The sequence below is a fragment of the Macrobrachium rosenbergii genome, chromosome 44 (assembly GCF_040412425.1).
Source record: "Macrobrachium rosenbergii isolate ZJJX-2024 chromosome 44, ASM4041242v1, whole genome shotgun sequence".
Lineage (NCBI taxonomy): Eukaryota > Metazoa > Arthropoda > Malacostraca > Decapoda > Palaemonidae > Macrobrachium > Macrobrachium rosenbergii.
Window position 1 is genome coordinate 30657531 of NC_089784.1, and position 70539 is coordinate 30728069.

At 37.2% G+C, this 70539-nt stretch overlaps 3 protein-coding genes across 11 annotated transcripts in view; 1 reads left to right on the top strand and 2 right to left on the bottom strand.

The window, feature by feature from the left end:
- The window catches only part of NAT1 (N-acetyltransferase 1), a 25561-nt gene extending 22555 nt beyond the window's left edge, over positions 1-3006 (bottom strand). Inside the window, exon 1 of one of the 6 annotated variants that reach the window (XM_067088254.1) lies at positions 2900-3006. The gene's annotated coding sequence lies outside the window, so the exon portion shown is untranslated. Of the gene's footprint in view, positions 1-2430 lie in introns of all 6 variants that reach the window. The other 5 variants (XM_067088250.1, XM_067088253.1, XM_067088252.1 and 2 more) reach the window with 5 other exon arrangements.
- A 14044-nt stretch (positions 3007-17050) lies between these two features.
- Positions 17051-29891, bottom strand: LOC136829494 (uncharacterized). Of its 3 annotated transcripts, none has more exons than XM_067088261.1 (3): positions 29813-29891; positions 27796-27968; positions 17051-24663 (listed from the first exon to the last, which is right to left on the bottom strand). In XM_067088261.1, exon 3 carries the CDS (start codon positions 24650-24652, stop codon positions 22154-22156), a length of 2499 nt encoding a protein of 832 aa, XP_066944362.1. In that variant the 5' UTR covers positions 24653-24663; positions 27796-27968; positions 29813-29891; the 3' UTR covers positions 17051-22153. The 3 variants fall into 3 exon arrangements, with proteins under 3 accessions (XP_066944362.1, XP_066944361.1, XP_066944360.1); XM_067088260.1 differs by having other exon boundaries at positions 29671-29885; XM_067088259.1 differs by having other exon boundaries at positions 29597-29885.
- A 5147-nt stretch (positions 29892-35038) lies between these two features.
- LOC136829496 (DNA damage-regulated autophagy modulator protein 2) lies at positions 35039-60113 on the top strand. Of its 2 annotated transcripts, none has more exons than XM_067088262.1 (7): positions 35039-35175; positions 41924-42039; positions 42667-42788; positions 51465-51691; positions 51894-52032; positions 53119-53270; positions 55777-60113. In XM_067088262.1, exons 2-7 carry the CDS (start codon positions 41945-41947, stop codon positions 55888-55890), a joined length of 849 nt encoding a protein of 282 aa, XP_066944363.1. In that variant the 5' UTR covers positions 35039-35175; positions 41924-41944; the 3' UTR covers positions 55891-60113. The 2 variants fall into 2 exon arrangements, with proteins under 2 accessions (XP_066944363.1, XP_066944364.1); XM_067088263.1 differs by lacking the exon at positions 35039-35175 and adding an exon at positions 35180-35407.
- The last annotated feature ends 10426 nt before the right edge of the window (positions 60114-70539 follow it).

The following is a 70539-nucleotide window of genomic DNA, read 5'->3' on the forward strand; positions in this document are numbered from 1 at the left end:
CAAAGGAGGATGATGTCCAACACTTCACAAGCCCACAGTTGTTTTCAAGGTGCTTCACAACTCTCTGGACATTGTTTAGCACACCTAGTCCAAAATAAACTTCACTAGGCTTTCATAACTCCACCCTATTTTCAACACCTAATAGGGGTCTATTCAGCTTAACAATGGTTGCATTGTACTTAGGAAATGCTGACAACAAATCTATTAACTTAGTTTTTTTTTATGAAACCAAAATGTAAAATTAATCTACCCAACAGGAATTAATTCCTTCCACAATGTGCACCCCCAACAAAACCCATCTTTTCCTACAATGAGCACCTCCACAAAACCCTTTTTTCCTAATTGTAGTTAATTACTGGGACTGGGGCATGAGGAACAGTTTAAATCCCATAGCAAGGTTAGATTAGGATGTAATCCTGCAATTCAATTCATTTTCAAGATTTAGGTCAGGTTAGAATGGGTGTGGCACCCTAGGTCATGTAGGGTCCAAGAACCCTAGCTTACTCAAGTTGGAGTAGGTATTATACTCTGATGGTAGCACTCTAAGTCTGCTTAGGTGGGACAAAGGGTAAGGGGTTGTCCAGGTTTACATGGTCAGGTAGAGATCCTGGCACCCTACATCTATGTGCGCATATTTTACTTGAACACCACAACTCTATATTGGAGCTTGTATGCTTTGCTCTTAAGTCTCATTATATGATTATTACAATAATCATTGCACATTTACTGTTACCAAAGACTTACTGTCTTCTGTTTATGTTTCAACATTCATCCTATATAGGGTTAGCACTAAACATGGGACTCATGGGAGTGTTTGTGTAAGAGTGAAAATTTACCAATTTCAGAACAAAGATTGCATTAATGTTTCTAACCTTGTCACATCTGTGTAGTTATGTGTTTTGTAACCGATAGCCTATGGACATGAACTATGTATTTTTCATGCTGTTTACCCTGTAATTTATGAATTTTGGACCACTCTTGATACTTTACTTTTTTCTCTATCCTAAAAAACAAGTTTCTCCCTGTAAACAATAAACCATGGGGTTGGCACTAACAATAATGGCTAGAAATGCATAAATGCACCAAACTCTCTGAAAAATACATTATTCATGTATTTGGTCAGCAGCACACTAAAACCTTTTGGTTACTGTAATATGGTGGACCTCTCACCAACTCAATTTAGTACTTGGTAATTCTTCAGACCTCTGCACGAAGTCATTAAGAATACAATTTTTGGAGCCAGTGGAGAACAACGGACACTAGTTCCACTGATAAAAAAACTTATCCTTTCCTACAATGCCATTCACTAACCTAACCAGACCTTACCTTCCTAACCTGGCTTTCGGCACCATGCCCTGACCTGGCCCGGGGGGTGGAGAATAACACTAAACATTGGAAACATGGACTAAGCTCCTGCTCAGAAGTACTGTTTGAGCCTCCTCCAGTCACTCTCAAAACTACCCCAATTTTTTTTTTCCAAACAATATAGAAAAGGGTGGATATAGCCTAATCGGTCCTGGTCGTTTTGGCCATAAGTTATTTCGGCCGTAACATCCAAAACAACGTAAGACATTACATTTATGGTATTTACTGTCATTATTTTGTTTTACTGACATTCCCTAGGAGGTGGTACTAAACATGGCACCCACTTTGCACGTAAACGTACTTAAGGCACAAATGACTTGCGGCCAAAACGACCCGAACTCAGCCTAATACAGTACATGCGAGATGGTTTGAGAAATTTACTATCTACTTTTTTTTTTTTTTTTTTTTTCTTTTCAGCCTACTATCGTTCCAGAGGAACTGATATTAAAACCACAGAACCTTCCTCTGGAATTAGAGAGTACTCTACCATGCTAGTTTAGCCTAAGCCAAGCAAGTTACCAGGAATCAATAGTTTCAGAATCCATTAAGGAGTATACTTGGTATTCAATTCAAAATACATTAGTACAAACAAATCTTTAACCAAACGGCCACACTGTAACAGTAAAATTTCATTGCCTACGGGTGTTTGGCCACGCCTTGGCCAAAGTATACCCTTGGCCAAACTTTTATCTCGATTTTGGGATAACCTAGGATATTCTCGGAACCACCGAGTCCGGAAAATCTCGAGGAGAACATGGCTGCCCGGTGAGATTCGCCTACGCATTCGATGGCCGATTAACCTAATTATAAGAATTCGTTAGTTTTTTTTTATAAATTCTACCAAAAATAGGAATCAGTAATAAGGTATGTGGCTTAAATATGTACACTGATGAATCGTGTGACGCATAAAAAGGGTGTGGAATAAAGAAGTGACGCCAGTCACTGTGGCGATGTGCCAATATTCGCCAAAATTTCCGCACTTTCTCGCAACACAATACTTCTAAAAAAGACAAAGGACATATTACCACAACCAGGATCTGGAAAAACTGATTTTGCGACACTCACTCGGCATAAGGCCACACCTGAAGTGACGCCAGGTACTGTCTCTCTCCCTCTGTGGCGACGTGCCAATATTCGCGAAAATTTCCGTATTTTCTCGCGAAAAAAATACCTTAAAAATACGACGGGTAAATAACCACCACAAGGATTCAGAATAATAGGATGTAGAGCATTCACACTGCATAAGACCCCACCTGGCTCCGAAATAAACAAAGACCCGTCAAAGGATTTCGGGCGACCTCGAAACGGGGCAAACAACGCAACTTCTTCGACGATCAATATCACTCACAATTTTCGACCTTATTTCCGTATACCTTCTCCTCCGGCGCCCTGTTGGTAACTTCCTTCGATGCTTGCAACCGCGCACTATAATAACACGTTCACGAGGTGGGGAAATTGCAAGAAATTGAAAGAGCAACTCGTAATCTTACCGAGAGGAGAGAAGTTTCGTAGGCTTTTGCAATCTGGGACTTACTTCCTCTGAGAGGTTCGATGGGCGAAAGTCTTCTAAAAGGCTTGCGACCCCGGTGGGGCGGCCCAGCCCGGGTGCGTTTTCCTCTCGTCTCTTGCGTTGTCAACTCCGATTTGACGTCATACTCTGACTATTTTGACTTTTCTTGAGGGAAATAACAAATGGGATTTGTTTATGCATTGTTCTTATCGTTAAAATATATTGACTTACTGAAGAGATAACCTGATTCTATATAATATACGAAAATGAGAAGACATGCCTATCTTCAAGAATGAATTTATGAATAATGCTTGTGCTGGATTTGATACCTGGTTAATAACTTGATTGTATAATCCAAATAAAATCCCTCAATAATGGCAGGATTTATTTCATTAAGTCAACGGAAATGCCTTCGATAGAGATTTGCTTAATAAATGATGAAGTACGGAGACTAATGACAGATGAAATTCCTATGGTATTCTGGCTACAACCAAAACACGTTACATATAAGAACAAATACTGCTTTAAATGATAGAATTTAAAACTTTTAACTAAAAAAAATATAGTACAGTATATAAATTTTTGTAGGCGGCCAAAAATGCCTCATTTTAGACAGTCAAACTCGTAATTCACTTTTGCCGGGCCGGGAACACGGTCTCAGGACTTGCAGTGTGAACGATACCTTATTTTTCTGATTTACATTCAAGGAAGTTTATTTATTAACTAATTTAGCTCAAAAAATAAAATACTCAAATTAGTGTATATCTTAAATTATTACATTGTTAAACAAATAATAAGTGTAGAAGAAATTTATATATTATTGGAATTCCTCCTAAAAGATGACGTCATACTCAGCTGCTGTCATGGCTACTTCTTGGTAACTGTACATAGGTCTTGGAAATAAATCAATGACTAAATCCTTTAATGTAGTTTCTCCTTAAATGCCTATCGGTTATTTCAATGGCTTATGCAGCAGTGCTACTTACTCCGAATATTTTTGTAAAGGGGGCAAAATATATCTTTTTTTGCGTTAGATTCCAAACGGTGTCAATGACACCATCACTCCCTTGAACCGACGAAAAATTCCGTTAAATACCAGCAGATTCTTTTGTTGTTGAATCATCTATGACAATTCTAAGCCACTAAACATTTTACATTATAATATATAATTTCATTACGGAAGGATAATAAACAGTAAGGGTGTAACATTTTTATTTCATATTTGTTTTTGTAGCAATGAATGCTACTTTAAATTTCATTTATGACTATCATATGACATGCGCTCTATTTAAAATGTAATAGTGCAAAGGTAAAATTACTCCTGGGGAAACTCACAGCACTTTCGATGTATGATGAAGTTAAAAGTTACTTCCTAGTGGGCGAACCGGACGTGGATTCCAATGTCCCAATGTGTTCGTCAAGACTGAAATTTCTTGGGCACTTCCGCTTTAGTATGCTGTCATATTAGAATTAAGGAGAACCATTTTAATCAAATTTCAGTTGCTCTCCATGTGCCTTGTGTCCATAGGAAAACAAAGGAGTTAGACTGAAACACATGGTAGATACGTTATTACCTGCGAAACCCATCTGCTTAGCAGAGGAAGAGCTTTCTACCATCATCCCCTACCCCGCCCAACCCCTCCCCATCAGTGACTCATGGTGAATGAAACGTATCCCAGTTCCTCTGTACTCTGAGATTTAAACGAAACTCAGGACAAAGGGCTTCCAAGAATTAAAATATATTGCGAAAATCCCCGACTGGAGAGTGAAATGTAATGTTTTTGCTAATATTTTCGCATGTAATTGCATTTTTGTTGATTTGCAAGCTTTTAACGCGTGCATATATGATGGCCTTTGTAAGATCATACATTTTATAACACCGAACAATGCTGTTTTCAGAATATCGTCATGTTTTATTTTTTTACAGCAGCTGTTTCTTGTACAAAAATCTACAGCACAGGAGCCAAACCTATGCATTATCTGCCTGCATTTTACACTAAGTGAAATAACTATAAAGAACTGTACAAATATGCAACAATGAAATGAGGTACAGCGGGAACAAAGCTTCGATAACTATTGTCCTTTAAGCTGTTTAGACTTTAGAGACTCTATTTGACCTAAAAGCACTTACTCTTTCTTGTACTCTCTTGCTGTGGGGTGAATGTCAGAAGTAAAAATTTAGCATTTAGTATTTTTATTTTAACTGCAGACCAGATTTTAATGGAACTTGGGATCGTTCGTACGGAAGAATACGAACTACTGGACCCTGAAAGACAGCTGAGAAATCTTGCGCGTTAGGGTTTATCTACAATGAAAAAGAAAAAAATTCCTTTTTGTTCATGAACACACACATGACAGAGGAGTGCGTTTTCTTTTTTTGGTGGGGGGAGTTAGTCTCACATTCGGTTATACTACTTAAATTTTTAGATAAATTCTCTCCTGAAGGAATTTGGAGTTAACGAACAATAATGCGTATAATCTCCATGCATTGTTGCTACGGCAGGTACACGACCTTACCAAAACAAAGAATTTTCCAAACAATTCAGTGTGTGTTGGGTAACAGCAGTATTGCATACTGTACATATGTTATTCTATTCACTAACGTACAAAAAGAGTGGCAGCCGTCGCCTTGGACATTTTTTTAATAGAAACAATATGTAGGTTGCCCGCTGTTTTCTCAGTTCTTAATAAGTTTACCAAAGTCCTCAGCATGCCTCGTTCTTGACATTATTCATTTCTGGGCCAAACAGCCAACTTTCCGAGCAACAGACTCACAATGAAATCGCTTAGCTCGTCATGTTCTCTCAGAGAAAGTGAGAGCCTCTTGGGGACAAGACTCTGAGAAGGCCATGATCTCCGTGCTATCAAGTCGAATTCTTCACTCATGGCTAACGTTAACACACATGCACACACACACACACACACACACACATATATATATATATATATATATATATATATATATACAAAACACACACACACATATATATATATATGCATGTGTGAATGTATGTATGTATAGATGGATGGATAGATATAGATATAGGCCTATTAGCTGCACTGGTCATAGTGGCACTAAGAAGAGTGCCAGCTAGTTGCTTGTGATATTAATGCACCGTGTCTAGCGAAGAAGCAACGTTCTTAGTGGTCGGAAATTCCGCCTTAACGGCAGTTAAGCCTCTTCCATTGAAATCAAGACAATCACTCCTTTATTTATGTAAGATGCCGGAAAATAAAAGAAAGCAGGAGTCTCGCTGTTCGTTGTAGTGCGAAACCAATTAATTGACCGTGATATGATGATTGCAATCCCATACCAGTTGCGAGAGAGAGAGAGAGAGAGAGAGAGAGAGAGAGATGGCACTAAGCCTTGAGGTTTCGAGTGTGCGTGATTGAAGTGCTGAAGAGCATATAAGTCTGTCAGTAGATATGCTTAAGGAGAGAAAGGTGGATGTTGCAGCACTTATTAAGACCACAGTGAAGGACAAGGTTTCATGACTGGGAAGGCCAGATAGTGAATGCGTCTGGTGTGATTGAGAGATGAAGGTTGTGTGTAGGCCTATAAAGGATCGCAGATATGTCAGTCCAAGAATTATATGTGAGAAACTAGGTTTAACAAAAGGGAAACCTGTGACAGTGAGTGCATTTGGTCTGACAGTGTCAAACTGTGGCTGGGTGCGTTTGGAAAGGGAGAAAGTGTAGTTGTGTTGGAGGACTCCAATGCAGATTTAGGAGAGAGAGAGAGAGAGAGAGAGAGAGAGAGAGAGAGAGAGAGAGAGAGAGAGAGAGAGAGAGAGAGAGAGAGAGAGAGAGATGGCTCAGGAAGGGTAGACATTATTCTTCTAAAATTTATGAAGTGCTCTCTGAGATGTGTGGCTTGACAGTTGGGAATGAGGAATTTCAAAAGAATAAGTTTTGGAAAAGATAAAATTGCGAGAAATTTTTTTTCTTCAGTTACATATTAAAAGTGACATATATAGGCAAAAACATCCAGATTAGGTGAAAATGAACCGCCTTACAAATGTAACCCACAACTATAGATTTTCAGTTTATCGTTAGTGAGTCACATGAGTTAAAACCTCTCTTAAGTGAGAAAAACACACTTCCTGGTCTATTTAAGCTAGGTACAGTTAGTAATATAAGTTTAATTGCCTAAAATGACAAGCAGGGCATATAGAAACCTCATCCAAATACCTCAAAACAAGATACTGTCAACATGCTGGGATAAATACGACGCTAAAGACAATTAATTATAACAAATTTTATGATTTTTGACACAATTCTTGAACAACCGTCGATTGAGAATTTTAGAATCTATTTATATTTCCAACTTTAAATAGAAATCTTTTAAATTATGCATTCTAGGTTAGCTCAGTTTCCATTTTTTTACCTCTGATTATTTTTTCATCTTTTATTCCTTAACTTATTTACATTTTGACAGACGTGAAGTGTATTTTAACATACGGTATATTCTAAGGCAATTCTACAATTCTATGTGTCTGGCTATATGCAGGCTAAAAATGGCTTCTTTAATTGTAAACTGAAACGTCCCACAAATGATATACAAAACTGTTTAATAGTCTGCTCTGCGGTTCTAGTGACCATGGCAAGAAGAAGAGCGGAAACTGTACTTAGCTATTATAGTGTCAGCAGAGCCTGGTGTTCGGCATCTCTCTCTCTCTCTCTCTCTCTCTCTCTCTCTCTCTCTCTCTCTCTCTCTCTCTCTCTCTCTCTCTCTGTCAGAATAATCAAAATTATTGACTGGCAAAATTAATTAAAAGTCATCGGAGATTTTCCTCTGGTATTGTTCTCACTGTATACCGGAATCATCAGATATCTAAGGAACACAGTGAAGAAAAAGCGAGTATAATATTATGTGGAAAGGACAATAACACACCCACCCGCCCTCACCCTCCTAAATCACACACACACACACACACACACACACACACACAAAGATATAGATTTCTCATAGAAGCAATTTTGCGGATCTCGTGTTTGTGCACACATTACTTTTTTGTAGGAGCAAATTCCCATATTCAAAATTAATGACAAAGTAAAGCATATTACTTCTGCGTGGTTACTTCGACAAGAATCACATTGGAAAGCGTTGTTTAGATATGGTATCTCTATATAACTATATATATGGTATCTATAAATATGTAAAAAAAAAAAACATTTCTAGGCCTATATAGAAGCTTAAACATTCATGAAATAATCCCATTTTCTACGTGGCACAGTTTTCAAGTTGTTTTATGAGAAATATCTTACAATTCTATGGATATCTTCATCATAACTCTGCTTATCTCAATTGTCAAACCTGATCTTGAAAGAGATAAACATTCTTATCTATGAAAAGGAAATGGTTGCGTAAACCAGTTAATTGTTGTAAACTAATAATGTGATGTTTATAAGACAAGGGAGAAATCTGAATGTAGCATACATTGGCCTAGAAAATGCTAACACCAGAAATGACTGAAATATGGATGGGTTTGAGAGTAATTGTTTGAGAGTGAATGATAGAAAACCTTTTTGAATGTAAAAATTAAAATGGCTAGTTTGATATAAATAAGTAGTCCCAGGTATATATTACGTCTCCATGATTAATTAACATCTTTTATGGGTGAAGGGATGACATATGAAAGTTTGTGGAATAAGAAAAAGAGCAGACTTTAAGTTTGAAACTGGAACTTTATTCTCTGAATTCGTAAAACTTTTGTCTGTCTGGACGTATGTATTCGCATATAAAAGCTGTACACACAATAAATCAACAAATATAAGTATGTGTACTCATACAAAACGTATACATATACAGAGAGACACACCGTCTCGCACGCCAAGGCTACCTCAGGACACATTAGCATTGATAACAAGAGGTGACGACGAGACGTTTCCGATAAAAAGGGTAAAGAGGTGATCAGAAGAGGCGGACGTGGTCTTCCCTCGGTCTATAATCGAGAAGACAATGGACCGTCAAAGCAGATTGATAAAAGTTGCAAAACGGAGTAGAGACAGATTCAGGAAGAAAGGCTTAGCAAGAAACGATGAAACGAGAAAGACAGTCATAAGAACGATTTTATTTCAACAGAGGCCTGCCTGTTTTACCTCTGGCCACAACTGAACATCTCACGACATGCGAGTAAGGCGTGTCTGTGTCAGGTGTTGGTCATCTATAAAAGAAAAGAACTTTGAGGACAAGTACCATGAGAGAGAGAGAGAGAGAGAGAGAGAGAGAGAGAGAGAGAGAGAGAGAGAGAGAGAGAGAGAGTATAAATGCTACAGGGAAATGAAGGTAGATCTTAAAATATCGTAAATGAAAAAAATTTTCGGGGAGAGAGGAAAATAAAGATAGCGAAGGCGAAAAAAAACACGCACACACAAACACACACTGTCTGCAAACACGTGCAATCGAATGAGACAGAGGAACAGCAAAGAAGTAGACCAACGCCAAGTCGATTCGTTTTCATTTCGGAAAAAAGTCGTCGAATCAACAGCGTCTCGGTCCATACGGAAGTGGCATTGGTGCCGGAAGGTGGCGCGTGCCCTCTCGAGGAACTTGATTGTAGTGGGTGGGTTCGGACAAGAGAGAGAGAGAGAGAGAGAGAGAGAGAGAGAGAGAGAGAGAGAGAGAAAAACGATCACGTGCAGGGTACACACGGAGGATAATTTTAGATGCTCTAGTGCCCCTTGCGACCAGCATATGCATTCGGGGAGATGGTAAGCTTATAGATTCCGCAGAATGAGCCTTGGAGTTGAATGAGGAGGGAACCTCCGTGCCTACGATGGCGGGGCAGGGGGGCTTAGAAAGGATAGATGATTTGACGTGCACTTGCTATTATAGATATAAAATCAAATATTTATAACCAAATAAAACCGGAAATTACCAGGTGTAACGGCAACTCTCTCTCTCTCTCTCTCTCTCTCTCTCTCTCTCTCTCTCTCTCTCTCTCTCTCGATGGCGGGGAAATGTCTTTTTAATCAGGCAATCTCTCTCGTCCGCTTCGCCTGCCCTCTCCTTTCTCTCTCTCTCTCTCTCTCTCTCTCTCTCTCTCTCTCTCTCTCTCTCTCTCTCTCTCTCTCTCTCTCTCTTTCAGTGTCGCAACACCTTTGAACACCCCCTCTTTCTCTCCTACGTATACAAACACACAAAGTCTTAATTTCACTTTGTTCCTGAAATTATGAAAAACATCTTCAAACTGTCCAAGTTAAGATGGATATACAAACACACATATTACAGCCGTCTTAAGTCTCTTTCTATCTCTCTCTCTCTCTCTCCCTGAAACATCGACCTGGCTCGTCGTAGCTTCCCCCTCAGAGAAACATATCGATTTTGAGCGTTGCCAACTATAAGATGACCCCAGGTAAATACGATCCTTTTTGGCCCCCTCCCATCCCCTTCCCTTCCATTTCTCCATCCCTCACCCTATTCCATTTCCCTTCCCCCCGCCTCCCCCTTCCAACCCTCCATACCACGTCGATAAACTCCCTTCTGAACACCGACGTATTGATCGAATTCTTTAAAGATATATTCTCCCTGGGACACCTCCCTGGGTTGCGGTTATGAGCCCTAGACCGAAGCGCTTTCGTGTTCAAAAAGAATTAATTCACGCCTACGATCCACCTTTGGAGGATTTGTTGGGGGTGGGCGGGGGGATGGGCCATAAAACATTGGACTGTCACTTACGTTGCGATTCACTTTGATCAATATCACGAATCAAAAGACATGAGAGAGAGAGAGAGAGAGAGAGAGAGAGAGAGAGAGAGAGAGAGAGAGAGAGAGAGAGAGAGAGAGAGAGAGATTCACGAAATCAGCCAGGTTCCTTTCCACTTCACTTAACATTAACTGGAAATACTTCTGGTCACAACGCGTCAAGAAATTGTTGAGCCAACTCCTCTTATAGAAGTGGAGAATTGCTGTTGTATGCGTGATGTATGAGTTGTTCATATGGATTATCTGCTGAGTAATTACATGAGAAACTTGGAGATAAGAAGAATATACGGTAAGGAGTTAGTATATGTGAAAAGATGGACCCATTATGATCAGGTGCTTTTGTCCTGTTGAGGGAATGGGAGAGAACTGGTCATTCAAAAAGTGTACAAGTCAATAAGTGTTAAGAGGAAGGAGAGAAAGATCTAGAAAATGCTGAAGTGTCTACGAACAGCATGAATGTGTCCGAGATCTAGAGATAAATGACCCGTATACGTAAAGGGTAACTGATGTGCTACTGATTAGCATTCTGTGTAAGTTTCTGAAGCCACTTAGTTCTTGGACTGAACAATAAATGATGAATATGAATATGACATTTTTTCTAAATACTGTGGTTCATTTTCCTTTCAACTTTAAATGACTGTAATTCAAAATTCATAAGAATATAATAAGAAAAACTGGTTGTTATAAATAAGTAAGTATTTTTTTGTCCCCTAATAATATATTTACACAAAAATATCAGAAAGCCGAGTCAACCAGTAGGCTACTACAAATTTAAAGAGTGACAGAAAGAAAAACTTTTTTTTGAAAAATATGAATTGAGGAATAGTTATGGGAGAAAAAAATCATGACGACAAGACATGAATGTAAAAGAGAGAGAGAGAGAGAGAGAGAGAGAGAGAGAGAGAGAGAGAGAGAGAGAGAGAGAGAGAGAGAGAGAGAGAGAGAGAGAAGCTAGAGTAGAATTATTTACAAGATGATACAATAAGTAGAAATATGTATTAATGTGTCGGTTACGGAATAACATAATCTGAAAAAGTCATAAAAATAATTACTCAAAGATTTCTAAGATAGAATTGTTTCCTTTAAATGGATTCAGGAGGTTAAGTTCATATAAAGTTATCGTTAGCATACGTACAAGGACAAGGCTCCTGACTACGAACAAGTGAGGGAGATTTCTCTGGCTCCCAAGTTACCCTGGCCTAGACGTAACGCACAGTAGGCCTATCGCGTGAATAAAATTACTCGAAAGTTTATAACCTTGAAAATTAAATAAGCTAGAATGTCCATTAGATAGTTAACGTCTAATACCCCTCCATTAAGTAGGTGGAACTTAAACTGACGCCAAAAGAGTTTGGTGTTTACAACAAGCATTAATTATAAAGGAATCAACAAAGTTTAAGGGGCGGGGGGAAGTTTGACAACTGTCGGCTGTTTACGCGTGCAGGGAATAGACTTAGTAACTCTCTCTCTCTCTCTCTGGCCTCATCCAGCATATTGATATTGTTGCTTGAGAAATATGCATTCAAATTGATCACAAATGCTTAGTGACAGTAATTGCAAGAAGTCAAACGTAAAACTAGAAGACTCTACAGCGTTTTGAATAAAGAATGGGTAAAAATTCTTCATATCATTCCACAGGCCCAGGTCCCCTCCCCCACCCGCTACCCATGAAACCCTAGCGCCACTATATCAAAAAATACGTTGAAGGGAAATAATCTCTGGACCTGGTAATAATTAAAGCACAATAAACATGTCTTTCACCCAAATGGAGAATCTGATCAGAAATTAAATTACCTAACCGCATTTAAAAGAACTTTTCCAACTTCATATGCCAAACTCTACAAGGCTTGGGAATTTGAATTTGAAAATCTTGAACGTTATCCGTTAAAGTTAAAACGCGTCCTCTAAGTTACGTAGGTTTGTAAAAAGATGAGCAGCTAGTTTCAACTTATATTAAACTTATATGTCCCCCACATCAATTCAATTCTTTATATTCAGCCCTCATAAATTACTCTCGGAGTTTAAGAAACAGATATTATGACTCATTCATAATTTGAAACAATCAACCGCGAGAAAAAAAGTAGATAAACGTCAGATTACAAAGTGACAAAACAAACAAAAAGATACATTATAGCAGGCCGCAGCCAGTGACCTCGCGATTATAAACATCAGTGACGTAGGGACTCAAGTTCGTCATTGACAAGGAGATAGAATCACGACGCAGTTCCCGGCGGCGAGGTCGTTTGCTATAACGACTTCTCTTTTCATCACATTTATACAAGAACCCGGATGCAAGGCCTACAAGGCGGATATGACGGGAATTATGGTATCTCATAAGCAATGGGTTCTTTTAGAAATCCTAGGTGTGAATGCTAGGCCTATGTCTTCACTGTCTAGGCTGAGTCTAGAAGGAACAAATAGTCCGTACTACTATACCCGGCCTCTTTTGGAGGAAGGGACCGAATTAACATAAAGTTAGCTTAATATAGAAATAAATAAAGACATTTTTCTAATAATAACAATCTAAAATTCTCGACTAAGTAACGCTCGGATTTAATTTTGTTCTTAGGAAAAAGCCATCAAGTTTTGGCAAATGTTGAACCTTTGTACGACATGAGAACATTCTTGTTAATAATTAAAACTATTACTGATGAAACAAACCAAGTTGCAATGGAAAGGCTCAAGGTTTACTGTGAATAAAATATGAGACCAATCCTTCCAGAAGATTTTGCTGAACCGAATCCAAGTGTAATTTTCTTGTACGCTGCTGTTATTAGTTATGATGTCTGTGACTAAGCCATGTCACTTGTTTGGCCCTTGACCATTGTGGATTTTTAATATACGTTTTCACCACTACCATCACCATCATCATCATTATTTCACATACCGTAATTTATTCAACTGAATTTAATCATTATTTTATGCCCCTGGATGATCCGAGTCTATTTTCTCCAGTTCTCTTATATATCCATTATTCGTCAGGACTCAGTACATGAGTGTACATCTCGCTTTTATTGCAGAATCAATTACAAATTCAAGTGCATAAAATGACAGTGATTATCATGTCACATACAAAACACATCATATATAATATAATATAATATAATATAATATAATATAATATAATATAATATAATATAATATAATATAATATAATCTGATACGCCAAACGACCAAAGGACAAAGACTAGTAGTTCATATATTAAGGATGATGGTGGAAACAGATCCCCGTCCTAAAACGTACATAATTTCAAATAACGTAACATGCCCTGGCCGGAGAAACGTTTGAGCAGCTGCGTCTGAGCTACAGCTCATACGAACGCTTCTACGAAAGCGTAAGCAGAAATAACATACAATAGTACCGTACATGTTATCTACTCACCAACGTATAATCACCAATGACGTAACTCCCTATACCGGGGGCGGAGTGTGGTTGGGGGGGTTGAGGGATAGACAGACGGTGTAAAGTAATTTTACTGCCACGCAAGTGACTAGACGCAAGCCCTTCGCCCTGTACCTTCGGCCAGCCCTACGAAGCCAAGTGTTTTGACTCGGTCGTTTATTTAAACTGCCGAATAAATACAGCCGCCTTGTTACTTAGTGAGGAAACACATTTGTCATCCAAGCAGACGGGAAGTTACGTATCTTCTGACAGTTTGTCGTCTAAGAGAAAAAAAATCTAAGTTTACTTCTATTACCGGTCCACTGCCTTGAACATTCTCTTTGTATATTTATATTTATTAGCCATTTTCTTTTTTCATTTCTACTCTGTGAATGCGCAATGCTATTTATACAATAGTAGCTCAAGAATGCTTCGACTGCATATAACTATTTTCGTACAGCATGTTTCACGCGGGAAGCTACCCACGTTCACCGTGACAGACAATGTACGCTCGAAGCGTTGATAGGTGTAAGCTCAAACAAATATTCAAAGGCTTATTTTTTTTAGACTGTTAACAATGAACAAAGACCCATACAAAACACCTCCGTTTGAATGGAATCGTCTACATTCAGGTCTCCATACAGATCAGTCGCTCTGAAAATAATGGTGGCTTTATTAACGGAAGTATGCGTACGAAACCTTTTGTCAGTATCCCGCCCACACTTTCCCCATCGTCTTTTATTCACACCATCCTTTGAATAAGGGCTGACGGGTCTTCTCTATTCGTTAAAATAATTACAATAATAATTTTTACTCTAACGATTATCCTTCAGATGTCAGTCAATTCTTCCTTAGAGTGTTGAGTCTAGACGTTAGTCATTCCTCTTTGGCTCTCCACACTGTCTGGCCGACTTCCTCGGTCCACGACGTCTTCCGCTAAGCCCTGGGAGACATTAACCGTCTCTGTAGCTGCTCCGAGGTGGTCACCCAATATGTATAATAATCATAATCATTATCATTATGTGCCTTTTGAACGACTCCCCTTTCTGTCCTATACATCACAATCTACAAATAAGCTTCAATACAACAATTTGTTATTCAACCCAGAAAGTTCATAAAGATTCGGTCACTTTTAGTTCTGCCTGAAATAAATAAAAATCTTTAGGAAAAGCTCTTTTCATACCAGCTGCGACCATAAGTGTACTAACAACCAGGTACGTAATAGAGTGCTTAGTTCAAGAGAGGTCCGGTTAGGCATATAGGTTCGAACGCTGGTCACCCTGTTGAAAGCTGAAGCTATAAGAGCCCGCACAATAATATCCAGCATCTTCCGTCTTCTTGAGGGGAATTTTTGCGTGTGATAATGATGTAGCCTCGATCATTGTCAAGGATGACATACAGGACTGGTATCCCAAGATCCTACTTGTACCGAATGCAAACACGTCTCGGCTTTGGGGAAAAAAAAAAATAGCACAGAACGCTAGTTTATCATTTCAATACTTCTTTGGCGTGCTAAAGAGAAAAAAGTATGCTTTTTGTGCATGTGCGAGAGAGAGAGAGAGAGAGAGAGAGAGAGAGAGAGAGAGAGAGAGAGAGAGAGAGAGAGAGAGAGAATTCAAATTAAACTGGGAATTACCATTTGGAAATAAGCAATTCCATTTATTAAATTTCAGTTTGAGACATTTTCCGTTAGTACTTCCGTAAGACTGCTTCCTGAATTTGTAGATATATTCTGTTGTGTTGATTTACTCGTAAAATTTACTTCATAACAGGAACGAAGTTTGACTGGAATGGTTTTGGAAAGTGAATTTGAATTTGCGATGACAAAAATTCAACAACGAATGCTACTAATACTCAATTCACTTAAACTTGTCTTGACACTGGCTTCCTATTTACAGTGCTTGATATTGTTTTGATTTGACACTACTTTTAAACTTCCATATGGTTATCTGGGAATCAGCCGGATTCAGCTAAGACCGCTTCTTTGACTATTCTTGCCTTGTCTGATCAGTTACAACTCGCCTGGATAAAAGCTAAATGCTTGTAAGGGCTTGCTTATGCTATTCATACTACGATTTGCAATTGCAATTTTGTTTTACTGACAGTCACTTAGCTCCTGTCACTTAGTTTGCTATCCTTTGATTATTTTTATGGCTATGTAAGGATACTGTTTTACCCTCAAGGGTTCAACATGTATTTTAACAGAAAACTTTCGCTATCACAATTGATCCCTGATCCTCTTTCGGTATCGAGAGCGCCCAGATTATAGTTAATGTGCCACACTGTCCAACCTCTGTTCCAGAGGTGTAGAATGGAATATAAAATTTAGCCAATGACCTTTGAGGTCATTAAGCACTGAAAGGGAAATTGAGAGTGAAAATGTTTTAAAGGTGAAACAGGAGGTAACCCTCGCAGTTGCACTATGAAGCAATCGTTAGGAGAGGGTGAAAAGAAAGATGGAAGAGAATATGAATGGAGGTACAGTAAAATGAAAGGGGATGCAGCTAGGGGCTGAAGGGACGCAACAAAGAACCGTAAGTAATGCCTACAGTGCATCGTGTGAGGTGCAATGATGGCATATCATCTCCAGAGGTTTTATTCCTCACACCATTGGCCTATGGAAGTCTCCCCAAGGATGTTGCGCAATTAGAACCTCAGAAGTTCAAGTGAAGATGCAATGCACTATTACCTTAAAACAATTCACGTTGTATTTTAATATATTGTTATCTGTTTATTTATATTTTTTCCTGTCCTTTCTGTATTTCCTATTATCTTCTGCAAATTATTATCTTCGGAAGCTTGAATTTCAAGTCATTGGACCCTGTTGGCTTGTTCCATATGAAACAGAACTTGTATAAATGTTGGTACATCTGGATATCTCTGACACTAAAAACCTATTTTGGTTGACAAACTGACATTTCAAGTTTTGGTGATCTGAGTTAGGGTGCAACTTGAAAAATAGTCTTGTTTATCTGGATATTGTTTTATTGGCTACTCATCTATTTATTTTTGGATATTCAGTTCAGTTTAAGACTGAAAAACAAATCCTGAAAAACTGCATCAAAGGAGAAAGAAACTTTATAACTCCCGATCTGATATACAGGTTTTATTCTAATAAAATATATACAGCAATAAACAATATGTACACTAATTACCTATGCATATTTTAAAATACTGTATATTTACATATCAAGATACCAACACAATGCCGCATTATGTCTTTTTTAACTCAGAATTAATCAGATGTAAAAGAAAACTATTTAACCATTCGGAATAAACTAAAAGTAAGAAAAAAAGGAAAATGTACATTATGTAAATACAGTACTATACTGTAATATGTAAAATTATAACAAGAGTATTACTAATGTCTTTTGGCAGTACAACCATCATGTTTGCAGAATTTCAGAGCAAATATTTAAGCACTTCATTTAAAATCAATGTTCTTGCAATAACTGGCAACCCATGAGACCTGACAATATTACATAAAGTACTTTTTATAAAAAGCTTGGGGATCTGTCAGCATACGATAACTTGTTTTCAAGACTCAATTATAAAGGGTCATTGTGATTCTAATTTTGAGTAAATGGTCTGGTTAAAACAAAACAAATACAGGGAAAAGTGGGTTATCTTTTTTATATCCTCAAGTAAAAACGCTATGATTTTTACCTGCTGAAAACAACAAATCTAGAATATTTCTGTGTTGCATTCTGGATGGTCTCTGACTAACCTGAGTTCCTAAGTGGGAAGGGTTCATGCCTACAACTGAATATATTTACCTACAATGTTGTTTGCAAGTGTTGCAACCAAAGTGAGGTACCTATTAAGAAACTGTTCTTTTCTGCAGTCTACAAGAAGTATTTGCTTGGAGTAAGTCACACTGTTTTGCTTGCTGTTCCATCAAGTCTTGCTAGCAAAAAACTTGAAAGATGAAAGGATGATGCAACTAGGCAAGTTTGACAAACTCAACATATACAGATTGTACAGCACAGTTTATGCTACTTATGTTTTCCTGGAAGGTAAGGTCTTTATATTTACCAAGAAGCTTCTAATTAGCAAACCAATTACAACAGACTTTGTCTAAGTTTAACACTGATAGGACACTGAACATTTTCTGACTAGTTCTGCTGCATGTCAGTCTTTTTCTGGGACTTAATTTTTACATATTCTACTCCACTTCTTATTACATAATTTATAATTATTCATTTAATAATAATAAATATTCTTTTGAATTTCTGTAGAGTTGCAGTTTAGTTAAAAATTACTCCATTCATGCAACCACATTTTTTACCTGTTCAGGCACTAAATGTTGGTATCATGAAGGATGAGTAATAACTTCCATACTGTAATAACCTTGCACCTATTATTCATTCAACATTACTGTCCATCACAGTCCTTGCTTTAGTATACTCTTTCTGTCTTCTTTTTTTTTTCAGAGTAAACAGCTGGTACGGATGTTATTATTTCATATGGTGGAGAATGTAAGTACTTGCTGAAAGGCCTCAATCTGTAACCTGGTACTAATTCTAGGTGTAAGTAAAAACCCACATTTATGCATATGAGGAAACCCATATTTTTCAAAATACAAAAATGAATAAAAATGGGAGCTTTGGACCATTGCGCAAACAGCCCAAAGCACCCATTCTTATTCATTTTTGTATCTTTAAAAATACAGCTGTCCTCAAATTCATAACTGTGGATTATTACTTGTTATTTCTCGTCACAGATTATTTTACAGCTTTGTTTATTCCTACAAGTAAGTTGTATAAAATATACTATAATTATTCCTGATTTTCTTCTCCCTCTTTATTTATATTTGTTTCCTGTTCTCCTCCTTCCTTCTCCTCTATAAATATCTTTATTTCTTTGATAGGAAATATCTATCACTCTAATAGGAAGCATTTTGTAATCAGATTTATAACAGTATCAAAAACCTAACAGCCCTAAAATACATCATGGCAAACTGTCATTATTAAACAAATGATTTAACCAGGCTACTCGAACAAAACGATGTAATCCATACAAGGATACCATCTGAAATTCACAAATAAAAAATATAAATGATTTCAACCAGACCACTGTGTACAAAACTTATCCTCAACAGACCAACCCGAACGGTTTGTACTTGAAATTCTGATGATACATGAATTTACCAAAATAAATAGGATATATGATATACAGTATAATATCACAATCTCAAACATGGAAATCAAGCTTGGTATAAAAAAAATATTTAAAAATTCGTAAAAATTAAACTAACTGAATAACACAAGTTCTGATATTTAAATGTGACTTTTAAAAGAAAAAATTCAGGCTACAACATACAAATACTATTTACAACATAGACTAATAAAAAAATTAGATGAAATTAGCAAGTAAATATTTGACACAAAGTTGTTTATCACGCAAGACAACAAAAGGACAAACCAAGAGCAATGCGAAAAATAATTTAAATGTGTTACATGTTCTTAATTCATTTATAACATACTGCCAAGAACACTGCAGTGTTAGCTGAGAATAGAGTCACCAATAAAAGAATGAAGTTTTGGTCTTTCTCTGATGAGCATCACCTGATAAAAGGAGCCCCCTACTTATGATGTCAAAACTACTGTTAACTGTCCTGTGACTGAAAGAATATCAGAAAGACTAGGAGGATAATAACCTAAGAAAAGGTTTATAGAGCATCACAAATATTTAAAAACTTTTAGATCTTATAATTTTCATATCCCTTTTTTACATAGGCTGAAAAGCTTATGAAGTGAGAGACAACCTTCATGAATCAGTTTGTTGCTTTAGGATTAATATAGTTGCTGATTAGAGCCAATAATTTAAAATATTTTTAAGAACCTCCAGGGGTATCTGATCAAGGTATCCTGATGTCACTCACCAAAAATAATAAAAACAGACAACATCTGTATTGTGTACGTTACTAACAATGGGATGCAATGTCACTACAGACTGGATGGTTACCAATGTCAATTTATCACTGATGTTGGCAGAAGTAGAAAAGAGGGTAGCTGTAAATAACTAGGTCTACCTTTTCCATCATTCCTTACTACATCAAAGCAGACCAGTCACAGTATTACAAATTAGTTTTATTAGAAAACCAGGTCACATTTCTAGAGCTGAAAACTGGAGCAAAGTAAAGTTAATGAAGGTGGACAGCTAAGTAAGAAGATTCTAATGGGCATGGATAAAATGCAGAACGTACATGCATGAAGGGCCGAAGGAACACTAGTGAACCTTTGGTACCATCTCCAGTTTGAAGACTCAAGGCACGCCGTAAGTGGTGAATCTATATCATGGCAGTATGGAATGGCTCTCATTACCTCAGATTTTTGTATCAGGTGCTCACACAGATATCCATAATGAGTGTTTGTGTTTTGGTAACCTGTGATAGTTATTCATGCCCAAGACTCTTGAATGAGTACTCAACTGAGTGTACAGTATATGTTTCAGAGACCTATAACTGGTAATCATGCTCATACATTTGGTGTTACCAACATGCTAGTGCACCTGTTTCCATCTCTTTGAGTGCAAGCGCACCATGGTAGCTTCTCGGCATGCCTTGCTCCCATTTCAGTATATCATGCTCCTGCCAATACCTCATCCTTATCCTCAAGCTCAAAACTGAGCTCCACACAGGGCCAAAGGGAGTCCTCCAACTCTATAAAGTCTCTTCAAGTGTTGTTTTTATCAGGGAGACTGTAGTGGCAAGGTATATCTGAAATAAGTCATCAGTGTCATGCTCCCACTCAGTTGCACTTTGCTCCTGTTTCATTGTGCCATGCTACCATTTTGGTATTCCATGTTCCTGCCTCAGTATGCTGTTGTATCACATCTCCACTATCTGTTCCAATGACTGATGCTTCTGCTATGTGATTAATGTTGGAGTACCTTCATTAATTCTTATTTTTACGTTACATAAAAAATACCTATAACTGAATTTTGGGGTTGAATATTCCATCTCGAAGGTTATGACACGACTCTAGTCTTAGCTAATAATGCATATCAGGCAGTAACAGCATACGTAACCAAGCATCATTAAAAGTATTCTGACCTTATCACTTAGCGTAATATTCTCTGATGACTAATACTGTAACTAAAATGTTGAAACATAGAGAGAGAGAGAGAGAGAGAGAGAGAGAGAGAGAGAGAGAGAGAGAGAGAGAGAGAGAGAGAGAGAGAGAGAGAGAGAGAGAATTCTCCATATTTTAAATAAGACAAGTGACCTATTCAGGCCAACATTACTAAATACAGTACTAATATTTTACTGTACAATATCACATTTTGTAGATCTAATTGAAATTTCCACACCAAATGGCAGATCATTAAAAAAAAGACTCCCCTTCATATACAAAAAAATCAGATCTATAAAACAAAATTTACGCTTTCAGGATAAACCCTTCATTCTTATGAAATCCACATTTGTGTCTTCGAATGTCAAAGACATAAGGTTTTGTGAAACAAACAAGAAACTCATGAGCCACAGAACATAAGCCACTGGGATTCTCAAGTACCCATCAATACCTTGTTTCAGTTTTCATGTTATCTAGAAAAAATGACATGACTGATGGTTTGTATTGAAAAGCAGACATATAAAAAAAAGTTCTTTCACTCCAAACTCATCATTCACAAGTATGTGAGCTTACAAGGATAGGCTAGGCACCCTAAACTCATCTATTTAATAAATAAAGACGAGTGCCTGTGGAGGAATACAAGAATGAAACCAAAGACCTTTCAAATGAGAGTCCAGTGTTCTACAATCTGAGAGGCTGCTCCCAACAGCAAATACTGAGCTCTACCAAGTTTCTTCTGTCTGCTTGAGGACACTTCAAAAGTCATAAACATGGGTTGCATATGAATGATGGGTTAGGAATTAAACCGACCAAGGATTTACAAATAAAAAATTTAATATAGTGTGGGACAAAAAATCTACCAAATCATTCTTTATGGAAATATGAATGAGTATTTTTGTTTATGCCATACTTATAGTTTTCTGAAAGTCTCTGTCTATCATAAGTTTAGTCTATCCATATATGATGTGCAAAAGTATAAAAATCTATATGATATTCAGTGAATAAATGGCTGGTATAAACATGATGTATGTGTGCACATGGATGAGACTTGAGGTACTATGGAAGGATTACAAACTTGGAAGGGAAAGTTCATTCCTGCATCCTATGCTGCTTTATGGAGGACAAATGCCTCTACTTGCAGCTATATTGGCATGAACAAGCATCTCAAAGCTATGAACAACAGACCAATCTACAGGGTAAGGAGACTGTTCTAAGAAACGTCTAATTTCCATCATAGCTCGTCGAACTGAACCTTCACTAAGGAGCTCCGTGGCAGGAAGTACGTTTGAGGACTGATGGTTGTCTACCTTGTATGGCTGTAATACACGTCCTGAGGAGGCATAGCCCCCTTGAGTTATGGCAGAAGCAGGTACACCATTGTGGTCACGGGAATTAGTAATAACACCACGATTCATTCCATTGCTACCGAACATATCACGTGCATTGGAGAGTTCATTTCCATAAACATGAGATCCCATAAATTTGTTTGCTGTTGGGAGAGATGAAAATTGTTGGTTGGCACCACTGCCCGGTGGAACTCCGTGAGGAGCAATGTTATTGGCATTTTCAATGGCTGCTTCATTAGGATGTGTCTGATTTCTAAGAAAACCATCAAAATTACCTACATTTTCCTGAGTGTGGGAAGGAACCTGAAAGCCAAATATATCCCTAGGGTAGGAGTTATTCACTGGCTGAGGATTTGTGGGGCCTTTGAATACACCTGCACTAGGAGGAACGTTTGGATTTTCCATCACATACATGTGACCAGCAGCACTGTGAGGGTCCTGATGAAAGTGAAAACGATTTTGTTGCTTGTCTTCTGCTACAGGCTGAATAGCACTCTGGTTTAAGTTTGTTTGTAACATAGGCTGCTGTTGATCAGTTTCCTTCTGCGGATCAAGTAACCCATGTTTTCTTTTCCAGGTATCAAGCCATGTGGATGTGGGTATGAAATCCACTTTTCCCATATAGTTTGCCAATTCTTTAGCTTTATCTCTTAGTGTTGTACTTGTAAGATTGATGCTTTGGTCTTTCACTTCCTTATACCACCTAAAGAGTGCTTCTTCAACTTCAGATGCAGAGCCTTTTCTCATGCGCTTACGGTCAGCTGAAGGGTCGCCATAGAATGATTTGAGTATTGTTTCTTTGTTTTTCTTAATGATACTTAAGGTAGATTTTGACACATTATATAAATCAACCCATTCCCTTAGTTTAACTTTTGGCTCTGATTCCATCTGATGAATAATCTCAACTTTCTGTCTTAATGACAAGGATGTACGTTTTTCTTTTTCATACGCAGTATTAAAGAGTTGCATATCACCTTCATCATATTCGGAAGGATGGACATTTGCTGTTTCAGTCCCATCATACTGTTTAGGACGGCCACACGTGACATTATTTCTTTTTTTCCAACGAGCAAACCATCCTTCTGTTGGCACAAAGTCTGGTTTCCCAACAGACAATGCAATAGATTTGGCTTTTTTTCTCAAAATCCCAGCTGTTATTGGCAAATTCTTTTCCTTAACTTTTAGGTACCACAGATATAAGGCATCCTCTATATCAGGAGCCTTACCCTTTTTATTACGCCTCCTTTCCTTATCCGGGCTATTAAAATAATTCATCACTATAACATCCCTGTTTTTCATCATGTGCAACATGGTTGTCTTTGGAACATCAAAGAAAGAGGCCATATCCCGTAAACTCCATTTCATGGGAAGACTTTCAACAGCTTTAACAATATCAAATTTTTGTCTGAGTGTTAAAGTTTGTCTCTTGATCCCTTTCCCTCTATGCACAACGTCATCTGTTTCTTGCAAACTAATCTGAAGCAAGCTGCTTATGTCTTGTGCAGTTGGAGAGCAGGAATCATCATCATCATCATAGTCCTCATCATCATCATCCTCCTCCTCCTCCTCCTCCTCCTGTTCAGAATGCTGGTCACTTTCTGCTACCTGATCTTCATCTTTGACAGATGAACTATTACTATTTGTCTTTTCTTCGTCTTCATTTTCATTACTTTTTTCATAACCTCCACTTGATGCTTCAGCTGCAAAGGTGATATTGTGTCGCTTTTTCCACCTTTCTAACCAGCCTGTTGTGGGACGGAAATTATAACTCCCTTGAGACACAGCAAAGTCTCTGGCTTTTTCAAACAAAACAATATTTGAGAGAGGTAGCTTTTGTTTCTTGGCATTTTTATACCACTTAAAAAGTGCTCGCTCTACGTGAGGAGCTTTCCCAGACCTCAGTCTCTTTCTTCTTCCATTTGGGTTCCATTTATAGGCTTCGAATATTCTATCCCTAGCACGAAGTATGCTGAAGAGTGTGTTTCGAGGAATGCAAAAATGAGCTGCCATTTCACGATGAGACATCTTACCTGGTAACTTATCCATTTTCTCAATTTCAGCGAGGATCTCCACTTTGCGCTTCCAAGTAATTTCTGCACGACGTTTGGGCTCAACATTTTTCTGTGACTGCATTAGTATCCGTACTTCTTCCTCAATGGAGCATTCATCAGATAGATTTATAACAATAGCCTCATCCTCCATTACACCATCTTTGGAGTTCTCTGTGCCTGTGGCACAGTCATCTTCGGTGTGGTCACCTTCCATTACTTTAACTTCTGAAATTGAAAAATCAAATCCATTTCATTTCCATAAAATACATATGCAATAAAAGGATACAAATCCTCTAAAAACTAACAAAAGGATACAAGATTTTCCTAAAGCTGACAACAGATACAAATGCTTTTAAAAGTTTTCTATAACGAATATCAAATGCCTTTCAAAAATACTACAGCTTTCAGTTATTAAATTTTCTCCTTCAATGTTTTTTTCTCCAAGGTGTTGGCAATCATGGACCCTCGATCTTTTTTATTTCTTTGTGTTACAGAAAACTAATGTACCCTTTTACAAAGAAAAAAATCTGAAATTCTGTATTTTAAGATGAATTGCACATGAACAAATGACATTTCAGAAACTTTGTTCTTATCAAAACCAGCACATAAAAATGAGAAACTTATAAAATGTCTATGATTAACACATACAAATCCATTACTTTCACTTGTTCCTTAATAGTCAGTAAAGCATACAGCTCAAGCATCTAATTACTGTACTAACTTTAATAAATCCTTTAAATTAAGCTGGCATCCTCCATCCAGGAAAGGGCCTTGACTAATCTTTCTAAAAGATGCCAGTCAGAGGGGACAGATTAATGCATTCCAGGTAAAAGTTAATTGATGAGTCTTTGAAACAAAAAATTTTACTCAGGCTACTGAAATATTTTCTTGATTTTCAGAGTTGTGCCCGCAACTACAACCTAATGTTTTTATCTGAGACTTGTAAGTAGTTATAATGAGGCGGCGAGTAAGAGGCAGATTCAAGGTATTCTGATTTATTGAAACAAAATCTCTGACAGGTTAAGAACTCTTGTGAGCATAAAGTAGCATTTGACATTAGGGAAAACAGTGTGACGTCCATATACAGTCAGATGTGTTTTCTCAAACCTGAAGAATGGTTAACAATTCTACATCACAAGGCACTTACTCATAACCTTTAGAATCTTGGAGTGGGTGGATATGTTTTAGGATTACTTCAAGGTTTTCTTACAGGCAGGCAGCAGCAAGTTGCTGTTGATGGGATCTTTATCGAACCCAGACCTATTGTGTCTGGAGTTCCACAAGATAGTGTTCTTGGTCTACTATTATTTTTAGTGTATACAAGTCATTGTGTCTGGAGTTCCACAAGATAGTGTTCTTGGTCTACTATTATTTTTAGTGTATACAAGTCATATGGTTGTTGGCCTAGAAAACAAGATTGTTCAGTATGCCGATGGTGCAACACTTGTGGGTGTAGTAAAGCTTCCACTCAAGAGAAATGAAGCTGTCCTTGGCCCCAATCGTGACATGGATCGGATCAGTGAATGGTGTAGTTGGTGGGGTGTGAGGCTGAACTCCAGTAAAATGAAAACACTATTGATTAGCAGATCTCGGATTTTCCACCCCATCCTCCCCTTCGAGTGGATGGGACTTTGGCTGACTCACATCTTACTTTTGAGAAACATCTAATGAAAGTTTCAGCAAATGCCGCATGAAAGTTACGTATTGTACATAAGGTCTCATATATTTACAAATGATAAAATCAGTGCAACCTGTTTTTGGTCATTTGTCCTTCCTTTGCTAGAATACTGTTCTCCAGAATGGTTGTCTGCTTTTACCAGAGATTTATCTCTGGTAAAAGCACACAATATTAGCAGTTATGAATTGGACCAAAGACAGATGGTCTCTTGCATGTCAATTTTTTGTAAGTTATATTTTAACAGAAATCTTTCACATTCATAACTGATCCCTGATCCCCTTTTCCTGCCCAGAAGCAGCACAAATATGCAGTAAAGGTGCCTTGCTGTAGAACTTCTCAGTTCCAGATGTCCTTTACTCCTCACACCGTTGGACTGTGGAATGGAATGGAATATAGAGTTTAGGCCAAAGGCCAAACACTGGGACCTGTGAGTTCATTCAGCACTGGAAAGGAAATTGAGAGTGGGTAGGTTTGAAAGGTGTAACAGGAGGGAACCCTTGCAACTGCACTATGAAATAATTGTTATGAGAAGTTGGAAAGGAAGATGGAAGAAAGAGAATATGAAAGGAGGTACAGTAATAGGAATGAAAGGGGTTGCAGCTAGGGGCCGAAGGGATGCTGCAAAGAACCTTTAGTAATGCCTACAGTGCATCCCGTGAGGTGCACTGATGGCACTAACCCCCTAAGGGGCGTTGGACTGTGGAACAGTCTCCCAGAGGATGTTGTGCAGTTGGAACTTTATAAGCTTAAGTGAAGATGCAAAGCATTACTAACCTAATACAATTCTTCTTGTATTTAATAATTTTCTTAAAATTTTGTCTCTTATTTATTAATTTTATTTTTTCTTTTTTAATATGTGATCTCTTCTTTCTGTATAGTATTTCTAACTATCTCCTGTTACTTCTTTCTAGCGAACACCAAATTCTTTGGAAGCTTGAATTTCAAGTCAATGGCCCCTGTGGGCTTGTTCCATATGGATATAGTTCATCTTCTAGGTAAGACAACTCTAATGCTTTGACCTTGCTGACTTGTGGGTACAGTTCAAAAACTGAAAATATGAGATGATAAATGACCATTGCTTTCCATATGCTACAGCAGTTGGGTATTTATTATTCAATTCATAACTCTGGATGTACAACTGATAAGAACAACTGATACTGGTTTGTAAAGAATTCTAGTGTGGTTTTTGGCGGGTTTAACCAAAGCTTTTATCCTTTCCTGTGACAGCATATTTGTAAGATTTTATTGATTGTCATTTATAAAAAATCTTTATTTCTATCATTATTATTCTTACAAAAAGGGTCACATTCATATCTACCAGGCTATACAGGCCATTAGATGGCTTGGCAAGCCACCAAAGAATAGGATGCCCATCTGTGACAAGAACATGGCACATTACAGCATTATACATACAGTAACAAGGTAAACAGAGTAAAGATAAAAAATTCAACAAAGAGATTCAACTTCATAAACGGGCACTGAAGACCAAAAAAAAGCTGAGGCAACTAGTTCTAGGCTAAGTGTAATTCCAGCAACTGTATCCTGCTTCTTCTCATTAGAATGTTGTTGGTCAGTCCTTGGAATACTAAGTATTTGTCCCTAGTAAGGCAAAGATCTGTGACTGATGCAAATGTCTTGAGAAATAAATAATGTTAATAATAATTCAAGCAACTACTAACCTGTGGCTGAAAGCAATCAAAAACAAAATGTTTGAGTACTGACGGCCATCTTGGTCAACCCGCATCATACATTCTGTAACTCCATTCTGGCATTACAGTACCTATAACTCTGGGCATGGTTGAAACAGACTAATGAATGAATTCTCTTGTGAGCTGCACAAAGCATGATGTCCCTGTAAATTTAAAAATAAATTAGCACTTTTTAAATGAAGGATTACAAGTTTCAAATACTCTTAGAATACCAATGTTGTCTACATAAATAGTTTCACATATTTCAGATTTTTCAGGACTAATTACAAAAAAGGTAATGTCTGTGCATGCTCAAATTGATGCATACTATGCGAAGGAGAGACTATGCATACAGTGAATCTTCCATTAATTTCTCCTCTTTTACCAGTAATTGCTAATCTGTTTATGGAATACTTTGAGACTGAATTACTATCAACAATTCCTCTAAACTTAAGTCCTATTTTATGGACTCGATGCGTTGATGACATTTTTGTAATATTTCTCCACAATAATTAGTTTTAATTAGCTCTGTGCAGCATTAAATAACCTTTCCCTCTGTACTGAATTTAGTGATGAATGGGAAAATAATGGCATTTTATCATTTCTTGACATTGAAGTACACCAATCAGATAATCATTATGCATTTCAGTACATAGGAGGCCCAACCACTCAGAGTGTTACATACATTACTTTTTGAATCAATCAACTCTGTAAAGATAAGTGTAATTTGAAGACTGTTCCTTCAGACTAACAGAATTTATGACCCTCAGTTTTTTGAGACAGAGATTAATCACATATATTATACATTTAGTCAGTTAGGATATCCAAAAAATTTCATTTTCATAGCCTTATCTACCGCTAAAAGGTCATTCTACAACAATAGTAACAAAAACCAGGTGAACTTCGATTCCAAAGAATTAGTACTGTTAAAAAAGGAAACAAACAAGATTTTTGATCAACAGAAAATTAACTCGGTTTCCATCTTTAACAACTCATTAAATGCAAGAATTTGATTAAGAATTCTGAAGCTAATTAAATTTTGGTGTCTACATTATTCCCTGTAAAGACTGCCCAAGTCTATGTTGGGGAGACTGGAAGAGACTGCTCAATCAGATTAGCCAATCATAAAAATGCATATAGGACTGGTGGCAGTAGCAGTGCTGTCGCTAACCATCGTCTTGATTTGAATCATCAAATTTCTTTTGACAAGGCAAAGATTATCTGCAAGATGCTTAATACCGATAAAAGAAGAACACTAGAGGGAACACTCATCAAACTGTTGGATACTTTCCAAGGAAAGAAGGCCTTCACCCTCGACGTCATTTTCAAAGACTGGTTAGTCTAATATGGCTAACAGCCAATCTACTATTAGATGTTTTAGGCAAGAGGAAATTGCTCATTCGGCCAGCAAACGACTCAAGTAGGTTACTTATACATTAATAAGATGTCTTCAAGAAACGATGATACTCAAGGAAGACACCCCCAGACTGATAAGTTTCCATTCCAATAACTTTTACATACTTTGTATTTATGCTTTTAAATTCTTTGTAAACTGTAATTTTTTAGTACAGCTGAAGAGGACCTTAGTGAACGTCGAAAGCTCCTGTGTTATATTTATTCACTTAAACTTGGTAGTACAAAGCGGCTTTTTCTTAACCAAGCAAGCCTACTGAAAGCAGGATAAGGGGGACTAGAACTAGCCTATTCATCAATTAACCAGAGAGGCTATGATGAAGGATGATAACATAGGGTAACATGACACAATTCAGCCAGCCTTAGTAACCCAACTTACTTCAGAAAAATAAAATGTTCCATTGAACTGGAGCTATTTTAGCGTAGCTTCATGATACATTTAGGCTACCATACCATTAGTTTTGTGTCTTAGGCTTCGACTGGCTATCGGCTTCTTGAATTTTTCCTGACAAGGGACAGGAACCTGTCATCAAATAACACAGCAGACTCTTCGTAATTATTTCCACAGAATCACACAGCATGACAAAATACGTACGTTAAGATTTTAGCAATTATAACATTTTAACTTCGGCACTTTGTGTTGTTTCCCTTCTTGTTTGTATCATGGCAAAAGTAATGCATAGTTGTAGTCGAGATTAGTCTTTATTTTTTCCTTATATTGGATTTAATTTGTTAATTTATCACATGTCACTTCTAAAAATATTTATGAAGCTATTGAAATTGAGGCAATTGAAAGTTTTTAATACTTAAATGAATGTTATTTATCTCTCGTATTGCGATTACTCTTGCCATTTGTAAGTAAATACTGACAATTTTAAAATCGCGCAACTTGTTGTCAATACGTCATTGTGGAAATTGTTCACTCATGCAATGAAAGATCTGTCGAAATTTGCTGATACTACAATAAAATTAATTAAAATTTTTTTCATACACGCTTTTATTTAAAAATGCACCAAAAAGCATAAGATAAAAATTTCTGTGATTCACAATATCAATGGTTACTTGTTCCTAAACATAAAACCGTGCGGCGCTCACTTTCCTAACTTCCATACAATTCTACACAGACATATTCAAATTGAGAAGCTTCCGAAAGCAAGATTTCACAGCACGGACATGTGGGATTAAATCTCGCTATATACTGTACCTAGTGATGATTAAGTTGGTTAAGACCTGAAGAGGTCTGCGAAAGGAATGAAGGCGGTGAAGTGAATGTTATTGTGAGGTTCAAGAAGACAGGTCTGGGTATAACTGATTTATTTCGTTGTTTCAGATTTAGCTGGTCTTGTGCCAGCACAGGCTCTTGCTCCTAGAGCAGCCCGTAGAGATTTATTTCTCGGAAACCAGGTACACATTGAGGAATGCGGACGAAAAGGAAGTGACCGACCTGCGGATTCCCATGTCACTCATTTGGACAAGAGTTTGCGTTTGTTAGATGACATATATATAAATGAGAATAATTTTCGTTACAATAAACGTACAAAGTAGTTACATACATCGGCGGAAAGGCCGGACAATAATGCGTATGGAGAGATACATAAAAAATATGAAATAATAATGGTAATATACATGGCGTGATTAATGAAGAAATGAAGAGGCGTTTGACGCCTTTACATTATCAAAGACTTGCACATAATTTGGTTCCACACCTGGTAGGCTTCCTCAAGAACCACTAAGACTAGGCTATACACGTCATTGTTATAAATTGCTTGACAATTCGCATTACTGACGAGAAATTTTGTATCCATAAAGTTCTTTCTTTACCTATATCTGTATATATACATTGCATCAATAAAGTACGTTTTCAGTACAATACAGTACAATTTATGTCTGTATAGAATTGTATGCAAGTTACCCACGATTTTACCTTTAGGCATAAGTAAGCGCAAACGTCGTGCATAACAGAGAGTTTTTTTAGGCAAGCAAGGAAAAGACAAAAGAATGCAAGAATAGGCAAATAGACGCCCCACGCTTTTAAGTTTAGTTGTAAGTAACCATTAATATTGTGGATCACAGAAAGTTTTATTTTATACTGTTTGGTGCATTTTGAAATTAAAGCGTTGTTTTAAAATTTTTATAATTAGTTTTATCTGTGTTTTTTAGTGTTTGACAGTTGAATAAATACTGCTTGCATCACCGAGTGACTGTACCGATTTCAGAGCTCCATCCTCGATAGTTTGCACGGTCGTTACGAAAGTGTACGAATCTACGGTCCCGACAATGCATGTTTCACACTTATGAACGCAGTCATGTGCCTCATTGTTTCTGCATACTACACAACAATAAAATTTCGGTAGCATTTTTTTTTTTTTAATATTGCACTGTCACCGACTTTGAACATCTCCACCAAATCTTGGCGATATCGGTTCGGTAGAAATGGGTAAAAAATCGGTTGCAAGTTTTGACCCAAACAGACAGACAGGCACAGAAGTCATGTTAAATAAAAGAATGTAATAAAATAATTCTGATACTAAACGCCAATATTTATAAAAATGTTCATAAAATATGACTTGAGAAGCATTTCTTAATTGAGTACTGCATAAAATTTGGAGATGATGTGCACAGCAAATTTTAAGAATAGCGGAATGTAAATAATGACTGATCAATACCAAATCAGGATGCGAAAATTTCAAGTTCTTTTTATCTTCATAATCACTTTTGGGAGTCAGTTTCTATAAGTTCGATTATTTTAAGCGGAAAGAATGTATTAATATTATTACTAACACTGTTATTCACAATAACGTAAATAATGAATTAAAAAAACAAAACATTACAGTGGGCTTCTACAAGATTCCTACAGATTTCATATCTCAGATTATAAATACTGCACTATTTCTTGTGTACGCTTTACGGGTTGGTGAATAAATACGCATGATTAGTACTTTCAGTTTTCACAAAGTTCAGTGTTTCTGTAAGCCCAACTTGTGACAAATCACACGAACAAAGAATTAACAGTTCCATCATTTGCATACTTATTGTCTGGGTTTTCACGTCCACTGCAAACTGTCACCATTCACATATGTCTGCTAAGTACTGTAGGTTACAGTGGCGCTTACTCCGATTCATAGTAAAATTTTCTTGTATTTTCTTTGCATTCTGTGCTTTTCTAGACCCTTTAATACTGTATTTCTGTATCCTGTATGCATCTGAATTTCTAATAGTAAATAATGTAGTAAAATGGCTCAGTTGACACATGTGGTGACACTTATGATAACCTCTTTTAACGATTATGTGCTGATTGAGTGTAAATAGTGAAATAAGTGAGTGAAATTGTGATGTGGACAATGTGGGTAATGAAAACTAGGAATTGCGAGATGACTTTTATTCGTCAATTTATTAATAATTTCTTGTACTTTCTTTTGTGCAGTGAGATAATATGCAATAGAATAAACCTAAATAATGAGCAGAATTATGAGAAAGGACCTCAAATAAGAAAGAACGAGAAAGCGATGACATTATAAACGAGAAAGAATGAGTGTGTTAGAATTTAAACTTCAGAGATTTTTAAAAATCGTTTACAAGAAAGAAATTAAGAAAAGTAAGCGGATGAGTGTCATTCTGGAGTCTTAAGATTCTTGCATGCTGTTCAGATTTTGTGTGAACAAAAATATAGACCTGTATTTCGAAAGGAAATGTTCAGAATGCAGTTAGTCTCAGTTTCATCCACTTAGTTGACTACTTTCAGTCATGACAGATCACAGACAAGAAGAATGATCACTGTCGGATTAATTACTACAGCTTCAAATCACAAGTGTTTCTCTGCAAGGTAAGCGGTAAGGCTTAGTCCAAACAATGGGACTAAACGAGTCCCAGCATTAATTTTCTACTACAAATTTGCCAGGCATGGAACGAAGGTCGACGCGACAATCAACAAAGAAAAATCGGATAAAGTGAGAGCACGATCGTTAGTACGTTAACCCCAAGAATCTCACATTTAAAAGACGAATAATGCTTGTCACGTCGACAGTTTGCTCTCTGTTATGCTTCAGTGTACAGCTGCTTACACCCAAATGGATGGTAAAGATGACGTCAAAGCTTCTTCTAAATTGTACCTTGAAGATCGGAAAGAAAGTCCTGTTAAAGATTCTGTGATGTTTGCCGAACTATTGAAATGCAATGAATAATCTTTTCAAATAAGATTTGACTGAAGAGAAACACGATTAGATCTTGTAAATTTGTCTTGAATGTCAGGAGAGCAATTTCAGTATCAACCTGATACCAGCAAGTTTAGGATACTGGCACTCATATAAAAACACCATGTTACAACATGAGGTTAAACAAATTAATAATTATGATCCCTTTATTACATAAGCTTCAGAATTGGCTTCATTTATATTTTTTGTTGCCTTTTCTACGAAATCTGGAGCCGTCATTCTAACAAATATTAACTTTGTCTAATGTTGCCAGTATTATATTCGTACCACACGCTGTGATTTGTACCGGGAAGTCCCACTCCGACGTTCTGCAGAGGATTTTAAATAAGAGATGAGCAACAGTACTTGTCTACGTCATTGTCAATATTCAAGAATAAAAGAACGAACATGGTAAAAGGTATATTTGTATTAATATATAAATTTATCGTTCTGATGAATTCATTGAAGTTAGTTCTGATGTGATTACCCCTACTGTAATTATAGCAATGGGTGTGGAGATGTCAGTCTGATATTACAAAGTTGCATCTTCTCTTCGTTTGTAGCTTAACGAAGAATTTTCTTATGGCTGGCCTCTCTTTTCAGCGAAAGCCAAAAGAATAGTCACAAGGAAAGGTAAGAGATATAGACCTGTTAAAAAAAAACAACAGTTTTGACATCTGTGAGGAGGACCTTGTTATGCCCCTACGATTATCATGATATTTCATCTGATACTAATTTTAAGTAATGCTTTGCACTTATGTCAAACACTAAATCATCCGGTTTTGATTAATAACTGAAGTCACACGCTGAAACTAATGACGACCAACTAGCTCATTGTGATAATCCAGGACGGACTTTAGCAATGATTGACATTTATAAATTAAAATGAATGTTCAGAGCTGGTTATTGTAAACGCATTACGTAAATAATGGGATTTTAAATCAAGCCAAAAGACTTTTTAAAATTTTATCTGAGCATGAATGTTTTTGCACTTACGTCAAACAGTAAATCATGCGATTTTGATTAATAACTGAAGTCACGCGCGTGAACCAGTGACGACCAACTCATTGTGATATTCCGGGATGGACTTTAGCAATGATTGACATTTATAAATTAAGATGAATTTTCAGAGCTGGTTATTGTAAACGCATTACGCAAATCATGGTATTTTAAATCAAGCTAAAAGACTTTTTAAAATTTCATCTGAGCATGAATTTAATCTTAGCAGATAATTGAATGTATCACTCAGAAACAATTCACATGTCTCCAATACTCACTATCCCACCGCAAAGCGTTTGCAGAAGTTTGATGTTTTTCATTGATGAGATTTATTAATAGGTAATTTATCGTCAGTGACAAAAATCTTTGACGATGAGAGTATAAAATTAAAGCTCAAAGTAATATGCTACCTGACAGACACACTTCGCCGAAGCCATGAACCCTTAATTCTTAGTGATAGTGCTTCGTGTGATCCAGATTTTACAATTTTTTTTTTCATGAAAATCAACACTCACATAAATAATCTGTTTTGTCATCATGTGTAATATAAATGAGTTTTTAATTACCATATTTTTTTCTTTGCATACTTGCTAACAATGTGTTCTTTAGCCCAAATAGTTTGAAAACGTATAGTTGTACCGAACGCAGCCCTAATATCTTTATTTCACAGTGTCAAAAGCAGCTGATAAACCCAGTGCTTGCTTGCAATGTGACGTTAAATGATTATCTCTGTCAATTGACGGCAATTTAACATTAAATGACCACAATGGTGAGTATTTCGGAATAACAAGTCCAGCGACAAAAAGTGAGAACGGGAAATAAGTGAATAATCTTAGTAATGGAAGTCGTCCGAACGTGTTTGTGTGTTTGAACGTGTGATACTTGAACCGTATTATTAAAAAAATAGAAATAAAAAGGTTATCTAATCTCATATTACAACAATGAAAGCAGGAGTGACCAAGTCACGGGGCTTAGGAAAGTGTCACATGAGAGGGATCTTGGTAAGAAATAGGCTATTTTATATTTTATTTTTTTTGTCCCTGAGAAATATCCTCAGTGGTTACCACCGAGCTACATTTAAGCCTAGGCTAGGATAGGCCCATCGGTAAGGCTTGCGCTAAATTTATCGTAGTTATTTCCAGCGGTTTAGTTTGCCATAGGCTAGCTGTGCTTTGTCCAGCTGTTGTTAATCCTTTATGCAGGATCTGATGATTTTGCAAGCGTCTTATCCTTAATAACAACATAGGATAGCCTAATTGCTGAACAGGCCAAGACAGCTCCATAAGCTAGGGCTAGGATAGACTGTCTCTTATTGGCAGTGCTTTAGTTGGTAAAACTTTGATTTGTGCAGCCTGATTTGTGCCAGTCGCCGACTGGAACAGGTTACCGCTTTTTTGGGGGGTCTCCTCCCCCCTCCTGGCCAGGTCAGGGCACTGTGCCCTAAGTTAGCTTAGGTAGGTAAGATCTGGTTAGGTCAGGACGTGGCATTATAGGAAAGGTTATGTCTGTTTATGTACGAGGAACCTGTCCCAGTCAACGACTGCCAGGAATCAGGCTGCGCAACTAAAGTAAAGTTTTACCATTTAGTCTATGCCTTACAGACAATTAGGATTTCATATAGCCTAATTAGTTGACTGACTGGATAGAACTAGCACATAGTACAACTCCGCATGGTTTATTTCCTTTGAAATTTGACTTTTTCTGTAGTATTTTGGTTTCTTATCAAGAATTTACTGTTACAGTATTTTTTGTCAGTCGACTGTAATTAACCTGCAAGTAATGTCAAAACTGATATGTTTATGCATGCTGGCCCTTCTGGAATGCTATCGTGCATGCACAGTGTTATAGGGAAACTTTTGGTAAAAAGTAGTTTCCTTCACCGGGTGGTCCGGGGAGCTCCGCCCCTGGCTAAGTAACATGGCCTGCTAAGTTAGGTTAGATTAGGGCACGTTAGGTAGTATAGTTCATTTTGTAGTAGGCTTCCTTAGCCAGTCCCATCTTGAACATACGGCTCGCTAATGACTTGTGCTGCGATGAACAATTCCATAACAACAGTAGTCCAGTCTTTTGCCCAGCAATTAGCCTCACCCAAATCCCCGCGTTCCCAAAGGGTCCTCAACCATGTTTGGTAGAGGTAAAGTTAATAATAATTGGCTGACAATAAATAATACCACCTTCTTCATCAGCAACACTAAAAGTAAAGGAAAATTCAATTTCCAAGGTAATAGTCCATGCGGAGCTGTTCTATAGTTTTACGGACTGGCTGCATCCAGCATCTAATTGCAGCTAGAACCATAGGCTAATTAAGGCAGACTAGGAAGTCATAGTGAGACAGTAGGGTACGATACGTATTTTTTCAGGTTAAGATGTATCTTTGGAAATGGCATTAAATTTTTACTTTAATAATAATAATTGACCTTGCTGCATTTATTTGCAGTATATCAGGTTATCAGTGTCATACCTTATCCACAGAAACATCCCAGCATGGCTGCTGTATCCATATCCCATGTGAAGATGTTTGGTAGTGCTAAGATAAATTCATTTGTCTCCAGACACGTGAACTAGAACTATACTGTATCATTCCAACAGTTTATATTGTGTTTTGCACTTTTTAGACATACAGGCCTGTTGTTGGTGCAGACCCACTTGTTTTTTTGTTGTCCGTACCCCTGTATTTACCTAACAGTGATGGATGGGAGGTACCTAGTGGGAAATTGCTGTATTTTTCGATAGGTGGAAACTGTGATTGAGGAGTTAAACCAAGAGGAATGGTAAAAGATGCAAAAGAGCACAGGAGAAGCAAGTAGAAAAATAAATGGTTCATGCATGGAATCTGTACTTAGGTAAGAATCATGCAGGAAAATGATGCTCCTTCTAAATCTAAACTAATATATTACTACTCAGCAAGGTAATAAGGGGCTCTTTTACATTCCCTTGAACCCCCTAAACCTTATCATATGGCAGTGACAGTGGTATTTACAAGGGTATGGCTTAACTTTTCCAAACCTAGGATGCTTGGCCCCACCAGACCAGGCCCCTAACCTTAGCTGAAAACTTTGGCAGTGGTATTCACAGGATTGCATACTAACCTTGACTAACCTAACCCAGGATACTGTGTCCTATATCTCCGGGGGACTGCTTTCCGTTTGCATATAGCCTACATAGCATATTGCCCAAAATACCCAAAGTTTGGAAGATGGAAGGCTGGGCTTCATCCTTCTACATACAGTTCATCGGTAGGAAGAGGGTCTATTGCCTTTTAAATAGGCTATTTGAGTGTGGGTATAGTTTGAAACTTTAACTATGAACGTAAAATATATTGTATGATCATTTTATGATAGTTTTTAATTTGATTTTGATTAATTGACATTCATTTTCCTTGGAAATGCTTAGTTAACCCATTACCCAACTTCATAAATCCAACAATGATGGGGGATCACAAATACAAAAGCTAGCAAATACTGGGATGTATCTCAACCTAACCTAATCAGATCCAGCCTGACCTAGGGCTCCATAAATCATAATAAGCATGGGTATGTCAGGTCCATAAATCATAAAGTGAAGCATGGGTATGTCAAAGAGGTTTAACCTCCTTGGTTAATGTCTCCTGGGAGCAGTATACTTCTGGGTGTTCCTCACTAGGAACAAAAAATATTTCCATTCTTCCAGGTCTCTAGTAATTGAATCTCTTTTTGGACCTTCCTTGTGATTATCTCAGGACTTCCGCATTTTAATTTACTTGTTTTTGTGTCAATTTACTGTGTATATATACAGTATGTGTCTATATATATAATATATTTGCTCAAGGTGATTTATGTGGTTCCAGTGGAGACAGATAAGAGGATCTGAGCCTCTTTACACAAATAAGATTACCGGCATTTAATTTATCATCTATTCATAATATGGTCCTTCGTTTCTTTCCAGTAAGAGTATTCATAACATTTTTCTATTCATATATCTTCTTTTTCCTTACAGACTTAGCTCCAGCTTGCCATTTACTATTTTTTTTTCTTTGTTTTTGTATCAGTTTTTATCGTTATAACATACAAGATACCTTTACATGAATGCCCATACCCGATAAAAATATCTATTGTGTTTTAACGTTTGATTATATCAAGCGTTGGTACTTCCTTCCTTACATGAGTCTAAAACAGTTCTACGGCTCTTGTCAATTTTGACCTCTGTCACGGTTCTCGGTTGATGCTTCTCCGTTCCATTGATCTCTCTTCCTATCTTTGCCTTCTTTGCAAATCCTGATTGTTCTCTCCGTTATCATTGTTGCTTCTGAGGCGCCGTTGCTCTGATATCCGCATCCATTTGCCTTTTCTTTAGAAAAGCCTTAACGACCCTATGAAATGATTTCTCGAGCCTGTGGATGAAGATTAATGCGGAATGAGGACCTCCTTCCATCGTTCATGTTGTTTGTAAGGCTCCAGACTCCTGAATGAGTCAGTGAGTGTTTTGGCTGAACTTCCCTTGTGGAAACTTGACATCTTTACCTGAGGTCAGCTAAGGAACTTTTTTTTGTCACGTTTAAGAATAAATGTGTTGTTTTATTGTTGTTAAATGCTAGAAAATTACGAGGGCCTTTAATAATTGGCAAAAATTGATTAGCAACCAATTATGTTTGTGTTGTATAACATTCTATACCATACAACGTGAGTGGGAATATTTGATGTATGTTCACCTCCCATGCCCTGCCCTTTTCGCCATGAAGGAGCCGATCTCTTTTAGGTCATCTCAAGGTGATTTTGTGGTTCCAGTGGACATGAGTAGGAGGATCTGAGCCTCTTTCACAGTACAGTACATGTATTAATCATTGGTGTCTCTCCTTACGCTGTATGTGCAGAGCCACTAGGAGGCAAAGGTGGTAGTAATTAGGTCGGGGGGCATTGATCTGTGGGAAGTTAATTAACTCCATCCATTTAAGATGCCTTGCACGTTATGAAATGAAATGATTGAAGAGTGCTCCCTCCTAAATTATTAGATTGATGATATTATCCATCCAGGTTCTAATAAGTACAGTATGTCACATTATTCAGGTCATAATTCTCATAAGGGTTCTTTTAGTAAATTATTAGATTGATGATATTATCCATCCAGGTAGGAGGTAGTCACATTATTCATGATAATTCTCATAAGGGCCTTCTCATGATCTTAATCTTTCCATGCGTAATACCTTTTTCCAAGATTTTTATGAAGCTTTTGTTGTTGTTCTTGTTTTTGTGTTACTAACCATGGTACCATTTGTCCATTACATTATTAGCTTGTTGTTCTACATGGTAATGTGAAAAACCATTGCTGAATAGTATTTGTATAACTGAAAATATGTAAAAGAACTTAAGGTAAAGTTCAAGAATATCTGATGCATTGTCATTATGGTCAGTACAGTGTATACAGCAATGCAGTCTTCCAGAAAAGAATGCCAGGTCGTTGGTGAGAAGCTAGCAAAGGCTTTGGCAATAAATAAGGTAGCTGAAGAAAGAATGAACTTTTTAGACTTTGGTAAACTGTCATACAAGTAGAGGATAAAAGTAAAATTTAAAGGGGAATTTTAAATACATGGCATCATAAAGGGGAGATTCAAAGTCCATGAACACATCCTTAGAAATGAAATTGAAAGGTTGTTCTGAGTCACTGGATGGTGATAATAGTATCATGAGATTAGGCTACTGGATGTTCATCAGAGGGAAGAATAACAGGCCAGACCCCAAGTGTTCAAGAAGTGGATGGAAAAAGTGGCAGGTCTGCAACAGGCCATGGTGTCCTAGGTAACACAAAGATAATGTTAAATTTCACCTTGTTATATATCCACAATGCCAGTAGCTGCAAAGGTAAATTCATTTTAATAAATGAAAGAGGAGAAATATGATGAGAATGAAAAGTATTGCATATTAAGTTTTTTGTATGTTGGGACAGAAGAGAATGTAGAAAATGTGACAAGCTATCCAATGTAGAGGCATATGTATATAGAAAGGGTTTTACATAGGTATCTAACGTAAGACTGCACTGACCAGTAGTAGAAGGGTCTTACAACTCAAGTGGTGCTTTTCAAAAATGGTAATTGGTTCTTTTGTTAGCCCACTGTTGACTGCCATAGCCTAATCTATTTATATCTTCTCTACCATAAAGGATGAGAGTTGTTTGTTCATGTCTGTAGTTTGGAGAGAATGATCAATATTCCCTCAGGCATGTCTTCTCCCATGGTAGAACCTCAGAAGTGGGACCTCACCATGTGATTTAGAGCACATCAGTAAATATTATGAAACAGTTTGATTTGTCTTGGGGAACCTTACCCAGGAGATTGCCTTGCTGGATTTTGTGAATTGGGTGACATAGTGACTGAAATGATATGTATAAGTGGGTGGTCATCACATAGGTCAGTTTTTGCCATCATGCAGTGGGTCCTTACATGATGCCAGTTCTGAGGAACTTCATGGGAAAAGACACAGGATTCCCTATCGTACCATATGAGAACTGTTTGCTTCTACCTGAAAAGGGAAAAGACATATGGATGCTCAAAATTCCTTGTGTTTGTAAAGGCATCACATATAGCAACAGAAAAAATACCATATAGTTTTGTTTGAGAAAGTTATCCTGGACATGCATATTGGTCTTGCAGAAGAATTTCTCCCTTGCAGTGGTGTTATGATGCCTTATTGTATCTTGGCTGTGTAAAGTTTTTTTGAGAGTATCAGCTATCTTGGCCATGTGGCATATGTAATTTATAGGTACTAAACAGGATTTTTTATTTGATTGCAACCAGTGGCAGTATATGGTAATGATGTTTGGCACACTGAGCCCCTGTATTTTGTATTTTACCTGTGTGAATTGTGATGTTATGGTAACAAGCAGGCAACCATCTGTTGTGTTGTATACTGTTACAAGGTGATATTTCCGTTACCAGTATGTAATCATTCTATGCAGATGGTCTTCATCTCAGAACAAAATAGTGAGAGGTCTACAAAAAATAATCAAATTAGTGATCATAAATCAAAATGAGATGACGGGAACTAACATCTAGAACTCCAGTTACGTAAACATTGTATCTGAAGAACTTGAAGCTTTGTTAAATCTCTAACATGAGTTTTTTTGTGTTCCTTAAGATGTCAGCAAAAAGCATATAAATAGGTCCACTGTATAGAGAGCCCTCCTCTCAACCTCTTAGGTTACTGAAGCATTGTGAAATAGTGAGAGCTTTCTCAAGGGAGAAAGAGGTGCTTCCTACATAGGGTGAATCCTTTTTACTTACATTACTTGCTAAAATAAGTGATTTAACATACCTTCATCGTAGACCAGCCCACGAGGCATTAATTGATGAAATGGATTTATATGGATGAAACAAAAATTGAATACATTGTGTTATGTACTGTGTACCTTTAGTATTGTATTAATAATATGATACCAGTTTCTCTCTCTCTCTCTCTCTCTCTCTCTCTCTCTCTCTCTCTCTCTCTCTCTCTCTCTCTCTCTCTCTCTCATTTTCTTTTTTGCTCCTTTGTTTTCCACCCCAACAGGAATTGTAGAAGTTAAGACATATGGATTTTGATACCACCTTCACAATGGGATCGTCATACTTGTATCTCCTGCCCCTTTCCGTCTTTGTCCTCTTCCCATCCACATTTATAATCACGTAAGTTAGCCAAACACGTCCCTGTATTTTCCTGTATAGTATATCAGCTGGTATAGTTGTGTGTCAGTTAGCGGTACTACATCCTCTGTTTAGTAATTTACTTGTTTACTGAAATTTATTTTTGGGAGAGAATTGCAAAAGCTCTGAGTCTTTATAATTGTACAGTGAATTTAGTGTCCTTATTGATTTTTCATGGTACAGTGACACGATTTTGATAAAGGCATTAGAACATTAATACTGAAATTTTTATGTGATAAGTTTTGACTTTCAAAAGTAGGTGAATATTGTAAAATATATAATTCATTTTACAAGATTGGAAAAAATCTGCTGGAAGGATATCACTGTTAGTGATAGAAAAGATCATTTGAGTAATATACCTTAAATATGCAGATATAAGAATAAAAAAAAAGATAGATTTTATTATTATAGAATTCATATATGTGTATATTAAAATGTTTAGGTTTCATAACCATGCTGTAATTACGATTGTCACGCTATGCAAAGCTACATAGTTTTATGTAGTTATTAACCAATTTTTAAATTATCATTAGATTATAATCATGTGATTGTGTATGTTTGACATAAGCGTACTGATTCTAACATTTGTGTGGTTGTATATTTGCACAGGTACACCTTATCAGTATTACTCCACCATACCGAACCTGATTTTCCATACATCAGTGACACTGGTACCTATTCTCCAGAGAGCTGTATATTTGGGCAGGCTCTCAACATAGGGGCTTTAGTTAGTAAGTATTTTTTCATGAGCCTTATTTATCAGTACTGTTTGTTGTATTCAAGTTATTTGAGTATGTATGTTTTAAATTGAATTGCTATACAGTGCTGTAACTTTTATTGGCATGTTGTCACAGCAACCGTAATTTTCTTTAAATTGCAATGCATGTAAAGGTGACATATGTAAACTTAAGAATTTGAAGCCACTTACATGTCTTTCTGTTCAAAAGTAAAAAGTTGAAGGAGGACAGTTAAACATATTATGCTGTTCTACATTTAATCTTTGTTTACAAATAGAATTCTAAAAAACACAAAGCTTCTCCCTAAGGCAGGCACATGGAGATGGTGAATAATGTTAGCAAGCTTTTTATTTTAAGGATGTAATGTAGGAGGTCGTACGCATAATCTTTAGGACCTGTGGCATCAGCAGGGCAAGTGGTCCCTCCTTCAGTTGTTCCAAGTTCTGGTGATTCATCTTCATCTTCCCCCTAATCCCTCTTTTATTTCCCAGTGTGGCATCCTCTTACAGGATTTCATGGGCTATTTGTCTCTTCATGTAATATATTGTGCAAATGCTTTTTGTCACTATTTTAATCACTCTCAGTATTACCATCTGGCTGCAAGGGCTGCCAGTCTATGACATTTCCTGATGGGGTCATTAAGCAGAAGATTAACAAAGTAGGCAGTCTCCTGGTTTACAGCGGGGCTACGTTCCCAGCGGAGCTCCGTAACCTGAAAAATGCTGTAAACCGTAACATCATGATAATAGTAATGGGAATAAATGGCGCTCACAGCATCTTATGGCCCTGCAAGCACTGTAAAACCAGGTTACGGCACTGGAAAACCGCTTAAGGCGCCATAAAACTGCTTATGGCATCGTAAAATCAGTTTAACGACACTGTGAGCCAAGCGCTGTAAAGTCAGAATGCTGTAACCCGAGACTGACATAACCCAGGACTGCCTGTATGTACAGATGACTGAAAGTATGCAATTTACAAACCTTTTAGAGTTACCCTTTGCTTTCCAGGATTTCAGGTTCATAAGTAAAACTCCCTATTTGCCTCTGGGACCGTAGGTTCTGTTCCATATAATAATCCCAACGGCTCTCAGATGGATCTTTCATTTCTGTACAGTATTAGCAAGTTCCTAAATTGAACAGCTCAATCCTTCCAATGTAAACTGAAATTCAGGCTAATTATAAGTAACTGGTTGGTCATTAAAAGATAATTTAAAAAAGAATATATAGTTTTTTCATAAAAACACAGTATATTAGCATATTTGCCGGCACGTAAGACTTAACCCTCGCATAAGATGCACCCCTATTTTACAAGGATATTTTGTGAAAAAAACAATTTTAGTATGTTTCATCATACATTTATTAAAAGATATTTTAAAGTGATTTTGTATGGAAAAATGTATGATTCTGTGTATGACATACAATATTGTGAAAGTATACTGGAATAAAGTTTGGAATGTTTGAAATTTACCATAAATAAATAACATATTGCAATACACTCCCAGAACACCTGAATTCGCCCTTAATCCTACTAGCCCGAACAACTCTCAATTACCAATCCCACCATTGGGACTTTTAACAGCCAGCGTTACCAACGCTGCAGGTAAAATCTTGTCACTTGAGTTACCATAACAAACGGTTGGCAACACTGACACAGGTGTGCACCGACACTCCCACTTTCGTCAGTTGCTTTTTGTTTGCGTTGCTGGAAGGTTGTTTCCTTCTGCAGTGCAAGGTTTTAATCCTATTGCCCAACTTCTCTTTGTATTTTGGACTTGTGGTGAAGACCTGGATTGTATTTACTGGTTTTTCTCCTGGATTTTCTGGATATCTTCGATGTGGAACGTCTTTTGGAATTGGTCTCGATTGGTCATCATTGACTCTTTCACCTTCTACTACCGTGCCTTTGGCTTCGATGTCAACCTCGACTGCCCCTACGACTGTGGATACTGGCTCTCATCGCTTCTTCTTCCTGCAAGAGACAGATGAGCCTGCAAGAGACAGATGAGTACCTTGAGACATGCTAGACATTCTGTCAGGTATGTAGGAAGGTTAAGTGTGATGTGCAGACTCATTGTGATGAATGTTCCGATTGGAAGGCACAAGAGATGGAAGATTACATTCGTTATCACAAGTCTTTGGCTAGTAAGGGCAGCAAATGTTGGTCAGATTCTCGTTGCCTCAAGTGCCTCAGGCTTCTGCTACAGATAAGTTGATGGATTTAACGAGTTCAGAAGTAGTCGAACAGATAGAGGATAGGATAGCACGTAGTATGGAAAATTTAATAGCTAGTCTTCTTCAACATTTCTCAGATAGGGATAGTATTAGTGTTAGGATGTCTAATCCTTCTTCCTTTTCAGCTTTACCTGCCTGTTCCAGAACCAGCCCTAACGGGTGCTGAGGGTAATGGCAGAACCACAAGCCTCTGAGTTGGTAGGGTCTGCCGGCCCCCTCAGCGGGGAGCAGGCGGTGAAGGATCCCCCCAACCCTCTTGTAGTATTGATAAATTTAATGTTGATAATGTTAGTCAGGGTCAAGATCTAGGTGTGATAAAGGAGGATAGGTCTGGGTTAGGTAGTGAGGAGAAGGTATTAAGGGTGCAGAGTTGTTCTCCTGGACGGGTTCTGGTTTTGGGTTCGAGTGGTTTTTGTGCTCTGGCAAGAGTTTCACCCTCATCGCTTCTTTTTGGTCTGGCTCAGTCTCAAGTCAATGTTTCAGTTCTGGTGGTGCAGAATCTTTCCCCCTTCTCTGTGTTTGCTAGTCCTCCATCTGGTGTGTCCTTTCGGCTTCTAAAAGTAGTTTGTGGGACCTGCAATTGGATGTGGTGGAATATAAGGCGGATTTGCTGGGTCTTTCGAAGGGCACAGACCTATGGTGAGAGGTTGTTTTTCGAATGGTTTCTCTAACATTAGAGTATGTGACACAGTAGTGTCCAGAATTCATGTCAGATATGTTTCAGGATTATTGAGGGGGGCCGGATTCCGTGTACCTTCTGTCCTTTCGGCCTCTTCTTCTTCTGCTCCGCTCCGGTCTTTCCTGCAGCTTCTGCATCTTCTGTTTTCCCTCCTTTGACTTTGGCTTTCCTCCCCTCAGGTAACTTTTTTTATGCGTCTGCTATTCCTCTGCCTCCCGCCTTTCCTTCCTCAGTACAGTCTTCTCTGGTAGGAGGATCTTCCGGACAGGTGAAAATGCATTTTCGGCAGAATTTGGCTGCAGGCATTTCATGTTCCATCCCTTCGGGTGTGCGCAACCCTTTGCTTCCGCTTCAAGCGGCTGTTCCGGTAGTATCAGGTATTTCACAGAGTTTGCCTGTCGCTTTCAGTTCAGGTTTGTGCTCCACAGTTGTGGCAGGGCTTGTGGTACCTTCTTCAAGCGGTCCGCGGCTTTCATCGCCTGTATTTTCCGCGGCGGTAACTCCAAGGGTAGCTTCTACCTCTTTCATTCTCCCTCCTTCTTCATCACCTTCTGTCCCTCCGCAAGCGGTTTCGTTTGTGCATTCTCCCCCCGGGTTTAGCAATGTGGGTTTGGCTACTCTCACTCATCTTCCCCTCGGTAATAATGGGGAATCGGCTCCGGGTTTTTCTCGGTTCAGCCTTCTCCTCTTCCCGGCGGGTTCAACTACAGTATGCGGATGCAGCTCCAGGTACCCGATTAGGTGTAGATGCTCAGCATTCTGGTTAGGGTGGTCCACTTGTGGACTCTTCATCGTTTTCTGGGCTTCGTTCAATGCCGCCTCCTTCGTCGGTCTTAGACCGTTCGGACATTGTGGAACAGGATTCTTATCCGGAGGTGCAGGAGATTCTGGCGGACTTAGAATGTCCTCTTGCCAACAGTAATGATTACAGACGCATGCTTGAGTGTGTTACTTCTTTGCACCTTCAAGCAAGAGCTCCGGGCCTCCCGATTTAATCAAGTCAGTCTTTTTTTTTTTTTGAGGCTTTTTTTATACCACTAAGCCAGCTTCTGTCCCTTTTTCGTGTTGGCTGGTTTGGTTCGATTGGGTTAGACAGGCTTAAGTCGATATTTCTATCTTGGTCATCTTCCCCCTCAGTATCCGGATGTTCAGAAGAGGGATTGCTTAGAACACCTTAGCCATGGCTAATTCTTGTTCAAGGATGATGACGTAGCCAGTATGACGAACTTGGTTGCTCCTAACTCATGTCTCCGGTGTCGGCAATTATGCATCGTCGAGGGTACAGTGTTGATCCTTGCCTCTTCTCTAGAGGAGCTAGTAAGAGTGAGGGAATTCTTATGGAATTTTTAACCTACTCAGGTAAGAGGATTCTCTCTCTTCCTTTGAGGGTTTTCCCAACCTTGGAGAGGATCCAGTTGGTCCTTCAGCAGGCAGAAGGGTTCCTGTCCAGCAGGGAACGGCTGGTACCAGCTTGGAGAAGCCTCTTAGGGAGAATATCTCCCTCTCTTTTAATTCCAGGGTCTCGTCTCCAGATGCGCTCTCTTCAGGTATGTCTCAGGAATCGCTGGGACTTCCGCAACGAGAATGCAATTATAGTCGGGAGTGATTCTTGCCTGTTGGATCGTCTGTGGTGATCCGAAGAAGTGCACCTGACACCAGGAAGGTCTATCGACTCCCCTCTTCCTGACATTCATCTGTACACAGATGCCTCAGATCAAGGTTGGGGAACAACCTTGGAGGAAACCCAGGCCTCAGGCCTCTGGGTGGGTTCAGGAACAAGAGAAGTCAATAAATCTTCGGGAAATCAAGGCTGTAAAGGAAGCCCTCAGTTGTTTTCAGTCCTAGTGCGCAACAGATTAGTGGCTATGTTTAGCGACAGCATAACTGCCATGTCGTATCTGAAGAACTCGGGTGGGGGAACAAGCTCAACAGAACTCAATACTATAGCAAAGAGAGTCCTGAGAGGGTGCGAAGAACGAAGAAGTGTCTCTTCTTCCCCAATTTATTTTGGGGAGTCTCAACATACTGGATGATGCGCTAAGTCGCTCCCGTCAGGTATTGGGGGGAGAGTGGGCTTTGGCTTAGGAAGTAATATGTCAGGTTGTCCGGAAGTGGCCAGCAACTGTGGACTTATTTGCGACGTGATTAAACCATCGTCTTGTGGTTTATTTCTTACCAATAGTGGTCCCCATGTCGATAGGCACCGATGTGACATTACAAATTGGAATCACATGCAGGTGTATGCCTTTCCTCCATCCGGTCTCATTCATCAGGTAATAAGGAAATTGCGGGAGAGTGTCAAGACGTCTATGACTCTAATAGCCCCCTGCTCACCATAACACGCTTGGTTTCCGGAACTCCTAGAGCTCCTTACGGAAGTTCCGATGTCCCTACCCATGTGAAAGTTCTTCTCAAATGACCACATTCTCACCATCATTATCCAAACCCTCGCGTGCTGTACCTAGTTGCAGGGTGACTGTAGAGAGAGCCGCTAGACAGTCTGGACTCCCTAAAGCTGTGTCTAGACAGCTTTCTTTTAGCTTGAGAAAGTCAACCCATAAGCCTTACCAGGTTCAGCTGGACAAGGTATAGAAGTAAGTGGCGTAAGGAAGGTTATTCCATTTCTAGACCTTCCACAGCCAAAATAGCTGATTTTCTTTTATTCCTTCGGAAAGTCAAGGGTCTTTTGTATTCAGCTATTGCTGACTACCACTCAACAATTAGTGGGTACAATAGTTAACTGAAATCTCTAGTAGTAAGATAATCGAAGATTTATTACTCTCTTTTAAGACTGAACGCCCTGTCTTGCTGACTCGGGGCCCCTCCGTGGGACTTGTCTGAAGTACTTCAATATTTTTCTTGCTTTCCCCTGCCTTTGAACCCATTGAAGCTATAATGTTAAGACACTAACTAAGAAGTTTTTTTTGTTACGGCTTAAGCTTCAGCAAGACGGTTGGGCAAGCTTCAGGCAGTTTCTAGGTTGGGTTCCTATGTAAGAAATTATACATATTTGTCTGTCTTCCGGAATTTGTGGCAAAGACAGAGTCTGAAGTTAAAATTCTGCCTCACTCGTTTAAAGTTCTTTATCTGCAAGTGTTCGTTACCAGCGATCCAGCGGAGATATCTTTGTCTGGTGCGAGCATTAAAGTCTATTTATCAAAGGCTGAGAAACTTCATCCGCTTCCGCATACACTTCATGTCTCTCCGTGGAATCCTTCCCGTCCGCTGTCAAAGAATGCGATCAGTTACTTTCGGAGGGAGGTGATTTCCCACGTTTCTTCTTCGTCATCTTCAGCTCTGTATTTCCCCAACCGCACAGTATTCGGAGTATGTCCACTTCATCTTCCTTTCTAAGGAATTATTCAGTGCCTTCTATTCTGGAGGCAGCTACTTGGAAGTCCGTCTGTGTTTACTTCCTTTACTTGAGAGGCATTCGATTCACCTCATAGCGTGTAGCAGTGAAGTCTACTATCTAGGGTACATTCATTTAGCTGAGGTGGTATTCACTTAGTGCGGAGGTTCGGAGGGTTATTCTCTTAGTCCACGTGTAGCGGCGAAGTCTATTAGAATTCTTAGGCAACAGTGACAGTATAATCACATGAACTTAGGTTTAGTACATTTTAAGTATCTTAATCTTTGATAGTTTCCCTACGAGAGTCCAAAGGGGTGCTCTAGTAGGCTAGGCTATTTCGTTGGCGCCGAGATACTTCTTCGCTCGTCGATCGTCGGGCCTTATCCGGAGGACCAGCGGCTCGGCACACTGCTTCATTCCCCTCCATACATGAGAGGCTCTGAATAGCCACCTGGGAGGTTCATCGTACTCCTCCATGCATAAGAGGTTCTGAAGAACCACATGGGAGGTTGATGGACCGAGACAGTACGAAACTGATGGGTGATCAAAGTACTTTCCAGCATATCTCGCCACCAAAAGCATTGATTTATGAGGTGAGTGTATAACTAAATAGATATATTATGCAGAGCAGATCAGTGAGCGGTCATCTCTGCCGTTGTAAAAAGGGGTGTGCCCCAGACTTTGATGGTTCTCCCGGAGGGACAGCGGCTCTGCACTCTGCCTCATTCTCCTCCATACATGTGAGGTTCTGAAGAGCCACATGGGAGGTCGACGGACCAAGAGTACTGACCTGACTGTCGAGCAAAGTACTCTCCAACATGTCTCTTCACTGAAAGCATTGATTGATATGGTGAGTGTATGACTAAACGGTTATCTTATGCAGAGCAGATTGGTGAGCTACCATCTCTGTGATTGTCAAAGGGATGTGGAATGGAATTGATCCCTCCTCCTCTAAATGTTGTTAATTGGGTGAATTCAGGTGTTCAGGGAGTGTATTGCAATATGAAGTTTTCATAATAAAACTAATATTGTAATACTTACCTGAACACCTGAATGATTCCGACTCTCCTTTCCCCACATCAATTTTGACCTCGAATAAAGCAGTTGACGAAAGTGGGAGTGTCGGTGCATACCTGTGTCAGCGTTGCCGACTGTTTGTTTTGGTAGCTCAAGTGACAAGATTTTACCTGCAGCGTTGGTAATGCTGGCTGTTAAAATTCCCAATAGTGGGATTGGTAATTGAGAGTTGTTTGGGCTAGTGGGATTAAGGGCAAGTTCAGGTGTTCAGGAAAGTATTACAATAGTAGTTTTATTATGAAAACTTCATTTGTGTGTTACCTCGACAGGCAACCAGGGCGGTGCTATGATTTAGTTTACGCCCACTCATTGCAAATGGCTGAAAGGCTAACTGCCGACATATCGTAAACAATTTTTCTTAAGTTTGTGATAACAGATTAATAATTAGGCTTGTCTTCGATATTTTATTATTATTAAGACAATTTACTGTAATAATGAGGCTTGTTTTTCAATTTTTTTATTATTAGCAGCAATTTTTGTGCCTACCCATTACAGTATGCTCGCCGTAGGCTAGACCTAGCCTAGCCTATGGTGCTCTTGTCTTCCATCCATAATACAGCTGCCGTGGATGCAGAGCAGTTTTTTGATACATTTAAAAATAAAAAAAATGTGCACCCAATATGCTTGCAAATACGGTACAATTACAATATACTGTTCCCCTCCCAACCATACTAATTTCTCTTAACTAATTGGTCAGGCAGCATGTAATTTAAGGCAGTTAGTTGTGTGGTAGTTAGTTGCTTGAGACTCGGTAATGTGTACACACACTCGCTCAAGGCCACTGACTCATTGCTTCGTGTTTGTTATCTTTATAACAAGAGCTTGAAGTGGCTTAGGTGTTTTAATAGCACAAAATAGCCTACTCATGATCACAATAAAGCATTTATAGGAAAAATGTTGATTTTAAAAATTACATATTTCATGTAATGTAAGCAGACCATTCTTCTATATGGATAAATCTCCTCCTTACCTAATGATTGGCATACAGATCTATTAATTTAAGAGCAAAGTTTCTAAGTGAGTAGGTCTCGTTGAACTTCAGGCCTATATCTTACCCCTGGAAGAACAAGATATTCCTATAATTTACCAGAGTGGTAGGCTCTTGCAAGGTAATAGTTTGTCTATGAAAAAATTTTATTTTGGACGACTCTTACCTGTTGTTAAAGATAGCTTATACCTCCGCACTGATAAGTGAGGAGATATAAGCTGTCTTTAACAGTAGGTATCCAAATAATCAATTTTATTATGAAAATTTTTGTATTCTAAAGTATTGATATTTTCGCACTTGATTATAGAGAACAGATATTAATTTTGTCTCATGTCTTTTTCAGTTCTTGTAACCATCTACGTTAGATATAGGCAGATTGCCGAGTTGTACCATAACCACTCATCCTCATCTCACATTGTACGCCTAAACCGCATAGGCCTATTTGTGGGCTCAGTTGCAGCACTTGGCATATCAGTTGTTGCGAATTTTCAAGAGACAAATGTTTTTTATGTTCATATCACAGGGGCACTTATGGCCTTTGGTTTAGGGACGGGATATCTTTGGGTTCAGGTAAGGGCAGATATCTATAGTATTGGCCTCACCATTTCATTCGGTATTGTGGTTGATGAAGCTATAAAAGTGTAATTGATCAAATGCATTGGTTAATAATCAAATGTCCAATAGATTTAAGCCAGCTGTGTACAGTAAAGTAAAGCAAAACTGATTTTATTCATATTAATCTCTTGATTTTGATTGAATTTTTCTCTTGCAGGCTCTGTGTTCGTACCAAACTCATCCTTTGGTAAATAGCTTGGCCATGGCTCACATACGACTTAGTCTGGCAACTGTCGCATCTATATGCTTCCTAGCTGGATGCGTATGTGCTAGTATAGCACATTCACAATTTAATGGTATTGAACTATATGTAGTTTGTTGAAATATTTATCAGTGATTACAGAAATGAGGTTTTTATATTTTTATATGTAAGAAATAATTTTTTCCTATCAGTAATTTATGCACAGTCTATGAAATAAATAGGAGTAAGTGCGAAGGAGAATATCAGAGTTTTCTTGATATTTGTATAGATTTTCAGTGCTATGGAAACAGTTGACAAAATGCATAACCTTATCAATTCAGCGTGCATGTTTGTTGTGTGTTGAGCAGTAATTTGCAAGAACAGTTTTAGTAGACTATTTGTACACTACATGATGCTCCTCACTGGGTGAGCGGGTTCCGTTCTCAGCTACCACTTTGTTGGTTGCGAGTTCGAATCTCCGACCGGCCAGTGAAGAACAAGAGGAATTTGTTTCTGGTGATAGAAATTCGTTTCTCGCTATAATGTGGTTCGGATCCCACAATAAGCTGTAGGTCCCGTTGCTAGGTAACCAATTGGTTCTTAGCCATGTAAAAATAAATCTAATCCTTCGGGCCAGCCCTAGGAGAACTGTTAATCAGCTCAGTGGTCTGGTTAAACTAAGATATACTTAACTTTGTACACTACATGGATAGATTAAGCTATGATGTTGTATTGTTCTATTAGTTATGCATATGTATGTTTTTCTGTATATTGAGCAAAGTTATTTGACTGAAAGTGTGAATAGTAATTTGGTTGACTGTAAGGCAGGCCCAACCCTGGTATGCTTAGCTTACCTTGATTTATACAACTTATGAAAGTCCATTAGGGTTTAGGCAAACTTTTAATTGTAGTCTCTAGTTACATTATATAGTATTAAGAAATGAAAATTGGTGAGAATGACTAGATTAAAGATTTCTAATGTTGGGATGAAAAGTGAAACTTAAACACTACGTTTAATTCCTACCGATAGAATATTGGGATATTCTCGGGACCCAGATTTTCCAGTTGTCAGGTAATAGGGACTCCCATTCTTATGCAGATCTTGTAAACTTAGAGTACTTTATGAAACTGGATGGTACAGTTTAGAGAGCATAAAAGAAGAGGAACCAGATTTCTTTTGACAAATTTATCCATATTACAGGTAATGATCCAACTAAATGGTACCCTAAGGATGGTGGTTGGGGGTTCCATGTTGCCAGTACAGCTTCAGAATGGATATGTGCTGCATCCTTCAGCATATTCATGCTAACTTTAGTTGATGAGTTCAAAACTATATCCATGGATCCTCCCCAGGTGAAGCACAGTATTATTCAGTACTTCTGTTAACAATAGAATAAATGTAAAGTACAGAATTAAAACATTGAATATTCAGTTTTTACTGAGATTTTTTTGGATTTTTATAGTAACTGCTGAATTTTAGCTTTTTGTAAGGTCATTAGCATTTCTTGTAAGAATTAACCAATAATTTATATATATTTCTATATTACTTTTTAATAAAACTTTTGATTGGTGAAGAGAGTTACAGTTGATCACACAGTTTGTTATGGAGCCATTTTGTCATTCATTATTCTGTCTCATGTTTGGATATAGCACTTCAGATACTTAGTCTTGAGCTTAGGAAGGTAAGTAATGGTTGTGTTAAAGTGTTTTATACAGTTTGCTGTAGTACAGCCAAAATCTGATTATTTTGCTTCTTTTAAGACTAAACCTGTCTTGATAATTCAAGAGCAATCCTGTCACCCTCCATATCAACTTTGAACTTGTCATTGGCAACTGTAAGCAGTTTATAGTTTTTATTAATATTTTCATCAGTGCTTTTAATAATAACAAAGTGTATTGTTCAATACTATGCCCAGACATTCAATACTGTACTTAATCACTACAACATTTGTCCCCTGTATGTTTACATCTGTACAAAATTGCTTGAAGAATGAGGCTATTCATGTTGGGATCAATTCCAGTAGATGGCCATGCCAAAGGCTCCTGGCCTCTGAATCTTCAAACTCCAAAGCCTCAGGGTCATCATTATCCATTGGCTCAGGACTGCCAGCCTCAGCTTGCAGGTCATTTACAGAGCCCCAACAGGAGAGATTAAGTACTTGATGCCTCAAGTTTAGGATCCATGGAGGAGACTCAGGGCTCATGTCAGGCACAAAGGAGAAAGTGACAGATGAGGAGACAAAGGCTGTTCTTGCAGCTAGCTTTCCTAAGAAAAGTCATAGACGGTGCTCTGTTTTTGATAGATTCTTCACTGTTCCAGGAAGGCCCTGTACAAGGCATGGTGATACAGAATTTATGACTTGTGGAAATGACAACATCTCTCAACTTCTAGAAGAATTCTCATATGCTTCTGGTGCAGTCCATCAAATTACCCTCCACTGTTCCTCCTTTTCTCAACTTAAGTTACTGTCCTTGTTGGTCTTGCATCTCAGGGTTGGTGACTCTCAAAATGATCTTTTCAGTTTGCATAAAGTCTTCCTTTCATCTCCCCCTTGGAACGAAGTGCTAGGTCATGACCACCATGTGGCCATTGTATTATCAACCCCTTTATTTTATTCCACTTGAGAGCATTGTCCAGTAAACAACATGTATAGCACTTCGTCCAGCTCAGCTAACGTCACTTTTTCATTGCCATTATTTTGGTTGAAAATTAAATTCATTGTGATGTATTATAATTATAAAACATGGAGAAGCTAATCTTTTACTCTTCAGGTCATTCTTTTAAGTCTACTTCTTTATTTGGGAATCCAACCTTGGGGTATGTATAACTCCTGAGGGTGGTTTTTCACATCCTCAGAGTGCTCTCCAGAGTAGGGTACATTTTTGTCCACAGGGTAGCAAATATTCACAGTAATTGTGGATAAAGTTTTTCAGAGGTTTAGAACGGATGATGAAAACAACTGTGGATAGTATTACAAGAATGTACCACTCCAAGCTCTTATATCCTTGATATTTTCTAGTTATGAGAAATGAGTGTTAACATTTGGGCTTCATGTCTTCCTTAGGTACAGAAATCTAGCTATTGCTGTTCCATGTTGTCAGTCACTCTATATGACCAGTTTGTATATGGCCAGCCATGTGAGACTCAATATTTTTAGCTTTGTCTTGTTAAACCATCTTTTAAAACCAACTTACTAAGTTGAAGCTGAACAAAACCAAACATAGAAAAATGAACTTGAACTGAATTCCTCATTCTAGATAATCACAGTAGAAGTTGCCAGATGATCAAAGAGGAGAAAAACTACTGGACAGAATTTCTGAAATCTGAAGAATAATTAGGTTTTACAAACAGTCAACTCAACTTTGATTGTACTCTATGTTTTAATCTGTTAAGGTTTCTTCATGATAAAAGCAGCATTAAACACAGGATTGAATTTTCACATTTGTGTTTGATTTACAAATACTCTTCTGCAAGTTACTTACATTTGGGCATGGTGAGGTTGATGACAATACAGCTTTCTGGGTATATTCAGAGGCACAGGTACAGAGTTGTAAAATGCATTTTTTAATTATACTTTTTGTCAGCATGTTAGCAACCAGTAACCACACTTAATGTATAATTTTTTCAAAGGAACTAGAATTGTACCATGCTTTGGGAATCATTGATACTGGTAATGAATGCTTTTTAATGTTCCCATCTTGAAAATTGAGAGGTTCCTTTCTTAAAAGTATATTGTTTTTAACATATCCATTGAGCATTTTTACCACAACATTCAAACCCTTTTGCATGAATAGATAACTTGTGACAAAAACATTTTTTTTCACAGTTTCATGTTAGTCTTTCCTTTTGTGCTTTCAGGTTTATGTATCAGTTGATACACTGGCTCCGACCCAATACAGTGGTATTGGAGAGAATGACCAGACTGCTGAAGATGTGCAAGCTATTCTTACACAGTCATCTTATATAACCTGAGAACAACCCTCCCAGTCAGCTAGTTGTGTGCCAGCTGGCTGTTACTCTGGGGGGGTTGGAAGATCTGGTGCTCCTGGAAGTCACGCCTCTTGGTATTGGGATGGAGGGACTTGGCAGTATGCAAATCTCATCAGATGGCCATGGGGAGGATGTTTCAGCTTTTCAGGTGATGGCAGTGTGGTGTTAGATGATGAGAATGTCCCTTGTTTAGAACCGTTTTCTGAAATTGAAAGTATTAGTAGTGTGTGTGATGAGGGCAGAAGGCTGTCTAAGGAGATGGAGTCTGTCTCTCCTGTAAGCGGTGTTGATGTCTCATGTTGCAGAGATAATTGCTTCATTATTGAAGGAAAGGACTTGAATGAGGCAATTAAAAAACAATCAAATAAGAATTATAGTTCCTTTGATCCCTCACCTCCTGTGGAAAAATTCAGTGAATTTGTGACAAGTGATCTCAGAGAGAATTCAATTGATCTATGCGATGAGAGTAAACCTTTGCTTGTTGGTGCTAGTCCTTGTGCATCAGATGAAGTCACTGGTGGAAAGACAAATGACTTGAACTCATCAGTTAAAAAGGAAATATGTTATGATAAAATCATACCTTTACCAGTAACCTTAAAAGATTTGAACAAACTGAAAGACCATGGTACTGATAACTTTGGTTATGATGTTGGTAACAACCATATCAAGTCAGAAGAATTTTTAGACAAAACCAGGTCTCCGGTAGCAACGCCAACAACTAAAGAAACTATAGTCTTATGTAATGATTTAGATAGTGTTTGTCAAGTGATTCCGTTATCATTTAGTCCAAATCTGTATCCTGATGTAGGCTCAGTGCCTCTCATTAATTGTCAAGCGTCCAGAAAAAGTGCATTGCCTTCTCCTATGTTCTCTACTGTAGTATCTACTGCAGATGATAATAGTGATTCGTATGTGACTGTGCTTAGTCGCACTGGAAATCGCGTTAGGTCAGCTGCCTCTTGGCCTCGTAGAAGGCCTCAGTCATTGCGTGTTGCTATCTGTTACTCTACTCCTGAGTGCAGGCAAGAAGTGGGCAAACCTGTGAGGTGTTCAGTTGACTCACAAGAAATTGGTATGAGAGACATGTCTCATGGTAAAGAAGCTTTGCACCCTTCATCCAGCACCACAAGTTTCCTGAAAGCCTGGGGAAGTTTAGAGAATTTAGAGACAAATAAAAGCTCAAAAAGTATATGTGGGTTTGAATCATCTTTTAGTCAATCTCAGCCAGACTGCAGCAAGTTGGATGATTTTTTCCAGGCAGATTCTGAAAGCAGGCTGGATATGTTGAATTATGTGCAAGTGAAAGAAAAGTGTTATGAATCAGATATTCAAGAGGTCTTAACAGATGTTTCTGGTGATTCACAGAAAATTGCTGCTGCAGCTGCATCTCTGCCACTAGTACAGAGTTCACAGATCAATACAAGACCAAGTAATTTACCACAATTGGAAATGGTGTCTCCTGTTTATGCAAGTTATCTAATGTCACCAAGTAGTGATAAAGAAAATGACCCTGCTTTACTGTCAGTTAGACCAAAGGTGAAACAGTCTCCTCGCAGGAAGAAAAACTCTCCTAAGAAAAAGTCAAAGTCTCCAAAGAAAAATAAATTGGGTAACACGAGAGAAGAACAAAATAAGTTACAGAAGGCCTGTTCTTCAGATTATGGTAGTGAGGTTTCTGTACACAGTGTTAAATGTGGGAACTTGGATGATGATGTTTGGGCTGTCGATGATTTTCTTCCACTGCCAAAGAATAAAATCGGTAACACTTTGCCATTCGGACTGCAGGACTTTGAAGTATGTAACTCTCATAACTTTAAAAGCACATCTTTGCAGCCTTTAATGCCTCCAAGTGATGTGCAAAAGCATAGTCCCATTCACAGTACCAGTGCTAAAGATTTTGAAAACAGTATGGTCACAAGCACATTTTCAACAGACACAGGATATGAGACTGAAACGAATAGAAGTGAAAAGGACACTAATATAGCAGAGAAAGCAAAGATTCTTATTAAGCAACCTGTAGATGGTAGTGATACTGAGTGCAAGTTGAAGGATCAAAATCATCCACTGAATGCCTCAAATTATAGCTTGGCTGCATCATCTGAACTTGCATCCGAAGCTACAACCCCACATACAGTGGCAGAGGATTTTACCGAGTACTACAGTATTACTTCTGAGCTATCAAATGCACCATATTCAACTCGCCAAGGTGCAGGAGAAGATACTCCTGACTACTTGAGCATTTGTTCTGAAATGCCAGGAGTACCAAGGTTACCAGAAGACAGTCCTATGGTAGATTTTGAGATGAATCCACTGTTTCCAGAAGTCAGCAAATATAATAATCTTTTGCCAAGTCCTTTGGATTCCCCTGAGAGTGGTGAACCGTCAACAATGACTGATTCTCCTATTACTGTTGCCAAGTCAGTTGTTGAAGATGTAGAGGAGAAGAACTCTCCAGAACATGGGCCGTCTGATGGAAGTCATTCTGCAACACCATCTGTAGCTGACAGTTCCCCAAACACCCCTGATAAGGTGCCTTCTCAGGAACTGGTAGAAATCAAGTATGTGCAACTTTCTCTGAGTATTGTTTTAGCAATTGTACTTCATGCTATGCAGAGCATCTCTCAGTTCATGCTAGAAATATTTTTAGCTACTGAACATGAGGGGTACTGGGATTAGTAGAAATTTATGTAAGATCTGTAATTTTGCATCTGTTTTAATGTGTTTGGGAGTTTGAGTAATGGTTAATAAATTTGGGAGTTTGAGTAATGGTTAATAAATTTGATTTTTTTTATTGAATTTAAGATCTCTCTTCATTTTGGTTCTGAATGGAAATAAAATGGTTTGAAGTGTATCAGGCACTTTTTAAATATTGCAGGGTAAGCATGCGTGTTCATTGGATAAACTGATTGTTGTAAATGAAATTCAAAGCCATGATCTGAACATAATAGGAAAGTGCTGTAGTGTAAACTGTTAGACTTGACATTCATTATTCCAAGAGATGTAAGGAGTGAGAAATAATGGGATGATTGATAGATAAATTTAGCACATCTTATATATTGGACTACTTTTCTCCTTTGGTTTATGATTTTGTCCAAAAAACTACAGTACTTCCCATTCTATATATATATTTTTACATAGAGTAAATCTTTAGTTTTGAGGGTGAAGTATGTAAATTTGCTGATTAGGTTATTGGAAATTAAATATTTATATAAAGAATTTAAATCTTTTGTAGACCTATACCACTGACTGTAAAATACTGTTGTGCATCAAGTTTATGTTTACCAGTAATTTTTTATTAGATTCCTCTATACTGTTGTCACAGAAATCAGGAGTTATATAGTTATGAAATCGTTTTAAGACTTTGCTGGCATATGTCTTAATGGTAGTTTAGTAATGTTTGTCATAGGGAGGTATGTTTCAGGGGGACCAATTGTGTCTTTCCTCTAGCTTCTTTGATTTTATAACTCTTCCTATGCTTTTTTGCTGTACTGTAGTCTGTTCTAGTTTTCATCCTGGATTATTTTTCCTCCAAGTTATCTTCTGTTCTTAACTAGGCTAGCATAATAAATGATGTCTCTACCCTGTCAGTAGCTGTTTAAATGTTATACTTGGCTAGCTGTGCATTTTTTTCTCGTATATTGTACTTTTCTGTTCCAAAATATGCACAAAGTTTTGTTATTCATTTTTGGTTAAATTCATCCAAATCTATTACATCACTGTGAAGTAGTTAAAATATATAAATTTTAAAGTCCATAAAATTGTTAGGCTAACAAAAGATTGATTAAGCCCACTCAAATTACATACTTCTGTTAAATTAGTTCTAATGTAACTTTGGCAAAATGAGTTTCTGAAATGGGTGTCTTTCAGAGACACCCTCCTATCTTCCTTTCTGTGTAAGTGTATTGTATGTATTTTTAACAACTGAGACTAAGGCAAGGTAACTGAACTAAATTTGCTGCACTTCAGAATAGAAAATGGTGTTATGTTTTTTTGCCAAAGCAAGGAAAGTTTCAAAGGAAGCCTTCAAAATTATGATTTTACAATTGATTTAGCATGCAGACCCCAAGTACATTTGATGCAGGGTTACAAAATTCTGGTGTAATGGAACAACAGTAAACTACTGCATTTTTGTATTTATGTACATAATGTAACACATGTTAGCTGTAAATTCTCTTCTAATGTTCTTTATAAACTTATTTATTTTTGTTTAGTCTTTCCACAGTCCTTTTTCTTTTTAATGGATTACTTTGGTTATCATTCCTGTCAGCATTTCTTGTTTGTTGTTACAATCCTGTTGCAGAAAATTATCTGATCTTTCCAAGGTTGCTTTAGTGGTTAAAAAGACTATTTTCATAAAACAATCTTTAACACTTATGCTCAAAATAAGTGAAGACGTGAAACTGTAAAATGTTTTCAGTTATATTTTAGGTATTTAAAATACGTTATTGATCTAGGTTACTGTTCACTAAGATGCTGTAATGATTCATTCAAAAAAAGAGAAAGAGGACATACAGAGATAAATACAAAGAAAAAAAATCTGACAATTGATGCTGGGCTGTGTCCAGTCTTTTAAAGGTAAAAGTTTTGCTCTGTTAATTGTATTTACTTCTCTGGAGACAATGGTGTTCATGAGCTAGAAAAGATTCCAAGCAAAACAAGATTGAATTGATGGTGTAAAGTTTACCATTCAAATCAAATTTGTTGGACTGAGGAAAGGTACAACCGTTATGTGTTAGTGTTTACATTGTACATTATGCCAAACATGTGGACATCAGTTTAAAAGGTGCCACAGTAAATGAATTTGTATTTTATGTGGATCTGAATTTAGTGGTCAGGTTAAAGCTATTCAGTAATAGTAAATGTTGTTATTATTCCAGACCTCTAAAACTGAAAAGTTTTTAACAACATAAGTAAAAAAGAAAAATGCATAGTTACACCAAGAAATAAACAAGAGTTGAAGTGATGATCATCATTACTAAGTAATGTTCTCCAGTGAATAGAGCAAAACATATGTAACTGTAATGAGAATTCGAATCCAGTTTCCAGACCTAATGTAAAGTTGCAGTGTTGAAGCATGAAATGCAAAAAAAGAATATATAGATTCAGTATTTATAAGAAGTAAAATAAGTACCATAATTTCACCACAGATCAAAGGGCCAAGTTCATTTCAATATGGATCCATATGAACAGGACTGAAGATTGTGAAGCCCACTCAGTTTTAATGAAAAGTTTATGAAAATGCATAAGTGGCCTACAGTTGAGTTCTCAAAAATTATAATGCAAAGTTAATTTCTTAATGTGTGTTAGCAGCTTCCAGAAACTGTCATACATTTCAATGTATCCAAAGTCAATTATTTGAATGTCATGTAAACAAGATCCCTTCGGATATAACCATGAAAAATAGTATTGGATGTCATTCAATAGGAGGAGGCATTATCTGAGCAGCACTTTTTGTGAATTACAGTATTTACAGGGAATTTTTTACTCTAAGGAAAAATTATGAATGAGTAAAATCAAGTTTTAACACTTTTTATAACTTTTGAATATGATGTAAGACTTAGTAAAAAAAGATTATTTATACCAAAATTTTCAGAACTGTAAACAGAAAATCAAAATGCAGTCATCATTTGTCATTAAGAATTTAAATCTCTGGTCAATGTAGCCTCATACTGTACTGTAATTATTTGGGCCAAAACTTTGATGTGCAAATTTTGTGCTACCTTCTGGACATAACTAAAGGATGCCACATCGGAAATCTTTGCACTAATGATCTGAATTATCATTATATATGTAAAGCAGATTAAAGAAACTCCCTTTGTTTCTAGAATTGTAGGGCTTGTCTAAAGTTTTGTCAGTAAATGAAAGGGGAGCAATTTCCAAATTAAAGAAGCTCGACAGGAAGGAGGGAAGAGACCAAAGGAAATGAGCTAAGTAAAAGCCAGAAAACTACAGTGGGTCAAAGAACATTTATTATTGACCACAGTTCATGGTTTACTAGATAAAGAAAGCACTCCATCATAGTAGATGGTATCTTGTGAAATGTTTTCAGATGTTTCGTGATGAAGCTATTGTATCTGAAGTGTTTCATCTCCTTTCTTCTTCCTTGTTGGAGTACTGTTCTACTGGAATACTGTGGTCTTCCAGTTCTAGCTCTCATCTCAAACTATTGGACAGAGTTATGTCATCAGTCAAGTTTATTTTGACATCTCTTAATATTAACTTATGGCATAGACGTAAAGTGAGTTAATGATGTTTGTTGCATCAAATTTATAACAGTGACAACCATCCTCTGTACTTTTCTTTATCTGACCTACCTGTTTCTGCCCACAACACTAGGCAGGCTGCTGCTGCAAACAGTTTTTCATTTTCTAGCATCGGGCTTAATACTACTTGATTTGCAAGGAGTTTTGTTTTGTCTACAAATAAAATGTGGAATAGTTTGTGTAGTGCAGTTGTGGAGTTTTCTTATCTCCAAATGTTTAAGGGAGGAGCAAATGCATTCCTACTTGCTGACTTCTCCTAATTTCAGTTGTATTGGTTTTATTTTGTTTTTCTTCATATTTATTTATCACCTTTTCTTATAACTTTTTCTCTCTCTGCAGGCTAAATGATTTCCCTTTGGAGCCCTCTTGGGTTTATAGTATGTTGACTCTGTCCACAAGGTTTTTCAGCTGAAGATTTAAGGAAGGAAGGAAGAAAGAAAGAAATCAAGTTTTTTTCACACATTTGAAATAAAAATTGAAGGTGCTGCTAATTAAATGAAGGAGCTAGAGCCAAAGCAAAAGGGATTCATGAGGAAGAAAATCCTGTTTCACTTCTGTAAGGTAAAATTCACAGTTCCCATATGTAACATTCTCAAGAAATAGCTAAAATGAACAACCTGAATATACATGACGGCATATTCTTGCAGAACTTAAAGTGGGTAATGGAAAGAGTGTGGAATTTAATTGTAGGCTTCAAAACTTGGAATGGGTCATTTGAAAATGCAAAATATGTCAGACCACAAATACCCTGTAAAATCAAGCCTTCGAAACTTATAGTCATGTAAAAACAAAGTAAAAAGGGACAGACAAGACCCACAAACCAAAAGAGTGCAGGAAGACAAAGTTAAAGCAAAGATAAGATTGCATCTGTAGTAAAAGAAAATTTAGAAGCATTCTTTACTCATATGATAAGTATAAAACTAATTAAAGGTAACATAGGGTCTTTAAAAGATCAAGATTGACTCAACTAGTGTCCCAGTAGTATACCAAGAAAGTGATCTGTTGCAAAGAATAAGCAGAACCAAAACAAATCTTGGGTCCAGATGAATACCACATGAGGGTGGTTAAGGAAACAGAAGAAATGGCTACGCACTTCTAAAATCTACTGCTTTTTTTTTTTTTAAAGCATCGTTGGGGCAAAGAAAAGCAATGAATGATCAAGTACTGTACTATAAAATATTGCAGCAGCAATATTCAAGAAGGGTTCTAAGGATGAAATGGGAACTTTGATTCTATCAGTCTGAGTTCAGTTTTTAGGAAAATACAAGAATTTTATGAGAACACCATGAAATATTTAGAATAAAACAGATTTCTAGACTGAGCACCTCCAGGCATTTGACAAGATGCTGCAAAGAATCTTAACAGCAAAAGTAAGTAGTCTAGATATCATAGATTAAGTAGAAGATTGGTATAAGACTGGCTAAGCCACAGAAAACAAGGGGTTTTCTTCAGTGAGACATTCTTTGGTTGACAAAACGTAACAAGAGGTGTGCCTCTTAGTGCTGGGTCCTCTGGTCTTCATGATGTTCATAAATGATCTTGACTTTTGGTTGGTTAGCAAAATAAGCAAGTTTGTTGGTGGCACAAAGGTTATCAGTGCTATGAGACAACAGTAGAACAAGTACAAGACGACCAGGAGAAATCAGGTAAATCATTACTGTAAGGTAACTGATGCCTATCAACTTAGAAAAATGCAGTCAGGTGCAAGCAAGGATGCCAAATGTAAACTACATGGAGACAAAAAGTTGCCATCAAGAAAAGACCTGGGAGCCATTATCACCAGTGACTTACCCTCTAAGCAGTGCATAGAATTTTAAAACGAGAGTATGCTAGGATACATACATATATCAATTTACCACATGGTAAGAGGTAGGCAATGTAGTAGACCTCACATAGGGTAAGTTGTCCAAATTCTGGGTGCTATCCTATAGCTAGGAAGGATATAGAAAAATCAGAAGCACCTAGTCGGGAGTAACCAAATCTTTGTGCTGATTGGCCTTCTGGCCCCAGCAGCAGGCCATATAGCCCAAATTTTATCTAGTCAATCATTTCCTGCCTTCAGACATGCTGTATATCAAGAGAGACTGGAATGCCTTACCTGTACTACTATCCTGAAAAGAGTTGATTAAAAAGTTGATAGAGACTTTCCAAGATATTGTACTTAAAATGTATTAACCAAACTAGATACAGTGGATAGTACTGGGAACTAAAAATGTTGAACAACAGCTGCTTTGGTAATTTCTTCACATAGGAGATAATGTAATTTTATACCAGCTGAGGTTGTGAATGGCACGGCTACTGGTATGTTCAAGAATAGAATAGAATGAAGTGGTCAGCATGTTTTTGTGATTTTCTATTTGTTAAGGTTCTCTTTGATATGATAGTAATTCTTTTGTTTTAACTTGAATTTTTTTATAGTCATTTTTACTAACTTGTAACAGATGTTTTTTAATTTTCATGCCTTGACATTTATTGAGTTCTTTCAGTTTCTTTTTTATATATCTTGACTGTTTCCCTGAATTTTTAATAAAGTTCATTATGTATACATAAGAAAAGTAACCCTCAATCAAATGTATTTCGTACTGCATAGTCTTTGTCTCTTTTTCTAATGGGATGTCAATGTGGCCCATTCTGTATATTGGGTGTTAATCTGATATTTACTTGTGTATCCTACTTCATATTCTGCTGTCTTTTTCTTTGTGTTTAAGTAATTGTTTTGTGTCATGGTACTCAGTGCTTTGTCAATTAAAGCAACTAATTTTTAGCTTTTATTAATTCAGCATTTAACATTCTGTCTAGTCGAGATGACATTTCACATTTTTGTTTTGCTTATGATGTGTTTATGAGTATCTTGTATAATAGTTATTGTGTTAGACACATTTACCCCAACTGCATCCAGATAAATTAAAACAACAACAGAGGTATAATGATGATTGGATTATTGGATGTGATCGGATTTTTGTCACTTGTCTCTCATGAGAGCCGCAATATATTTCAGTGTATTTTAGTGTTCATCGGGTCAGATCCTTCCAAGGGTAAATGAAGAATCTAATGTTGGATTTTGATTGAACAGACACTTGATTGGTTAGCAGTAAAACATTATTTAACTTCATTTCCTATCTATGAAATACAATGAGAGGGAAAATGACTTGTTTTACATAACTTCATAATACACTACTGTACATATAATGAAATATAATAAGGATTTTATTTCCTATCCATTGAATGCATTGAAAAGACAGCTTATTTGTTTTACAGAATTCTGATACAAGGAGAAAGAGAAAGTGGACTGGGGGTTGCTAGTAATTGAGCGATTGAAGAGTGTGGTATGGTTTTTTTTTTTATTCAGATCAACAACACTTGTTAAATGAAAATAGTTCACATTTATATCAGGTTTTTAAATACTGTGTAGAAATTGGATATTTATAATTGAAGAATTTATTGGACAAAATGTACCTGAAAATATAATTTATTACTAGAAATGTTTTTATGTGATAATTCATGAATTAGCATTTACAGTGCTTGTAGTCAGCAAGGGGAGTACAGTACATTTATGATATTCCAAAATTATACGTGACTGTTTATGAAAATATTTTAAAGTTGTGAAATAAGGAATACTGAAAAGCAAATGTTTTAACTGGATAAATTTAACTTCTTCATTGTGTTATTATATTTTATTTTTGTTTGTAATTAACTTGACGACACAATGTTCATCCATATCAGAAGTATATTTTGCAAGCAAGATTCTTTATTTACTGTACTCAGAACATGTTTTTATGTCTGGTCTCCATCATTCATGTTTTCAGAAACCTCAAATGGTGTGGAACGTAATGGATATGATTTTTTATTTTGTTTTTGTGGAAGTAAGACTAATGTTAATTTGAACTGATTCTGATATGGAAGAATGTATTGTGGTGTTGGTAATGTCTTCAGCATTTCAGGAATAAGTTGTAATATACAGTACTTTACTAATCTTTCCTTAAAAAATTTTGGTCTACTGAATTCATCTGCTCTAGTCTTCATTATTGATCACATTTATACACAAAACATTTCACATGACTTTTATCTTATGTTTTACTGTCAAAAGCTGGCACTTGGATTAATCTTTGGTCATGAGGCACTTTGTTAATGTCTGTAGCACAAAAAGGACATAAAGGGTTTTTTGTGAGATTTGTTCAGTGAGTTTCTCCTTTGTATTCCTCCAGCCTTAGATATCATAAACTTGTTCTCTTTTCGTGAAGGCTTTCATTGGTGTTGCATGAGTGATGTATCAACTTTGCTTAAGCACTTAGATTCACAGTGCAAATAAGTGACATTGAATGGGACGTTCTTTCAATCTGTTGGGTTTATAAAGTTGTTAAATAGCCTTCATGCTGTTGTGTAATGACTTGATAATTGTTATTTTAAGATAGTCATTGAACTCCATTTGTTCCAGTACTCATTATAAGCAGTAGTCATTGAACTCCATTTGTTCCAGTAGTCATTATAAACAGTAGTCATTGAACTCCCATTTGTTCCAGTAGTCATTATAAGCAGTATTATTTTCAGTTGTAGTTAGTTCTACTCCTTGTGAAATGATTATTATCAAATTAATTTGTGTTTATTGTATTTTATGCCTGATTTTATTTTACTGCAGTCTAATATATAGGTTTTTTATGACTACTGATCTGTAAATCCTGTTTTATTTTCATAATCAGGGTAAACTAATGTGTTTTAAAATGCTCGTATCTCCCCTAATATATTAGGATACCTAATATTAGACATCCTCCTACTAGCTGTGTGATACTGTCATGACAGATTGTTCTTTTTATTTTCCCATGGTACATGCTTTTAGAAAATTAAATCATTAGTGGCAATCCTCAGTTTTTAAGAACTAATCAGATTTTTTATCTTAGCTTTGAATCACATCATTCAAAGATATAGTTTTTTTATATAGTGGGTACCACAAAGTTTTAAACCAAGGTTAATTTTTATATGACTGTGGTAGCTTGGTAAGTGTGACAGAAATTAGTGTTTTGTGTAACTGATGCTGATAAGAATCTTGCTATTCCATACTATGTACTGAGTACTGTATCTTTGTTCCACATATTACATAGAAATTGTATACATTGTCATCATAATTTATATGTCAAAATAAAGTGAATATCTTTGCTTGCTGGAAGAATATGTGCAAAGTTACAGGATTAGCACAATTCATGAACTTGACAGTGATTATCCAGTATCTGTTCATGCTGTTTGCCTTGGGGTCCCTCCCACATTTCCTAGAATGTAGAACTGAAAATAACTTATACAAAACTAGCGTTGTAATGTATATGTTTTACTGTGTCTTCTTTAAAAAATTCTTTATCTGGTGTTGAGATAAAATGCATAATTGACCTTTAGCAGAGGAAAAATCTGAAAATGCGTAAGAGGCACTAATGCCATTGTCAACGAGTCTGGAGGTTTCATTATTGTGTTATTGTTCCCATCAAGAATTGGATGCAGTGTTGATCAGTAGGTTGCAAGGCACAGTGCTGAAGCCCCCAGAATCATTGGCTGTGGTTTTAGTAATAGTATAAATTGTTTTTAAATAAAAAAAATAATTTATAGTATAAATTATTTTAAAGCATCCATGTTATGTTGATACTCTTTATAAAAGTTTACAAATGGTGTACCTTGAATATGGTGCACTCAGTTAAACTGCGAAATAATCATTGGTGAACTTGAAAGTGTAAATTAGTCTGTATGATGCCGTATATTGCATATTATCAACATCATTAGTATACTGATGATGGTGATAACTTTTAGGCATGTTGTGCAGTGTTATACTCCTTTTTATTCAGAACTTTAATACTGTTATTTTATATTTTTTCTCTCTCCACATCCTGTCATATCCATCCATCTCATTGTCCGTCCATTGTTCACACTTCTATCTTTTTCTGGTAGCACGTGACATCAAAAGTTTAATTTTGCTTGAAAAACTTATAAATTATAAAAAAAATAGTATGATAGAACTTTTCAACAGCTATTTACTGAGTTTCTCAAACTTGATTTTCGGGTCAGAAGACTAAACTTTACAGAAGTCCTGTATTTTTCAGTGAAATGACTGTTACTAGGATTTCAGGGAAAAGTATTCTTTAATCCTACCTTGGTTCTCTCAAAACCTGTTAGTTTTCATACATGGTTGATATATCTTTGGATGAAATGCAGATTTCTGAAACGGGAGCACTTTTCAAAGACCACCTTACAAAGAATCTCTTGCCCTGAAAACATATTTTATGTGAATGCCCAAATTTCATTTAACAAAGAATGACTGGTGTTGGACACAAGGCATGTAAAGAAATTTTGTCGGGGTCTTGAATATTTTAAATCTGTCCATTATGAAGTTTTTACCAGGCTGTAACTTATTAAATAAAATCTGGTTAATCTAATACATTTTAAAAGAACTTGTCAGGTCAGTCTTTGAGAACTAAGATATACTGGTCAGCTTAAACGATTTTTTTATAACTATTTCTTGATCTTAATTAGATTTTCACTCTTAGTAGCTTCTTATTTTGGAATTTTTTGTTAGATTTTAATGGCAGTTATTTAAATGCACAGGTTCATTTTGATGTAATTTATTTTTTGTCTTCACATGTTTTACATGCATACAGTATTATCCCCTTTGGTGAAAGAGCCTGTTTCATAAAGCATGGCACAGTGACATACTATTGCCTTTATTGAACTGAGCAGAGACCCAAGCAGTGCTAATCTTTTTATACCCGTTTCCATAGCTAGCTGTTTATGCAGGTTAATGAACAAAATTTTAAATGCTAGGCTTTTTTGCTTGGTATCCAAAGAAGCAATATCCTTAGTCCAATCCTGTTTGGATCCCAGTGTCACAGGTCCACTGACCCATCTTGAAGCTCAAATCCGAAGATTATGTCTGTTAAAACAGCATTTAAGTGCAGACAGCTAAGGGAATCTTAATATCTCAATTTGTATACAAAAAGACTGACATTATATGGAGGTACTCTATCATGAAATCACTGTACAACAATAATATACAGGGCCACCTACCAATGATTATTTATAATATCCAACTTGAAAAAAAAATTTCAAGTTTGCAAGGACTGTATTTAATGTAGTACATTTGAAGTTGAAATGGAGTTCCCCAAGGAAGAGCTCTAAGTTCATTGTTCACATCAGCAATAAATGATATTACCTACCAGCTACCATCTGTAAGTAAAAAGAATACCCAGACATGTTATAAATGATGTTTACATATTTTATTAAAACTCAAATTGTGACATGGTTAACTTTAGCTCAGCACCTGGGCTTCATTTTTAGGCTTCAAATTCTGTACAGAAAAAATTAAAGCCATTATGTTTCATGAAGCTATGGTCTGGTGGCTGTTTAGGATGTACTTTGTTCCATTTCAAATATGCCATACAGTATATTAAGCAGAGACCGCAGAATTATTTTCTTATATAAGATAAAGATTTCATCAGCAGTTGGTTGGCAAAAGTTGTTGCATTATTGCCAACCAGTTCTTTTAGTTCTACCACTTTGGTAGTGAAAAGGTTTTGTGCTTAACTTTCAGGATTCTATGGTAAGATAAGCTACTTTTATCATGTTGAAGACCTGAGGATTCTTCCATAGCGCTCAATAGCCAAAACTAGGATTAGCTTGTCTGTTACACTGGGTCAGTGTTTGGACTCAGTCTTCAGGACAGGCTGGTAGCAGGCTGCTTGATTCTCTTGATGTGTTGGAAAACCAACTGATAGTCATGATTTCTAAGGGCTCAGTGGAATGCACAAACACTCACTCCTTAAGTTAACAGTTATGTCCTCCTTGGGGATTTTGACTGCCAGCCACTGAAGCAGTAGGCCAACTTTTAATCCTCTGGTTATTATTAACTTGTAAACATACTTTTTTGCACTTGTTTGTTACTGTATACACAAAGTACCTTATTTTCTTTCAAGAAAGTTTATTTTGTGCTATAGATTATTCTGTCAGTTGTTTTGATTATTGTAATATTTGTCCACTTGTAACATCTGGTTACAGTGAAATTTTTCTGGAAATGGATATAGGGACCTTTGTATATAAAAGTAATTGCCTTATTATCATTCTGAAAGTAAGTGATAGCTATTCTGGGTTAGCTCACTTTTCCTTCATTAGGTCATTTTAATTTTTATTGATAAGTTTGCCCTAGATTAAAAAACTATTAAAGAATTATATGTATGATGATTGCATATCCTAAAGCAACTATCTTTTTATATCTGTCAAAGTATTCTAGCATGTAATATCTTGCATGCATGGTAAACTAATTGTGTTAACCTGACTGGCAGTGATTAATGCTTTACAAAGCTATTGGATCCAAGATATAATTTTTGTTGATTTTTATTAT

What these genes read in the sequence shown, in the direction of transcription:
- LOC136829496 (XM_067088262.1), top strand. Translation starts at nt 41,945, where the DNA reads ATGGATTTTGATACCACCTTCACAATGGGATCGTCATACTTGTATCTC. An exon ending in AGCACATTCACAATTTAATG is followed by an intron (nt 52,033 to 53,118) that starts GTATTGAACTAT and finishes TCCATATTACAG; the next exon opens with GTAATGATCCAACTAAATGG. An exon ending in TATCCATGGATCCTCCCCAG is followed by an intron (nt 53,271 to 55,776) that starts GTGAAGCACAGT and finishes TTGTGCTTTCAG; the next exon opens with GTTTATGTATCAGTTGATAC.
- LOC136829494 (XM_067088261.1), bottom strand. Translation starts at nt 24,652, where the DNA reads ATGGAAGGTGACCACACCGAAGATGACTGTGCCACAGGCACAGAGAAC.